The following is a 72,089-nucleotide window of genomic DNA, read 5'->3' on the forward strand; positions in this document are numbered from 1 at the left end:
TTAAAAATGATATAACCGGTTGTATTCCAGAACACGCCACAGAAATAAAATAATCTGAAATAAAAAAGCGCGTTATTTTATTCAGTGCAAGAAGACGATAAAACAGATATTACAGAAAAGTATCTGTGCTATTTCAATTCGATATGTTAATAAAAGCGACAAAGTCGAATATCTTTGCGAATTTTATTTTATGAAATATTAGATAACATTGTTATACATTTAGAAATAAGGTTTGCAGATAGGTACTCGTATGTCTCAATTATTTTTATTTTTCTCTTGCGGATCCGAAATTTAAAAAATCCTAAAAAAATGAATATTTTAATATACAAGACCACAAATATTAAAATAATATTGATTATTAAAACACACTTCCGTGTATTAACAGTATTTTTATGTATTGGCAACATTGTACAAGTTACAAGTAAAACAAGTTACAAGTAAAACAAGTTACAAGTAAAACAAGTTACAAGTAAACAATGTAATGTAATAAACAGCCAAAAATTTAGGGTAGGCGCCGCCTACCATGCCTACCCTGACGAGCCGCCACTGATAGATATGATAATTTCGATTATAAAATAACTTAAGGAGAATAATCCAGGAAATATATTTCCAGAGGCTTTCAAATTATTTATTTCTGCTTCTGTTACTGGCCAACTATTTACAAGTACTTAGGTTGGAGAGAGACATTTTCATGTTTGAGATGCATTAAAATTATAGTAGAGATTCCATGAAAAATAAACGTTTATTGCCACTTGCCTTACTTTCAATCTAAAAAGATCTTTTCACAGCTCTTCAACAATCTGATGAATTTACTGATATAATAATAAATAACTTTTCTTTATTAAGAAACCGACTCATCAATTTAATATATAAAACACAATTATTATTTCTCTCAATACTACCAATTTTTAAGTTTGCGTAAATAAATAAAAAAATAGTCTAAATTTAACTGATTTCCTACCACTATTTCATTTAACTCTAGTTAAAGTTTAAATAGCAAAATTTTCAAAAAAAAAATAACAATATATATATATATATATATATATATACAGCAGACAGTAGTATAGCAGCAGCAGCATATATAGTTGTTGTTATATAGCAGTTAGCAGCAGCATATGTTGTTATATATATATATAAATATATATATATATATACATATATATATAGCAGCATATATATATATATATATATATACATATATATGTAAAAATATAAAAAAAAAAAAAAACGAAGAAAGAAATTTATTGGGCAAGTCCACAGAAAGATTGGTCATGATACATGACTAAACACGACTACCCGTAGACACTCAGTGTTTCTGCCTCCCGGCTTCATCAATACGGGGAGGAATCAGCAACGATGAACTAGCGATCCTGAAAAGAGAAAGAAAAGGAGAAGCCAAACGAGGCACAAAGGCGCCATCTGCAGCTGGTCCGGCAGCAGCTTACAATTTGAAGCGTTACTGCCGAAACCGCCGCGGAGGCGTTCCAACACACCTCGCCGCTATCACCCTGGCCCAGAGAAAACAATAAATAAAGGAAGTTATCGTGGAAACCAGAAGAAAAGAATTTATTGTTCACGCAGCTTAGTTCATGACAGGCGACTCAGACTGCTCGTACTCAGTGCTCTTTCCGGCTTTCATCGGAATAGCAACGAATCCAGACCCTGAAAGAGTAGCGCAATGAGGCATAGCAGTGTTATTTAAGAAACCGCAGCAGCTACTTGAAGCGTTACTACCTCCGCAGCGGTTTTTCGGTAGTAACGCTTCAAATTGTAAGCTGCTGCCGGACCAACTGCAAATGGCGCCTTTGTGCCTAGTTTGCTTCTCCTTTTCTTTCTTTTTTCAGGATCGCTAGTTCATCGTTGCTGATTCCTCCCGTATTGATGAAGCCGGAAGGCAGAAACACTGAGTCTCTACGGGTAGTCATGTTTAGTCATGTATCATGACCAATCTTTCTGTGGACTTGCCCAATAAATTTCTTTCTTATATAATATATATGGTTATATATATATATATATATATATATATATATATATATATATATATAACCAAAAACTAAGAAGAAAATTTTTGGGGATAGCGGTCTAGAGGCAAAAAATTACACAATTTATTACAAACGCCGAGATTTCGGAAAATATATTTCCTTCTTCAAGGTCAACTGAATATAATATAATATTATAAACTTACGTGTAAAAAAGTTTAATTATAAAAATAGAAAATATATCAATTTCCATATGGAAGAAAGGAACTAAAATTTTGTATAAATGTTAAAATCTTCTTAAATATTCATGATTTCTGACATTACTAAAATTATTTTGACATAGAAAGGTAATTTAATTATTAATAAAAAACACGTAAAAAACATATAAGGTTAATTACATTGAAGTTGCCAAATAAAATAAAGAAAAACAAATTTTAAATATTTTTATTTTTAATAAAATGGAGTAAGAAAGAATATATATTACTAAGATCCTCAATATCTTTTCTTTTATTAATACAATTATCATTAATATAAATTTCTACATATTTCAAGAAAAAGTCTTTTATTAGTATTAAATTCAGTATATATGGATATATGATATATATAATATATACTTAAAAATTATGTTATTATGTTTATGATATATATAATATATACTTATGGATATATAATATATACTTTTTCTTATATTGGACAAACTTCTACTGTTCTTAAAGAACGTATTAATAGACATATTAGTGATTTTAGATTATGTAAACGTAGTTGTGCATTATCAGAACATGTGATTGATACACTACATAATATTGATTTTAAAATGCAAAATTTTGGATACTGAATTTAATACTAAAAGACTTTTTCTTGAAATAGTAGAAATTTACATTAATGATAATTTATTAATAAAAAAGAAAAGATATTGAGGATCTTAGTAATATATATTCTTTCTTACTCCATTTTATTAAAAATAAAAATAATATTTAAAATTTGATTTTTTCTTTATTTTATTTGTAACTTGTGATTAACCCATATGTTTTTACGTGTTTTTTATTAATAATTAAATTTACCTTCCTATGTCAAAACAATTTTTAGTAATGTCAGAAATCATGATTATTTAAGAAGATTTTAACTTTTATACAAAATTTTAGTTCCTTTCTTCCATATGGAAATTGATATATTTTTCTATTTTTATAATTAAACTTTTTACACGTAAGTTTATATAATATTATATTATATTCAGTTGACCTTTGTGATATGTTTTAGCCTTGAAAAAGGAAATATATTTTCCGAAAGCTCGGCGTTTGTAATAAATTGTTTAATTTTTTGCCTCTAGACCGCTACCCCCAAGAATTTTCTTCTTAGTTTGGCTATAATTGATCGGTCAAGACTTCCTCTTTGTATATTTGTATATTTTGAAAAAAAAAAAAAAAAAAAAAAAAAAGAGTATATATATATAGCAGCATAGCATATATGAGCATATTGGCTGGTTATATATATATATATATATACATATATATATATATATATATATATATATATATATATATACATAATATATAAAATATATTAAACAAAAAGATGTTATCGTGGGGACAGTAATAAAAAAGAAAACGAATTTATTGGTACCAACCCACAGTAAGATTAGCTATGAAACATGACTAAAATATGACTACCCGTAGACACTCAGTAACCTAACCTAACCGGCTCCATCAATACGGGAGGAATCAATTGCGATGAACTAGTAATCCTGAAAAAAGTAACAGGGAAGCAACCGAGGCACAAGGCACCATTTGCAACTTGGTTAGACAGTAGCTCACATTTCGCGAGCGTTACCACCGAAAAACAGCTGCGGAGCCAGAGAAAACGACAAACAAAAGATGTTATCGTGGGGACTGTAATAAAATACAAGAACGAATTTATTTGGCAAACCCACAGTTAGATTAGCCATGAAGCATGACTAAAATATGACTACCCGTAGACACTCAGTGTTTCTGCCTTCCGGCTTCATCAATACGGGAGAAATTAGCAACGATGAACTAGTGATCCCGAAAAAAGAAAAAGGGAAGCAGACGAGGCACAAGGCACCATTTGCAACTTGGTTAGGCAGTAGATCACAATTTGCGAGCGTTACCAACGAAAAACCGCTGCGGAGGTAGTCCAACAAACCAACCATTAATATAAAAATATTAGTATTCACTTGAATTTTATGCTTAAGGTACTTATTGAAACTTTTAAATTAATTTTGGATATTACACAAGTAAACAGGCATAAACATTATGGATTTTAAAAATAAAAATTATTTAATGAATATTTTTTTACCGTAACAAGAGGGCAAACTGGTTATAAGACTAGTTATATATATATAATTTTTAGTTTTATATAAACTGATGGAGGCTTTTATTCAGGTTATTGTCAATTAACTTTTTTTTCCTGCATTTTTTCCTGTTTTTAATTATCAATTCATTGAAGCGGTCCCTGCAACGGCATTGCTACAGGATATTCGAACAGTGACTTTGTTCGCTAATTAATCATTGAGAATAAACTAAAAGCCCGGAAAAGGGGCCAATTAAAACGGCTGCCTATTAGTGTTTTCTATTTTTTGTCAGCGTTTTTTGTTTCGGATACGGTTACGTAAAGAGAAGAACATGCATGAAATTTTGATTAAAAAAGGGGATTAATCAGATATTGGTGCACATTATTTAATGTGATATTCCAGATAAATAAAGATGCTGTGTTGTTAGGGTTTCCATACGTCCGGATTTATCCAGTCACGGTTTTTTTAAGGTGGTTCCATCGAAATTTGAAAAATGTCCAGGAAATCTGACCATCATAATAACTTAAATTTGATGAATATTTTATTTGCTACGATGTAACATCTTTATTAAACCGATGCATGTTCGTAATATTTTTCGTTTTAACTGTACTCGTGGATTATATGTGGATTTTGAACTTTTTTGTTTTTGTCTTGTTATGACTATTATGAGCGCTTTTTGGATAGCTGATTTTAATTGTGTATGTAATCAGTAAATCGTTATGGAAGTATCGGTATATAACGTATAATTTTAAAAGTTATCTACCAATTGCATAATTATGGAAAAAATACTCAAAGTTTTTCCTTTCTATTAATAAAGGAAGATCCAGTTTTGACGTCATTGCAAATGGCAATACCATTTGCAACTTGAAAATTGCAAATGGTATGCAATACTTACAAAGGCAAAACAGTACTTAACACTTTTTTAACTATCTGTAAGTGAATGTTCCCTTTAAAGCACATTAATAAATTATTCATAATGTATATTTCGGTAAAGTCCAGATTTTGTCCGGATTTCAAAGCCTACTTGTCCTGAATTTCTAATAAATAATTTAATAAATATTTTATCTTATATTAAACATACCCTCCTTAGCTTAATATTCAGTCACTTTGAAATGTATTCATTCCTTTTACAATAAATAATCTTGCTTTTCAATAATTCTTGGAAAAATACTGTCTTGCCATTTCACCACAATAAGAGTTTCCTAATATCTGTAAAATTTATTCTTAAATATTCTACATTGTATGCTTATCTCAATTATCAGTTACCTTTTAACCAATTTTTCCTTTCATAGAAATCAATATTAGAGAAAAGTCTTTATAAATAATACTCTTCATATCTCTTCGCCAATGTCTGTAACATTTTCTGATGTTTTCATTTTCATATTTTATGAAAGTATCTATTTAACTATTAAAACGTTCGCGATGACACTACACAATAACTTTTTTTTTCTTATTTAAGTATCAATTACAATATTTAATATTTCAACTAAATATTAAAATTTACAAACTTGTAAAAGCGTAAACAAAAATATTATGTTAGAAAATTTCTGACCTAGTCCAACCTTGTCAATTAGTCACAAAAAATATTCGAAATATTCAATTAAATATTATCAAGAATATAAATAATTTTTAAAGATTTAAAATATTAATCATATTTCATTAAGAATATATGTTCATTATACTATAGCATTTATAATTTATGATGAAATTTTGTGGAATTAAAATCAGTATGGCATTAATGAAAGTGTCCTAGAAGTCGCAGTTTAAAGGGACGAGGTCACTGAGGACACTGAGAGCCGAAGTCAAAAACGTTTCATCTTTTGCCGGCTGTCCCGTCTTTGTAGTCTTTGGTTCAGATCACACAAATATGTATGTGACCCGGCCATGCGTTGCTGTGAATAAAGTCAGTGATGGGCAAGTGCCCGGTATATTGAAATTTGGGTAAATACCCAAGTTTTTATACCCGATATATAACCAAAGGACCAATAAATGGTATATTGAATTTGGGTAAATATCATTATAACCGGTATATACCCAATCATATTCACGTTTTTAATTTAAGTTATTCTAAAAATTTTTAAAACGATTTGTTGTTAAATTAAAATTATTAAATTACTAATATCGCTATTAAAAAATAGGGGTTGATGGTAGAAGGGTAAAAATTTAAGGTTGTGTGTATTTTTTAATGCCATATCATAAAAAAATAAAAGTTTTGTCCAAGAAGAAAAAAATTGGGGTGGACCACCCTTATCACTTAGGGATATAAAAAATAGTTAACAATCTATTCTCAGACCTACTGAAGGAAAATTTAAAAAGCAACCCCTATTAAAAAATAGGGGTTGAAGGTAGAGGGGTGAAAATTTAGGGTTGTATGTAACATTTTGAAGCTTTAGGATTTTGAATCTAATTTTCAGATTTTTTGACTAAAATTTTTAGAGGTTACGATTCTCATGCAGTCCAACAGATAGCGCGAAAAAATAATATTGCAATTTTTATGCATTTTATGGGTTCACGGGCTTGGAAATTTTGGGTAGGCCAGTATATGGATCAGATATATGGATCAGAGCATTAAATTTCTTGTTTTAAAACCTCCCTTAATTTTTAGTAGTGTATTTCAGACGTGTAAAGAGACGACTTGTGTTGTGCTTGCAATCTTCCATAAATTTGTTTGATTCTTTACCAATATAAATACGAATGCCAAGGACAAATATTACTCAATTGTTTCCATATTACACACACACACAAAATCGCTATTTTCTGTATTACAAGAGCTATAGTTGGTCCGACGCATTGTGTTGTATATGTACCTTATGTACCACCCCGTATATGTAATACAGAGTCCGTCAACTATGTAAATATTTAACACATTCAAACTATTGATAGGAAATTAATTATTTTCAATAATTTATTGTTCTTGTGTAAGTCCCATATGCTCTATTTAAGTGAATAGTAAATAAATCACGGTACTCCATTAAACCTAATCCTATCTCAATGAATAGCGCTCAGTTCATTGTTGTTATCGATTTACTCCATAATTAAACAATCATTGGTGTGGGATTCCACATGAACACCTTTAATCAAATTTTCAACAGAAAAAGTTATTAAACTGTATTAGAAATTAATTTATAGGGTATTCCAACAACTGTCTTTATTTATTTTAAACAAAATTAAATTAAATATTTTAAAAAACAATACATTACATAACATAACTACCATTAATGTTAATACACTACCATTAATGTTAATACACTCTGATGCAAAAAAACGCAACGAAAAATTTTTTAATCAAGTTTAAATTGTTATTTTTTTTATTTTTAGCCCTATTTCCTTGGTTTCTTTAGCAAACTGTATAGGTATATCAACTTTAATATGTAAACTCAGTTTATTATAAACTTTCATATTTGACTTATTATACAGGGCTAATCGAAGAGCTACTTTTTACCCTATCTTTAAAACACCCTGTCCAATAATTTTGTGAGCAAATTTTCCTAAAACATTATTTTTCGGTCAGAACCATGTCTACTAAATATTTCGTTTTTTGATTCATGTCAACACATGCCTTGGTTAATTTTTAAGAGCAAAATGAACTTGCCACAAACATTTTGCAATTTTTTCAATTATCGTTACTCTTTGTGTTATTCTTCATAATGACGAGGTGGCTTTCGTGATCATTGTTGTGTACGATTGAATATGGTTCTCAGTCTCGAAGATTGTACAACAGCCATTGATCTTATTAAAGAATGAATGATCTTATTAATGAAATGATAGATATTCGCTTGGTCCTTGAAGAAGAATGGGAAAACATAGCACAATATATTGGCAGCCTTATTATCAGTATGAATCGACTCTACAGACAGTTATAGCAGTAGGGGTATTTTTCATTTGTTTGTACACTTAGTTATTACAGTTATTTTTTTAACATCCTTAGTTCTGTTAGTTTTGTACTTGTATCGTTACTTTTTAACGTTTTTTCAAATTTTAATATAAATCAGTGTCGATAGAGATCGACAATAGTCACCACAGCCACCTCGTGATATTAAAAATTAACAATCATTGCTTAGGACACATGGTTCTGATTGAAAAATAATGTTTTAGGGAAAGTTACTCACGAAATTATTGCACAGGGTGTTTTAAAGTTAAGGTAAAAAGCAACCCTTCAAATTCAATTAACCCTTATAAAGTATATATAAGCCAAATACTAAAGTTAATAAAAAACTGAGTTTATGAATTAAAGTTGATGGACTTATATTCACTTTCCTAAAAAAATCATGAAAATAGGGCTAAAAGTAAACAAATATAACACTACTTAAATCGTTCGACGGCAGAAGTTCGTTTTTAAACATTTATTTTCAAAAACTTAGAAGCTAGTGTACAGTACGACAACAGAACAAGGAATGATCTATTAACACAATGTGATTTAAAAAGTAAACTACGTTTCCCACGATCTTGCTGAATTGCAATGTCTATTCCTGGGACTGGGGTGATGATGCGCCGGTTCTCACGGGAATGGTCACATAACTCCTGAAATTCGAAAATAACGGACGTGGTTTTCGAATTTGGACCAATCTTCTTTTTCTTCGATTTATTGATGATTGATCTCCAAAATAATGCAATTTTCTTTCTTCTTATAATTATTAAGATAGTTATAAATATAAAGCAAATACTGATTAAAATATTTACTATTGAAGTTTGATTATTTGCGGTTAATTCAACTGGTGGAATCAACTGATTTGCCATATCTTTTAACTTATAGATTTGATCAAAATTGATTTTAGTTATATTAGGTAGTGGAGAGACATATTAGAGTTTTAGTGGTATTAATACCAGTTAATTTAATTTCGGGTAAGATCAAAGGTTTTCCGTCGTGAATTTTCACATCATTGAAGAATTTCTTCTGATTGACTTCGATTTCACAGTTGACAGGTGTCTTCACCAATATGGATTCATTGATTTGGAACTGATGATCGGTTTCACATTTGGCGATTAGCTTGATTGGCTTGCTGGGCAATATCAGCATCTTCGGCTTTATTGGTTCCCTGAAAAGATTTTCGTTTATTAATTTTGGGTTTTCTTGCGCTTGCTTTATGATAATTTGTTTTTTTCAGTTTTTAACTTTGTATCGGTCTGATCGATTATTTGAATTGGTTTAAATTTTGGTTTATCTTTTGCAAAGTACGCGTTACGATAATTCGTTTTGTCAGGAGGATCTGTTCTTTTAGGCAAATCTCTTTGTTCAAGTGGATTTAAAAGTTGCTTTCTGACTTCACTCGTTGACTTGTCTATATTATAACTTGAATTGTTCCTTTTATGACGAATATGTCAGGTTGGTCTGTTTTTTCAGGTAGATCTCTTCTTTCAGTTTGATCTAAAGTTTCTCTTATACCTTGACTTGTTGACTTGTCAGGCGGATCTGTTCTTTCAGGTAAATCTCTTCTTTCAGGTAGGTCTGGCTGACTTATAACTTGACTTGTAGGTGGTTTTATTTGTATATCCGAAATTATATTTATTTTTGGTGGTAAAACTTCGATAAAAGGTTCTGGTCCTAAATTAGCTAAGTTTTGATCATTTATAATAAAATATATAATAATTTCGTCGCTATCTCCTAAGTTGTTATTAATAGATTTAGTTGTAATAATGTATTCGGTTTCTACTGCGTTACAGTTAATACAATTTTCCGAAAAAGTCTCAGTCTTGGTAAAATTTTCTTTTAAATTTTCGTTTGCACAAAAATTAATTTTTGGTGTTTTCCGATACTTTAGAGAAATTTCGAAAGTTGGTCCTCTTAATTTGCTATTTGTTAAATCAATAAATGTTTTCAAATTTATTAAATCTTTCATTCCAATTACACCATCGAAAAATTCGTGGAATTCAAGAAGAATGAAGTCTATATTGCAGTTAGTTCTTAATTCTGAGAAAGCAGGAATTCTCGCTTGAAAGTGGGTGTTTTTTCTTCCCACGGCGGTTTTAATTACATTATTCTCGCAATATATGCATTGAGGATAATATTTCTCGGCAATACTTGGTCTTAATATAGATCTTGAACTACCCGTGTCGATTAAAAGTTTAATATTTGGATTTTATATTTCGATATATTGTAATGAATTACTTGATCTGATATTAATTTCTATCAAGTTTGGGATTTTGTTGGGCCTGGTATTCGAAAATTTTGATTTTCGGCAATATTTTTGGTGTCATAATTTTGAGAAAAATTTTGATTTTGCTCGTAAAATTCAATGCCATCTTGGATTTGATTTTGATTATAAGATTCATTATACGATTCAGGATCGATGCACTGATACTCATAACGAACAGTATCTGGATTATAATCTGAATAAGAAGAAGAAACTCCTTCATTGTCATTATTATGAAGTTCCTCCAAAATGAAATCTGGTTTTTGATTGGGATTTGGATTATGGAAATAACTAAAATTATTTCTGAAAGGTTGTTGTTTAGAAAAACCGTTACTGTTTTTTACAGTTATTGACATAGGTGTAGGCTTTGTCATTTGACTAGGTGGAATTGGTTTTGGTTTGAAGACATTTTGGTTTTGGTGTAGTCCAAAGACTTCTCGATTAGTTGGGTATCTTTTAGGTTGTTGAGGTCTCGTTTGAATATTAATTGGCTGTGATGGCCATTGATATTTAATTTGGCGATTAAAATTATTAAATTGATTATTTGGGTTGTTAAAATTTGGTTGATTGAAATTTGGTTCATTTAAATTTTGTTGTTTATGAAAATGATTGTTTTGAGAATGATTTAAATGTCCATAAAGAGATTCAAAATTCTCAAACTCTACCACATAAGCCAGTGCATCTTCCAGCGATTCTAAAGTTTTTAAATGCATATTATTTTATAAAATTCCGGTACATCCGGCTATAAAGGTGTTTAGTGCTGTTTTTTCATAATAGCTTATAAGACATAGTTTTTCGTTTTCATTTAGATTTGTGTCGTTACTTATTCGTTGCGCTACGTTGCTACGAAGTAATTGTAATCGATTTCCAAATTGTAAAAGATGTTCATTTTTTTGTGGTTCGGCTCGTGTGAGCTCTTTTACTAAACAATCGGTGTTTCGTCTATCTGAAAAACATTGTAACAAGGCGATTTTCATTGCGTTCGATGTTCTAATTTCTGATCGATTTCCTACCATAAATTCCGCTTTGCCCGGTAGCTTTTCTTGTAAACAGTTAAATATGTGTGAGTCTAATTCCGCGTTTCTTAATGCAGAATATGTTTCTACAAGTTTTGTACATTTTAAATTAAATTTATTTAGTGTATTGCTATCACCGTCAAAAGATTTGATATTGTCTAATATTGATTTAAATAGATGCCAATCGATAGCAATTTGACCTTGATTTTCATTAGGCATTTTTCTTGTTCTTTCTAAATTGAATTTAAGAGTTTTAAATGACAAGTTTATCTATTTCTGATGCCAGTTTTTTTTCTACGTCACTTTAATCGTTTGTCACTTAAATTATTTAGATGTTAACTGTGCCACTTAAATTGTTTATATATTAAAAGTATTTTTTTTTCAGAAAAACAAAAGTTTATTCAAAAAAGTAAAAATTCTTTTTAGAAAATTTGTTCGTATTTTTAGAAAATTTGTCCGTTAATGATTACTACTCTCCCGTCTTCTAAAACGATTATTAAAATAATGTTTAATTTGATTGTTCTCATAACATTAAACAATATTCCTTTCAATGAATTTTAATTCAAACTTGCGTCTTTGAATCAAAATTAAAATTTCGGTTACTTAAAAATAAAGTGTTTTTGAAATTATAGCTTTTATTCAAACTTGCGTCTTTGAATGAAAATGAAAATTTCGGTTTCTTAAAAATAAAATATTTTTGATTTGAATATTTTGCGCTACTGAAATAAAATAATATTTTTCCTAGCCTAAAAATTAATCAATAAACTTTTTTATTTGTTTATTTTACTTCCTATTTTCTCTGAAATAGCTTTCGTCTTGTTTTTTCTTTTCTTATTTCTACTTGTTTTGCCTTCTATAGGCTGAACTAAATCTAATTTGCCCTAACTATTCGTATTGACGGCCTTAAACAGAGGGATAGTAGAATTTCTCTCGATATACAGTCGAATTTTTAAACAAAGCACTACCGTGTAATCCTACCGACTGCGCCACTTAAATCGTACGATGGCAGAAGTTCGTTTTTAAAAATTTATTTATTTTCAAAAACTTAGAAGCTAGTGTACAGTACGACAACAGAACAAGGAATGATTTATTAACACAATGTGATTTAAAAAGTAAACTACGTTTCCCACGATCTTGCTGAATTGCAATGTCTATTCCTGGGACTAGGGTGATGATACGCCGGTTCTCACGGGAATGGTCACATAACTCACTTTAAACTTGAAGAAAAAATTTCCGTTGCGTTTTTTTTTTCATCTGAGTGTATAAGAAGTGTTTTAAAAAACCTGCCAAAGTATGTAATATGCCTTAACATTCGTGCTATAAAGTTAGTTTTTATATAAATTAATCAATATTTTAAGCTTTATATTTAAGTTTTACATCCATTTCTGAAACTTCTTTGAATATGCTTTATAACCTATGTTGTTTGTACAGAGTTATTATTTAATTTTCTAGATACTACTTTTTAACTCTCAATAACTTTTTTATTTTTCGAGTTAGAATTCATTAAAAAACAAATTATTGGATTTTATAGCTAAGTTTTAATTTATCAAAAAGGCATTCTCCGTGGAATGCCATATTAATGATATTTTTAAATGGGGAACCTTATATATTAGAACTGTATCAAAGAGTAGATAAGACAAGAGACGACAGTGAACAAAGAAGTCGAATTTCGCGAGAGAGACGCAGATATATTAAAATTTAAAGGTCCCATCAAGTCCCATTTTGTCTGTTGCCAAGTATATTTCTTTGAAAAATAAACAAGATTTTCTGAAAGTAAATTAATAATATAAGAAGGATATAAGTAACGTATGTTAATACGGAAATGTAAATTTTTAGTTTAGGTTGGTTTAAGTTCTTTTTTCGCAATGTACTGATAATATCAAAGAAACAGAATGACTAAGTTGATCGATTTCAAAGATAAACAGATAAAATCTCAAAATCTGACAACGGCGTATTTTATCTAATCTAACCTATGATTTTAGGACGCTAATCAGCTGTGCTAATCAGGCTTCAACATAAACAAATCTGATTAGTTGTTTTCTTGCATTTTTGCCTTTTTAAAGTGTGTTTCAGAGTTTTTCGATATATTATCGTTTTGAGAGTTTTTAAGGTTTAATTTTAGTATCGTTTTTGTTGCGTACTAATTTGTAAATATTGTTAAATATGAATACTGAACAGGACACGAGTAGCAGGAAAAGACGAGATGGTGGCAACGTGTGTGCTTATAAAGACTGCAATAATTGGTCTTATTCTTCGACAAACATAATATTTCACTCTTTTCCAAAGGATCCTGAAAAGTATTTTTATAGAAATATACTATATAATTATGTTATTAAACTAAATGTAATCCATAGATCGAAGACATGGTTAGAAGCTTGTAATATATTTTTACAAAAAAATTGAGCAACTCTATTTTTTTGTACATAAACTCCACATTGTGATTTTACACTTGTTCAAGTCCATATGTAAAAAAATACACGTAATTAAAACATTTCTTACAAATCGACTTGGTCACTTTATCTTGTTTACCAACGATATACAAAATATTGTTTTTATTATCTTTATTCCCCGACAAATATGTTTCTAATAATAATTTATTTTATATAATATTTAGAAAACTCATTTTTTTTTCGTTTCTATTTATTTCTTTACCCATACAGTAACTATTTATAAGCTATACAGGCAAGTTTTAATAATAGTCTATTTCAAATTTCCCGCGAAAAAATTACGAAAATTTAAAGGGACAAGCGAGACGAGGTCACTCTCCCCACCACTCCGAAAGGTACCGCGCGAACTGTCGTCTCTTGTCTTATCTACTCTTTGACTGCATTAAATAGTACTTTTTTTTCAATGTCAAACACATAATAAATGTTCTTTTTATTTAATAGTTTTATTTATAAAAAATAGCTTTAAAAGAGTAAAAGCTTCATGACTTGATTAGCTATATGTTTCCTCTAATGTCTGTCCTTCGCCTTTATTCTCCACGCATTAACCTTTATCCTTCTCAAGTCCCCTTCAACATCCCTTTCACATCTGGTTCTCGGTCTATCCCTCCTTCTCTTTTCACCTATTCCACGTCCCATTATCATTGTAGGAACTCTTGTTTCTGCCATTCTTTCAACATATCCTAGCCATCTCGGTCTTTGTGCTCTTGCTACTCTCTTATATACACGGTGTACGATATAATTTCTTTATTTCTTCGTTTGTTCTTCTGGTCTGTCACATTGTTTAACTTCTTTCCTCCGAAAATGTTTATAGGAAATCCCATGAAATTTTTGAACTGATTAAATATTGGCTCCCCTATTAATTATACAGCTAATTTGTAAATATATTTTTTAAAGATCTGCATATTTGGCATGTGTACCAAATTTGAACAATTTTTGACAAACCTATTTTAAGTAATTTAAGAAAAAACTGCATTTATTTTTAAATTAAAACTGAACAGGTAAAAATGCAAAGCCTATCAAATGTCCACATACCTTAAGTTGTCAACCTAAAAATGTTGCGCTCAAATCCAATTTTTGTGCTGTCTACCCTACTGCGTTTGTTAGTGTTCCCGAAAATAATTTTTATAATTTAGAACTGGTTTAAATGAGCGAAAGCCTAACATTTAGAAAACATAGTTTGACATTGACAAAATTTGCCTGTTTTTACCTGTTCAGTTTTAATTTAAAAATAGATGGCAGTTTTTCTTAAATTAGGTACTTAAAATCGGCTTGCCCAAAATTGTTCGCTAAACCTATTTACGACTTAGCTGTAAAATTAATAGAGGAGCCAATATTTGAACAGTTCAAAATTGACTTGGCTTCCAATGACGATGCACCACTCGGTATAGTAGTATTGGTCGTATCATTGTTTAGTACATTCTAACTTTAAACTTCTGACGATGTTCTTGCTCTTAGTAATTCTTTGTAGTGCGTTTACAAATCCATTATTATTTCCTGTCATTATTCTTGACATAATGCCCTGGGTTACATTAAATTTGATGTTCTTATAAACACGGATCCAAGATAATGTGAATCTATGTATTTCTCAAAATTGTATCGTTTCCCCCTCAGAATTTATTTATCTTGCCTTCTCAAAATCTATATCTGACAACACCATTAACTCAGTTTTCTTCTCATTAAACACTAACCTACTTTTTGCTTGATCTTCAAGTATTTTGGTGGCCGATATCAGTTCTATCCGATCTCTTACTAGAATAACTTAATCGTCTGCAAAGATTTGGCATAAAATTAAATTAATTAAAATTTTTACTACCTAACTGAATACGAGTATATGTGTAACTAAAATACATGTCTTTCAATCTAAAATACATCCCTCAAAAAAATGATATATGGGTATTTGCCACTGCAAGAAAATATACAAAATAAAATAGTTATTTTTTGTAAACACTGCTGCGTTAATCCAACGGAAACTACTTGTCAGCAGTTAGGTTTACAGATAAACAAATTTGCCTTACGAACAAAAAAATGCTTAACGCTTCGGAAAGTTTATCTCTTTCCGTCGTCGGAAGCAAAAAAAAATACAAAGAATAAAGAAAAAACCATGTAAAATATTTAAATGCAACTATTCGAGAACACTTTAGTTTTTTTTAAAACAGATACGTCTACAAAAACCGTTGACGTTCTGTTAAAATGACATTATATCAAGTTAAACCTCAAAATTAACAATTACTACTTCATAACAATTACTTAATAAGGTACGAGTAAAACCAAAAGGCCTCAAACTTTCTGTATGATTATTTTTAATTTGCTTTTAATTTTTACGTATGTTATGTTTATTTATGTTGTGTTCTTTAAAATCAAAGAAGCGATTGCCATACATTACTAACATCTACAGATGCATGAGCAATACATTTATTTTTATTAGATTGTATTAAAAAAGCCTCTATTATTTTTCTTTTAGAGGTTATTTACGCTTCTTTCATTATAATTTTGGCGTTGTTAAAATTTATTCTGTGCCTTGTGTAAAATATGTTTTACGCAGAAACGATTAAAATATTAGTATTTGTTTAGGGCTAAACTAGTTACAAAATAAACCTTTATTCGTGCTCACATTACCAACTATATTAAATAATTTAATTGACATTACTATGTTAGATGTATAAATTTAAATGTATAAAGGTAGATGTCTAAACTAATTTTATTATTATTTTTTTCAGAGACACTTTGTACTTGGGTAACCAGGAAGGCTTCAATAACCAACTTAACGATTTAAACAAGAAGTTTACTTATTTCGTTCCGCGCAACAAAGCTTGGGAAGACGCTAAGGTCGTAATGCCGTCCGCCATCAAGAAACTTTTTTGAGGGATTTCGCATACCACGTAAGTCAGTGAATGAAGGGAAGGCGAAGGCAAAGAACCCTTAAATATTTAAACAAGCCTTGTCTTTCGTCCTTTAAAAAATAATAGGGTTTAAGATATTTACGTGATGTGTCTGCATGTGTACAAAGCTATCGTAAAAGCTCTGGTGTACTAACAAATTTCTAAAATGTTTGTTCGTTTTTTGTTTTTGTTCGTTTTTTGTTTTAGCTTGTTACACTTCGATCTATATCGTTTATTTTGCTGTTTTTTTCTTTAATAGTAAGCAAAAAAAACAATAATTCGTCACTTGACATTTCCACCAACGGAACCACAAATTCAGAATAAAAATAATGATGAATGTACGCTCTTACTTGCATCGTGTGGACACCGCACAGCGTTTCTTCTAGTTTGCGCAAACTATACCATGCAGGCAAGTCGCTGTCGTGTAGCCGCCGCTTATGTATTTTTGGATTCAAAATAAGTTCATTGGACATAATTTAGCCCACGGCCACACAGAAAGCGTTTTTTTGCGTGAAGCGTCTTTAGTGACTAAAACAAATTAACAGGATTATATAGGAGTGGCCCGACCAAAAGCGTCTAGGGTTCGGCGTGTCTCGCAAAAAAACGCGAATGAAAACAAATCAGTTTGTTTTCTGTAGCGGCTTTAGCGATTTCTAAGATGGGACCCCGTCATATGCGGACGTTATATTTAATAATACAATAAAAATAAGTTAAATAATATGCATTTTTTCATTTTAGGGTATTATTTAAAAATATTTTTTTAGAGAACATCTACTGTTTAGGAAGATTCTATTAAATTCAAAAATTTGAAGGAAATGTTTGAAAAAGTGTAGTTTGAAATGTTGAAAAAGTAATAAATTAACGCAATATTTTCTTACGCGTAAAAAATAGTTTTTATGCGTAATAAGTGTTTTTTTCTGCGTAATAAAGTTTTTTTAACAGAAACAAATAGTTTTTAACGTGTAAAAAATATTTTTTACGTGGATCAAATAGTTTTTTACACCAAAAAATATATTTTTTTAGGCAAAAAAGTTTTCTTACCAGAAACAAGAAGTTTTTGACGCGTAAAAAATAGTTTTTTACGTGTAACAAATAGTTTTTTACACGTAATTTTTTTGGGGTAAAAAAGTTTTTTACAAGGAACAATAAGTTTTTGACGCGTAAAAATTAGTTTTTTACGTGTAACAAATACTTCTTCACACGTAAAATATATTTTTTTTGCGTAATGTCATAGCTCGTATGTCATGGCCTTGATTTTTTACTCCCAGCGCGCGTAAAGAAGTTTTACTGGAAAAAGTTTCATATATCATCACCTTAAAATTGCCTTATCAACTATTATATAATTATAATTATTTATCATATTATATTATAATTATAACAAGTAACCACAACACTACAACATAAAAAAACTATATACATATAAACTAAAATTCGTAAAATAAATGGCAAATAATAATTATTATTTTTATACACACCACTAGCACTAGCAGTAGATTGTGTTTGTTGCCAAATATATGCCCCGGCCCGTCCACAATTCAATCCCAGCATATTTTATCTTCGTCTCTTCAACGCTAACCGCGCCGATGTCGCCTATCTCTTTCTCACAGGATTGATTGTTGAACGGGCCGGGAATCCACGAGCTTGCGACATTTCTAATTGACACCTTGATAGAAACTGCAGACCTGCCGCGTCTTTTGCGTGTTTTTAGTAGACACAAATCGAAAAAAACGCTTCAAACGGTAAAATCGCAAAAAGCGCTTGAGACGCAAAAAACGCAAAATGCTAAAAACGCTAAACGGCCGTGGTCTTACGTCTATACAAAAGTGCTTTATTTGTCAGTTAGAGGGCATCAAACTTTAAAAAAATAAACACATTTTTAAGATATTTTAAGAACCGTATTTGAATAAAATTTGGATTTCTTATGTTTTGCCAAGTTCTTTAACATTCGACTTTTACAAAAATCAAGAAAAAGTACGGGAAAGGTGAAAACTATACCCACCCCTACATATATTTTAGTAGAAACATTTTCCAATTCCACCGACGACCTATTTTGGTTGAAATCATGCAGTATCTCCGTTATTAGTGAAGATAGAAGGGTTTTAGGTGGTTTGCACAAATCTGTCCCACTTTTTTGTCAAATGGAAGATGCCGTAAACAAAATTTTCATAGCCGTCTTTGTTTCTGAGCTACAGGGTCTTTTTGAAAATTTTGCAATTTGGGACACCCCTTGTATCTCTTTTATGGTCAAAGGTGTCGAGAAAGTGAAAACTGTATATTGTAGAACTTTTTACGTAGAATACAGTGGCGTAGTCTGTTATTCTACGAAAAGAATATTTTAAAAAATTTGAACTAAAGTTATGTTTTCTTAAATGGAACACCCTGTATATTTATAAATTATATGATCTAGCTTGCCATAAGCTTCTCAAAGATATCTATCACTCTATATTTATTTTCACTATTTACTGCAATATTTAAAACATCATATTTATTAGTAGGCCATGATTGATAATTAACAAAACTAATGAAAGTATACTGGTATCTGCCTCTTGTTTTATTTTGGGAGTCACTAATAAATTCTTTATATTTAGGGATACATAACTCTCTACCGCTATTTGTAAATCTTGGAGACTATCGTACCTGAACTTTTAGATATTCCTTTAGCTAATTTACGTGAAATATACTTTCAGTAAGATGGGGCACCCCCGTCACAACTTTGAAAATATTAGAATTTTGCTAAATTATAAATTATTATTTCTCAAATCAATGAGTTGGAACCAATGGACCCATATGATAGCCTACCTGTTTTCCGGATTTATCCGTTCTCGATTGCTGATTTTAGGGATTTTTGAAATATGAAGTACATCGTGGCAACTATAACAATGTCGATCACCTGGAAAATGATTTAATAATGCAATCTAATTGCATTTTGCTATAATAAATTCCGTTTAAAAAAAAAAGAAAAATATATTCAGAGATTCAGTGGTAACAGTTCAAAAGTAAAATATATCAATCCCATATAAAATATTAATATGTGTATCGCTATTTTAGTAAATACTATTTTAATTTTTTTGTTATTAATCATAGCCTACTAATAAAAAATGATTTATATTAAATATTGCAATAAATAGTGAAAATAAATATTGAGTGATATATATTTTTGAGAAGTTCATAGCAGGACGGATCATATGTTTTTTAAATGTACAGGGTGTTCCATTTGAAAAAATATAACTTTAGTTCATATTTTCAAAAATATTTTTTTCGCAGAAAAATAGGCTACGCATATACATATTCTACGTAAAAAATTCTCCAACAATCAGTTTTTACCTTCTCGATATCAGCCACAATAACGGAGATACGGGGGCTCTCGCAAATTACAAAGTTTTCGAAAAGACCCTGTAGCTCATATTTCGTTTGACAAAAAAATGGGACAGGTTTGTGTAAACCGCATCCTCCTATCTTTACTAATAACTGAGATACCGTATGATTTCAACCAGAATGAGACACCCTATACATAATATAATACCATAAAGCTCTTAAATTAGCAATATCAGTGCTATAAATAAAATAACAAGATGTTTTTTAACCAATATAATCGGATAACTTATTAAAAACATCGTAATTTATATACTCTAAAACACTTCATTTTGTTAAATTAATTGTTAAATAACTAAAACTGCTAATGCTAATAAAACTTAAGCTAAAAGTTTTGATTCTAATAGCTTCAAAATAATAATAAACTGTGTTATCCTTTCGTAAAATTATTCCATATTCTTTTACATTAATCCGATTTAGTTTAATATAATAAGTACAATGTGCGTACTTTTTTCACTGGGTAAACGGATATTTAATCACTGAAACATAAATCTAAAAAATATCAAAGTATCTTAACTTTAATATTTTTTGCTTGCCTTAAAGCACGCCACTGCCATCTGTAACACATTGTATAAAATATCAGACCATCCGCTTGAATACCAAAGTGATGTATTACGTGCTGCTTCAATATTTCAACATTGTATTTGATGTTTAGATCCTAAATTTATAGACAATAAACCCTGAAACCTGATATGTTGTTCGATAACGGAATTATGACAACTTCGAGAGCATGTACGAGTCAACAATGTATTAACATACTTTTTTAATTTAAGTCGGATTACTTCGCAATCTACCAAAAAAATAGACAATTTAAAAATATTCTTTTAAAACATTTAAGATTTAATACCTTTTTTAATGACTTAATTCTTTTTCTATTTGGGAATAAAGATTTAAATCACAAATCATTTTGAAAATGACTTAAACTTTAAATCTTAAGTCAGCTTTCGAAAAGAGACTTAAAATCAAATGACTTAAGTTATATTTTTTCTTATGGAACACCCGGTATTTTATTTCATTTTTGGATTCTTGGACCCAAAAAAAGGTATTTATTATAAAGGTTAAATATGTTTAAAATCTTTGGTTTTTGAGATATTTAAAGATATATAAATTTGCATGCTACAATAGAATAGACTATTAATCAGAATTAGTTCTTGTGCTGAGTTTAAAGGTAGAGAAATAAACTTTACAGAAAAATGTTATTTCTTCCTTAAATGTATACAGGGGTATCAAAAACTGCTGGTCTATTTTAAATATTTATTTTACATAAAAACTTCGTTATTTCAAATGCAACACTTTGTATTTTTTAAATAAGTCGAAGCAGATTTAAATGCTCTTTCAAACTATATTAGGGTTTCCTATAACTGTCTGGCTCAGATTTTGAATAAAAAGCGATTTTTCAGTAAAATTGTCATCAAAATGGCTAGTGTTGTCATGGCAAGTTTCTAGTGACAGTTAGTAGCTATTTTCAAAATCGAAATTTGTTTATGGACTTATTTAAATTTATACTAGTTTACTTTTATTTAATTTACCTACAATGGTTTAATAAATATTTATTAAATATGTGTATATTATTCTATCAAGAAAAACGAAGAAGTAGTTCTTTGAATTATTTTACGATGACTTGTAGATATATGGATTGTCTATAAATTAGCCATTTACGGCACATTCATTTTATTCACTTCCAACGACAGGTGGTTACAAGCCTAACAGGTTTTTTATAAACCACACTACCAGCTCTGCGAAATAGAACAAGAAGTTTTTCAAAGAAACGTTTATCAGGCAGATTCCTATTTGGATATCTTTGAGCCCTTGCGGCCAAGAGGCAATTTTCCTCACAAAATAATATCACTAGTAACATAAAGCAGATTCTGCTTTATTTTTCTTGATAAAATAATGAATACTTACTTATTAAACTATTGTAGGTAAATTTAAGTAAACTGTTATAAATTATAAATAATAATGTCCATAAACTAATGTCGACTTTGAAAATAGTTACTGTCACTAGAAAATTGTCATGGCGATACCAGCCATCTTGATTGCAATTTTATTTAAAAATGGCTTTTTATTCAAAATCTGGTCTAGATAGGTATAGGAAACTAATATAGTTTGAAAGAGCATTTAAATCTGCTTCGATTTATTTAAAAAAAAAACAGGGTGTTGCATTTGAAATAACGAAGTTTTTATATAAAATATATCTTTAAAATAGATCAGCAACTTTTTATAGCCCTGTATAAATTTAAGGAACCAATACCATTTTTCAGTAAAGTTTATTTCTCTACGTTTAAACTCAGCATAAGAATTAATTCTGAAAAGTAATGTACAGGGTGTTAATAGTCTATTCTACTGTAGCATGCAAATTTAAATATTTTTATATATCTCAAAAACTAAAGACTTTAAACATATTTAACCCTTATAATAAATGCCTTTTTTGGGCCCAAGAATCCAAAAATGAAATAAAATACCGGGTGTTCCATAAGAAAAAATATAACTTTGGTATGGATCTTAGTTCTAAAACACCCTGTATATTTCAAAATAATTTTAAATTGTGCACATTGTCTCCCCACATGTACCCAAAAATATTTTGTTTCTATATCGTATAATCAACCGAGGCGAATGAGGTGCGCCACCCTGTATAATATTATACATTTTAATTATACGATTTATTTATTACTCTAAGAGATAGTACTATGGTATTTAGAAAACCTTCTTTTTTACTTCTATTGTCTTTATTCTGTCAAAATTTAGATGAAATTTTGGGATAAAGCAATCTTTAACAGTTTCAATATAATTTTTATCCATTATTTTTTATTTTTATTGAGCAGAAAATATATTTTTTTTTGTAGTAATCTTTATTTCTTTATTTATCGATAGTACAACAAAACCATCTTTTTAATACATCTAGGCTACAACTACTTTACAACGGCACCTCGTTATATCAGACGTACCATACACCATGGAAAGAATCAAGCAATTATCTAAGGCTAACGAAACGGTTCAAAACTTAGGACCTGGCAACAATATTGTTCATCAACCGGGCAACGTCGAACTTCCCACATTGAGGGGATCCCTGAAACTTTATGTAGAAGAACGTGCAGATAACAGTGAGTATCCTCAAAAATAAGCTGAAATAAAAGAAATATCTGTGATGTCAGAAATATCTTCATTTTGATAGAACATCGTGTTGTCTGTTTCAAAATTATATGATGAATGAACATAAATATTTATAACATTATTGCTATTTATTCCTAATAAATGTTACCTTCTGAAATTATTTTATTGAATTATCTTCAATATTAAATGTTTTTGGTCATATAATGCTTATATTAGAAGAACCAAATATAGCCATACTTTTAATTATTAGGTACCTATATTTCTTAATAAAGACAAATATTTACACAATCTGCTTGTTATTGCTGATAAATTATTATAACAATTTTAATCAATTTATTTTGTGAATCGTCATTAATATAATGTTTTATTCATATAAAACTTTCATCAGTCATCAACTAGCCATCATTCATGAGAGGAAAGAATTTATAAATGAAGCCACCTCCTACGTATCAAACAGAATTACATACCTCCCCTGATGTAAGTGATGAATGAGTCCAGAAAAGGGTTGTTTTTGGAAAATCAGTTTATAATTTTGTTTTAGAGGTAAACTTTTTTTATAAATGTTGCCACAAGTATATTTTATTTTGAATTGTGACACACAATTATTTCTATATTATTATTTTTGTGTAAACAATTTGACTATGACTCCATATGTTATATTTTATCATGGATAAATATGGTTGTATCAAATAAAAAATAAATATCCCTAAGAGAAAATACATTTAAATTTATAATATACAGGGTGTCCCAGAAATAAGTGCAGGTATTTAAGGGGTGGTAGATCTGATCAAGAGAAACGTCCTTTCTCTTTACCATTTTTTAAATAAATTGAAAATAACCAAGTTATTTAATTTTGAAAATTTTAAAAAATAATGGCAACATTTTGAGAACCACTTCTTAAGGGTTTTTCACAAGGTTTTTCAGCTTATTCGGTGCCCTGTGTTGCCAGAGAGTCAAAAGAAGTATGTATATGCTATAATTAGTAAAATCTGAAATCCCTGGACTGATGTGATCTCAGTATGAATAATATGGTGAATTATTTTATTAAATGTAGTTCTAAATAAAGTTATTTTGCGGAATAACCATAATTTTCGTAACCTTCATAAGAATAATTTTACACAGTTTGGTTCTCATTAAATGGGTAAGTATACAAACAAAATATTTGAAAGAATGTTTTTTAACTGAAACTACCTCGTAATATGGCAATGTTAAGAGTTATTTTTTAAGTATATGTAGTTAAAAATAAATATAAAATGTGGCATGCGTAAAAATAATTCATATGGTTTGCTTCTGGAATGGTTAGAAATAGACACTGATACGATTAGAATTAATTCTCGTATTTTTTTGTGTACAAATTTAGAATTACAGTGAATACAAATAATATGTTGGATATGGATAATGTAGGAGGTGGCAACAACGCAACATTTTGATACAGCGCACACACGGCATCTATGTTGAGCTTGACAAAAATCTAGATTAATTTTTTTTCGTATGTTTATCCACACATTGTTTTTCTTATTACATTTGTAGGACTAATTTTAAATATTATAAATTTTCCCATTCAACTAGAGTAGTCCAAGCGTTACCGAAAATTGATGCAGTTCGCACCTTTCGTGGAGCGCAAAAGATTGTCTTTTACACCCAGCACAGCCATTTGAATTTTTTTAACGCTCTTACGCCGAAATATACCACCAGTTAAAATATCTGCGCTTATTCTGGGACACCCTGTATTGTTTTAAAAGTGTTTCTAATTTTTGCATACATAAGTATAATAAAGTTTATGTCAATTTAGGAATTTTAATATTACATTTTAATTAATGATGACTAATTGAATATTGGCAAGCGAAGTCTCGAGTCGGTGTTTGCCTATCTAGTTGTCAATCATTATGGCGGCCTAGTAAGTCAGAGAGAAAAAATGTGCACTATGTGCAGTATTTATTACATAACCACTTAATCCGACGCTAGATTTCATGCGCTTGCAAAATAATTGTTCTACTTTCTTTATTCAATACATCTCCATCTCATTGTACTGATCATATTGACCGTACTCTTCGTACACACAAAAATCCCCGTATACCTAATGATATTATATCTAAAATGTTCGAATATTGAAAATAATATTTTATTATCGAAATGAAGAATTTATTTCTGATATCATTTTTATTACTGTGCAATATTTCAATCAATTTTTTTACACATCGCTAATTTTTTGACAACTCCCTAGTATAAATATATTGACACTTAAGCAATTGAACTACTGCACAATGACAAGTAGTTAGTTTCTATAAATGTTGTTTTGCCTTGTTGCTTTAAATATATATTTTACTATTTTTTTTTAAACATATTTTTTTTATTTTCATAAAACAGAAACCCCCACTTCAGATTCTGATAATACAAGTAAGTTTGATGTTCGCCAAACGATAAACATCTAAATGTAAATTTATGTAATTGCTTGGAGTGGGCTCAATTTCAGTATATTAGCGCTACTCCCTGAAATTGAGTGATGGGTCACCATTTGCTGCACTGTTTTACAACAAATTTCTTACCATCACATTACTTGTTTCCACATAATTTTGACACTTCACATGGAAAGCATTGGCATGTATTAAATACGAAACAATAATAAATAAATGTTAGGTTAATGGAATTCATAAAATGTCATTAACAGTAAGTTCCTTATATCCTGTTATCCTGAGAATTAATAATTATCTATAATATAGGTATACGTTACAAAAAAATATATAAGGATGTTAAATTTCATTGTCTGTGTTGGAATTAATATATTATAAATAGAAGAACTTCAAATTGAAGGAATGTCCAAAGTAAATTTCTACGGTTACTACTTAGTTACGTCGGTAAATAAGTTGGACAGTGTCATATTGAGTTTGAAACTCGACGTTTTACACACTTTCAAAAAGGGGTTCTTCAGTAGTAACAATCAGGTTACCAGGCTTCGGGTTACCATCATAAAATAATAAATACAAGAAGAAGTGTCAAGTCAATGTTAAATTATGGAAACAGCGTGGCTGCCTGGGTAACTAATTTTCAGATATGGCGGCTGGGACATTTGACATGACATAGACATGACAATTTCAATTTTATAAAATTTATTTCCGTTTCCGGTTTTTAATGGCGGGCTGTTCGGGAGGTTTAAATGAGGGTTAATATACTTTTTACTCTTTCTAGTAGTAAATAATACAACAAAATTACTCAAAAATATTTATTTGGAATTTAGAACAATGTAAATATGCAAATCAACACAATTAAAGAGCTATAAACCAATAAACTACTGTATCAATATTAAATATTTAAATAATATCAGAGATGCTGTGTTAAAGCGAATTAGTAAAGTAACAGTGCATTGACTTACAGAAACTTGAAGATAAATAAATGTTTTCACAGCTTCACGGATAAATAACTGGAAGCAGGAAAAAGGCAACCGGAACCCACACAAAACCTGGAATCAAAAAAAATATGTAAAAAATATAAATATAGGTACCTACATAAGACTTTTGTGAATTAAATCAAACAGGACTTGAATGAAAATAAAATGAATAAAAAATATGATACATATACATCTAATACCTCATTTGTATTTTAAAAATAATCTACATACATAGATTTATAGCATTATTGCTATGAAAATACATAATAGGTACCTATGTGATATGTAATTACGCATTTCTGTTCATCTTGTAGAAATTTAACGTAGGCTAATAATAGTTCAATAATCATAATTTACCTTGTATAACTTGCTTTCAATTGCTCAAAATCACCGATCAGTCTTTAAAGTAGAGATACGGAAAAATCCTTGAAAGAATATCCCAAGATCCTTGGGTTTAAAGCTAAAAAAATATAAAAACAGTTAATATATTACCTATTTTTACCTATAATATGGCCCATACCTGCTACACGCCGAAACGTCGATTTCATCATTTTCTTCATGTAATTAATATCATATATACTTTATTAAAGTGTTAACAAGGAACTTTATATCAAAAAACATCTTTGTACTTATAAATTTCAGCCGAAATATCAGAAACAAACTTCCAATCAAATCTAAACGGCAAAAATTAAAATGGCGCCCGACCTTGCCAGAGGCCTCGGGAGCTGACGCTGACACACAGACAAAGACAAAAGAACAGGACGCCGACGTGCATAAAATGTTCCGTAGCAGAAATTGACAGAAATCATATAGAAATATTCAGATTTTTGTCTAGGACAGTCTAGAAGGCCATGCTTTCTGCCTGGGTAGAACCGCGCCACAACTGTTTTCAATTTTCCGGTTTACTGTCACCCCCCTGGTTACCATATCCTTTGACCCAGCCCAAATTTATCGTAGTTCTCTATGAGTGCTTGATGATTTTTCCATACGGAGTATTTCCATGATAGTTAAAGTACTACCATGGAAATGGTAGGTACCTATGAAATTGTACGCATCTTTGGATAGCGTAGATTTCTGCCTAAAGGATACTGGGGTAGGTGCCCATTGGTTCGGAGTATTTAGTTTTCGGCCCAAATACTCCTATCCCTATCCCTGCTTTAGTTTGGAATCAGCAGTATATCACGTTATGGTATAGTCTTTTACATACTGAGCAAACGTTTCTCTCTTTCAATCATTTTTATAGTTCATTACTACAATGAGTTGTTTCCCAAAGTTGTACATTCTTGGTATGTCATCCACTGGATTTTCTTTTTGAGGGTGTTCCAATCTCCTTGCCTGAAAATTCTCCCAGTAGTGTTTTTGTCAATGACCATTCTAATCATTGTCGCATTGGCATATCTACCGACGACATTGTGCAGTGGTATTAGGTCTAGGATGACCTCCATTGCTGCTGTTGGGCATCTTCTCATGGCACCTGTTATGAAGATGCAGACTAGTCTCTTTACTTTGTACAGGTTTTGCCTTGCTGTACGTTGCTCTAGTTTTGTGTACCAAGCAACTGATCCATAGGTAATGCAAAATGTTAGGGGCCTAGCCCCATCTATTTCCCGTTAGTCTTCTACATATCATGAGTCTTTGTGTCTTTGCTGGTAATTTTCTTAATATGCCTATTCCAGAGAAGTTGTTATTGTTTAATTGTTATAATTAATACTCTTTATTCTTAAACAAATCTACTTCGTCGTGACATAAGTAATTGTTGGCCTGCCATCAACCGACAGTACTTATATAGTTCAGTAGCAAAGTTACCATGTTCGCTTGACTGGTACTTGAGAGTTGATTTTCACTCCAAATATGGTTTGCATACTGTGCTCATCATTTTTTAGAGTTCCGTACCCAATGTGTAAAAACGGGAACCCTATTACTAAGACTTCGCTGTCCGTTCGTCCGTCCGTCTGTCACAAAGGTCTATCTTATGAACCGTTATAGCTAGACAGTTGAAATTTTCACAGATAATGTATCTATGTTGCCGCTATAAGAACAAATATTAAAAACAGAATTAAATAAATGTTTATAAGTAAAAAAGTACTTTCACTAAACATTATCTTTTAAGTAAGAATTTTACATAGAATCTTTCAAGTCCTCGGTGGCCGCGTGGTTTAAGCGTTAAGACTTTACGCTGCTATGACGATGACGTTGGAGCCGTAGTAAAGCAGGTTTTAATCCTAGTTAAGGCGACTTTTTTTAATCGTTTTTTTTTAATGTTTACATATTCTTACATATTTATTTTTACTTTTTACATATTTATTATTGATTAATACAATTTTTAGTAATGTGTTTCTTCATTTTTTTTTAAATTACTTATACGCGCATTAAAAATTTCAACTAAATCGGAAAAAAGTTTATAATAATATAATGTCTAATGTTGTATGGATAATGAATGGCACGGAAACCTTCGTGCGCGAGTCCGACTCGCACTTGACCAATTTTTTTTCTCCTATAATGTCCAGCTAGGTCCTTGTATGTTTGTAACATTTTATATCGAAATAATTTTCTTTCTCTTACCTTATAAAAGCTTTATACGGTGGGCGAAACATCGAGTTTCAGACTCAAATTGACATGGTCTAAATCCATAAAATGTTTTACTTTTAATTTATTAACATATTTCTTTATAAAAAATAACAAAAAAATATGAAAAACTAATAAATAATAGAAACAGAGCAGTCTAAAATTATTTAAAATAATTACATACCTACCTATGTAATAATTATTTTTTTAAAGTCTGAAGCTTCATTCAGAACCTCCCAATTAGTGGAATAAATTAGTGGTTTCAATTACACTTTATACTTTTTAGTTTACGATCATTCACAATGCCTAAAAAACACAGTTAAAATTAATACAAGGTCCTAGCAACAGCTTGCGGTAGTCTGTTGTATCCATAGAGAGCGCATAATATTTAGCTTATAAAACAATAAACTTTTGATTTCTAACTAAATTTTTTTTTGACGGGTGATTTAGAATTAGAATAAGTGGGAGGGGGGTTAATCTCTGCGACCTTAGAAATCTATTGTGTCCCCCTTTCTTGAGTTATAACTCATCATACAGTCCCAGGACTTCCTACGGAGACCCGTGTCCCTCACAGTCGAGGAGCTACGACCCAGGCCGGGTAGACGAAACGGTAGCTTGTGTCGCTTGTTGGGTTTAGAGGTAGGAGGTAGGCCCTCGACCCTTGGAGGAGGTGGTAACTTGTATGCCACTTGCAGAGGATGGTGTCACGCAAGTGTCAGCCACCTCTCCTGTAGTTCTCTTTGGGTTTGGCCCCTTGGAACTTTCATTGTTACTGTTCCCAGTGTTGCTAGGGGGTTTCCACACAGCTTCACCGGTGATGTTTTTATTACTATTATTACCAGATCTCATAGTGTTCCCATGAGTCGCTAGGGACAGTCGGTCCACTTCTACCGAGCCCCGCATGTAGAAGTAAGGGGTAAAATACAATGGGGTGTCCCAAGATTGAGGCTGTCCGTAGCCCCGCCCGGTATCGTTATATGTCTTGGTGCAATTCCCTGGCCACGACACTACAGTCAGGGACAAGACGATGAGTGAGATGCTTCTTAGACCAAGCCAAGTGCTAGAGGGGATTCCCCCCAGCACATGACCAGGAGCTTCCCCACCAACGACAAGGTCTTGCATCTCCTATGGGAAGCTGACGGGTGATAATCAAAGGCCAAAATGACATTCCTCGCAAATTTTGAATTAGTGGAAATATCAAAAGTTTGTTAACTTTTTCCACTAATTGGAAATTACTACCAGTAGTTATAACGTTCTGAATGCTTACATTAAAATTAGGTGAAGAAACTTCTACGACTAATTTTATTGTAAGCATTCAGAACGCTATAATTAGTGGTAGTAATTTCCAAGTGAAAAAGTTAACACCTAATTATTGACTTTTCCACTAATTATACTTCTCAAAAATTTGGTGAGAAATGTCATTTTGGCCTTTTGATTATCAATTCGTCAAGAAAAAATTTTAGTTGGAAATCAAAATTTATTGTTTTATAAACTAAATATTATGCGCTTTCTATGGATACAACAGACTACCGCAAGCTGTTGCTAGGACCTTGTATTAATTTTAATTGTGTTTTTTAGGCATTGTGAATGATCGTAAACTAAAAAGTATAAAGTGTAATTGAAACCACTAATTTATTCCACTAATTGGGAGGTTCTGAATGAAGCTTCACTTTTTCATCGCGACCGTTGATTATGAAAATATAACAGGAAACTTTTTAATAATTTGGATTTCATATTTTTTATCAAAGATAAATGCTGTATTTGTTTCGAAGAAACCAAACAAATTTCTTTTTTAACTTTATTGATAGTTCTTTTATCTACATTAACAAATATTGGCTACTATTAAGTTAAAGCGCTAAATTAGTAAAAATATAATAATTCGAATCAGAGATTCCTGGACGAATATTATTAGAATATAAATCGAATTTAATCAAATACATGACTACGTGCTCGCCTGCTATTAGCACACAAATTACTTTTTGCTTTTCGCAAAAATATTTATATTGACTTTTATTTTAGCTTTAATTTATTTTCGCCGTTTCGTTAAACATAGATATTTGCTTGGTGTATAAATATGATTTTTAATAACGGTATTATTCTAGGTTTAAAGCGTAGTTCTGGTTCAGGTACGTATGTAAAATTTCAATCGCAGATTTAAATTGGTAGAACAAACATCAAAATTTTATTTTTTCAACTGAAAAGCTATCTTGGAAATTGGTTGAAATCATTTATCAAAACATCGTCGATTTCAACAACACTGAACATTTTCATTTTTTTGATTTGAATCTCTCTTACTCTTGCGACAGCTTAGTCATTATAATTAACCAACTGATCATTACTGTGTACAAACGTACTAAAAAAAATATTTTTATTTTTCATATCAACATAGGTCCGGTTCTGGTTTGTTTCGTAGCTACATATAGGTTGTTAAAGTTTTAATAATTTTAAAATTATAATAAATCAAAAAAAAATATTTTCGGGGGGTTAAAGCCTAACCCCCTGTAGCTACGAAACAAAGCAGAATCGGACCTGTGTTGATGTGAAAAATAAATCTTATTTTTACCTGAGGAATCTCCCCACGAGAGATAGCACATATTTTTTGAAACACCTTGTATACAGGGTTGTTCACCACATACGACACGGAGTATTAGTAGCTAAACGATGAGATTTTTACAAATTGTAAGTTTTGGGTTCGTTGAAGGACTATTAGAGCTACAATTTAAAAATATTTTAAAGATACAGAGTGTCCTAAATAAATAAAAAATATCAAAGTTGTATTTTTAAAATGGAACACCCTGTATATTATTACATTTTTAGTTTCTACGATTAAAATAAAGGTAAATTTGATTAAGGTTTATTACACTTAAACCTTACCGTTTTTGAAATATTTTCAATTTTGTGAAATTGCAGTAAAATTTTAAGGCTTCATTTCTCCAAGGGTATCAGAGTTTTTAATACTAAATATTTACTAAAGTTTATTTATTGATCAGTTGTGTTGCAATAATAAAAATAATACTACCTTATACAGAGTGTCTAAAAATTTATTTTAAATAATTATTAGATTTAAACGGCAATAACTTATTTAATTTAAATGGAACACCCTGTATACTTTATGAGAATCAGATGCACAATTTAATTGTCTATCTAATTGTATTATAGCATGTTTTACCTATCTCTTTAAGTTTCCGTAAAAATGCATTTTCTTATAATTTAGAACTTATTTATCAATATATATATATACCCATAGAATAACATATAAATATAAATTGACATTTTCGATTATTTTTAAAGATTTACCAAATTTTTAAAGAGTACAAATACTAATATTGTCGATATAATTCGTTTATTTCATTAAAAGAAACTGTTTAAATATTTGTTAAAGAGGACCAATTAATATGATTCCAGTATTCAAACTACATTAACCAGGGCCGGCGGAAAGAAAATATTGAGACCGGGCGAGTACCCTATCTGGCGCCCCCCCCCCCTAACAGTTATTATAACTCTCTTTTTCCTTCAGTCCTATACTTTAACTACAAACTAAGCATATTTATGCTACTTTAACAATAAATTTTCACTTAAAGATACTTCAAAATTCTTCTCTTCATTCAATCTTAGTCTGCAATTGTTGTTTTTTCTACACCGGTCTCGAAAGTGACTCACTCCTATAAATTTTTTATTTTTTTTTGATAAAAAAACCAGTTTTGGTATGTTAGTATATGACATATATTACGTTTGATTCCCGTATTCAATGGTTTTTAGTCACTTCCTGTTTGACCGGAAATGACTAAAACTTTTGATTTTTAAATGCACCCCCGGTATATTTCTACTTTATTCCAAAAGAAAATGACATTCTTTAGTAGAATGGCATAACTTTTGACATTTTCGCTTAAAAAATCGTATTTTAAATTTTAATCTATAGTGCCAGGGCTGTCAAAAATAAACAATAGGGGGAGAAATTTCTGAGACGCACTCGGTATATAGAGCATAAGAAATAGAATTCCAACTTCGGCAATCGCGTTCTGGTATAAGTGATCTTTGAAAACATAACAGTATTTAATTGCAAGCAGTTGCATTATTTTTTATTATATTTTATTATTAAGAATTTAAGAAAATTTTCCTTTCTTTTTCACAAACAATTACATATTTAGCGCAGAATCAGTATTATGAATTATGATCAGACAGTTTTGTCTGCTGCAAAATGAGGAGCAGCCAATGTTTGAGATGCATTAAGAGAGAGATTTTTTTTTAGATTTTTTGAGATGGAGTATTATTTTTTACTTTTTTTATCTTTGTGTGATTCCTCTAATGAGAAAATTCTACGATTTTGCTACCATTTTCAGTGTATTACTACATATTCAATCCAGAACAATCAAAACCACCAAAAGATTGATATCTTTCCCACTACTATTAATAAATTAATTTAATTAATGAGGCAAACTTATAAGTTTTTTTTTTGGTAATAAGGATATCAGGATCCTCTTCAGCTTCTTGCAAATGAATATTTGCCGCATATAACTTTAGGGCATATCAGCCATTAATAACAAATAAAGGGTGTGGAAGTAGAAAAAGTGCAATTTTGAGCGGTCAGTCTAAAACTGTTAATTTTGCTGGCTCTTGACCCAAAACATTGTTTAAAAATTTATAAAAACGAGAATTATAGAAAGAAGGATTATTTACAAAAAGTTGTTAGCTTTTGAGTTATAAAAATGCCACGAACAAATCCGATTTATATTTTTTTATTTAATTTTGTTTAATAGTCTTCCACGAAAATGAATTTGCAAATCCCAGTTTCGGATAGACCACTCAAAAAACATATAGAATAGAAGAAATCAAAACTATCCCAAAGCTTTCGTGCTAAGGATTTTTTTGAGCATAATTTCAGTAAATTATAATAGGATACATCTAGGATATAGTATAGTGTTTATAAGGTTTAGTCAGATATTCTTCCCTATGTGGTGTGGTAATAGCTATGTTAATGTGGAAATTGACAGTACCGATTAATTATTAAACTGGATATTCGTTACTATTTGTTTAGATTACTGTTTTTAAATATTTTTAGTTGCTGTCATGGCGCCCCTCATCGGTTCGCCCGGCCCTTCCGCCCGCCCTGACATTAACTGACTGTTTGCGTTGATTAATAATAATTGCCCTAAATACTAAAAAACTGAGTTTTGTATGTGTATCAGAGAGTGTGGTAAAAAGTAACACCTTAAAAATGATATTTCATTTTTTAATAAATGATTATTTATAACAACAGAGACGTTCATTTTCATAACTTATTATTATATTAGTTTCTGATTCAAATCCACATTTATTTAGAATAATTTATTAACGAACACAATTAAGTATATAATTATATTTGGGCGGAAATAATGGTGTTACATGTAATTAATGGTATACTCTTTTATAAATATTTAAATAGTTTTCTTTTTGCATACAAATGGGCTAGTAATATTATCGTTTTGCTAAAAACGATAAAAACAGTCTAAAATGTCAATATTCCATGGGTATATTGATAAATAAGGTCTAAATTATAAGAAAATGCAATTTCCACAAAAACTTGAGGGATAGGTAAAAAATGGTATAATACAATTTGATAGACAATTAAATTTTGCATCTGATTCTCCTAAAATATACAGGGCGTTTCATTTAAATTAAAGAAGTTATTGGCGTTTAAATCTAGAAATTACTTAAAATATTTTTTTAGACACTCTGTATGTGGTAGTATTATTTTTATTATTGCAACACAATAACTGATCGATAAATAAACTTCAGTAAATATTTATTATTAAAAACTTTGATACCCTTGGAGAAATGAAGCCTTAAAATTTTTACTGCAATTTCGCAAAATTGAAAATATTTCAAAAACTGTAAGGTTTAAGTGTAATGAACCTTAATCAAATTTATTTTTATTTTAATCGCAGAAACTAAAAATGTAATAATATACAGGGTGTTCCATTTAAAAAAATACAACTTTGATATTTTTTATTTATTTGGGACACTCTGTATCTTGCAAAAATATTTTTAAATTGTAGTTCTAATAGTCCTTCAATGACCCCAAAACTTGAACTTCAATGAACCCAAAGAATTTGTAAAAATCTAATCGTTTAGCTACAATACTCCGTGTCGTATGTGGTGAACAACCCTGTATAGATATATGCATAATTTTTATAAATAAAATATAAAGCTGTTGAAAAAATTAGAGCTTTAGTTTAAAATTATACTACATACTTACCTTCCAAACATACATCTTCCAAATATAATATGCTCACTACGATTATTTACTGATTTTATCTCTATGCCGGGTGCGTCTCAAAACTGGCTTACCCCTATAACTTTTTTATTTTTTCATATAAAAAACGAGATTTGGTATGTTAGTATATGACATAAATTATAATTGATTGACGTATTCAATTGTTTTTGGTCACTTCCTGTTTCACCGGAAATGACGACAACTTTTGATTTTTAAATGACACCCTGGGTATGTTTTTACATTATTCGATAGAAAATGACACTCTGAATAAAATAACATATCATATGTTAACTTTTGACAAAACAATCATATTTTAAATTTCAATCCAGAGTGCCACCATGGCGGTGTTTTTAACTCATTTTTAATCAAGGAGCCTAGGAAAACTAGATCTGATCGTCTAAAATTTTTCCTGTCTTTTGTCTTGGCCGGTTAAAAAATGCCCAAATCGTATTTTTAATCATATTTCAATTTTTTCAAATGGAACAAGGCTAGTTCGTTAACTTATTTGGAAACAGCATTTTTTGAATAATTTGATACCACACACTTGGTATTCCGAGTCAAATTGTCGTTATAAACCGCATGTTACAATTTCAAATAAACAATATGCGAAAATGTCAAACGGTGACATATGATATGTCATTCTGTTGAGAGTGTCATATTCTGTCGAATAAAGTAAAAAAATACCGAGGGTGTCACTTAAAACTTTAAAGTTGTTGCTAATAAAGTAAACGCCACGAATGTTTGGGAGTGATTCATCGCTTGATGAAGTGAGAATCGACAAGCGCGCTATCATTTTTACATTAAAAACGTAAATTTTTACCGCAGACGTAGGTTTTTAAAGGCATGGTCTAATCATCTGCCTGCGCTCCTCCTACTTATTCCAAAATGTTAGTTTTATTGACAAAGACGATACTAAATCGCGTTTCTTTGATTGATTCGTTTTTGTGCGTCAGTCCATTGGTGTGCTTGCAGTGCGACCAATGGGGCATTCCATTTTATATTTATAACCAAATATATGTTTTGACAAGACTTTGACAGTTAAAACAACAAATTACAACAGATTATATAATGATTATTATAATGACTTGAAACACCACGGCACTGGAATTAAGTTATATGTGACCGTGAACAGATTAGTTCACATGGTAGCGACCGATAAGTCACTCCCAAACATTCGTGGCGTTTACTATAGTTATTTCTGGTAAAATAGGAAGTGACTAAAAATAATTGAATACGTCAATCAATCCTAATTTATGTCATACCAACATACCAAATCTCGTTTTTTTTATATGAAAAATAAAAAAATTATAGAGGTGAGCCACTTCTGAGACACACCCGTTATAGTTATACTTACAAATAATTTTTTATATAACGGAATTTAAATATGTTTCCAGGGAATGTTTACAGGAATTTATTTTAGGGGGGGGGGCAAAAAAAGTAACGTAAAATATGCTTTATAGGGCGGCATTTTTAACCCAAAAGGCTAATATTTAAGCAAATTTACAGACTTTAGGGGGGAGCCGGACCCCATGGGCCCTCCTCTGTATCCGTCACTGTATGTTTCTTCTACTTTTTTAAGTTTAATAGTATTTTTCTACCGTAGAATAGATATTTTTTTCACGTATTTTTAGAGCAATGGCATTCAATTGCAGATATGTAATTTTTATATTTATTTAGATTTAGGCTATAGTATATAGATTTTTTTTATACTTTAGACACTACACTTGCAAACCTAATGTATTTTTTAGAATGTATTCTAGAACTTAACTAGTCTTAGACAGATAAGTATCTTAGAAGAGCTTAAAATGTAACCACGAAAGAATATAAAAGAATATTGATTGCTGCTATACGCTAAGCATCTTCGCATTACTTGTTTCCTCTACATTGACATATTTTTCCCTTAATATGGCCGGTCCATTCAATTTATTTGAATTTATTACTGTTACTATATCCGGCGTATTACGTAGATTATCCAATTCCAAGTTAATTCTCACTTTATAGTTAGTTATTCTTTTTTCTGCTATTCTGGAGGAGAAAAGCATCGAATTAATGTCTCATTGCCCGTATTCGCCCGATTTATCGCCTAATGACTTTCTTGTCCCTCACTGTGTGTAAACAAAAGATGCGCGGACAGCGATTTGCATCACCTCAAGAAGCTGTTGAAGACTTTCAAAACCATGTTTTTACGATAGCAGCTTCATAGCGGAAAAAATGTTTCCAGAATTGGTTTCACGGATGCAAAAGACCTTAAGGCGAATAATTCGAAAAGCAATAAAACACTTTGTTTCGAACTTTTTCGTTTCTGTTTCAGTTTTTGTAAAAACTTAAAAGGCAACCTACGTACTGTCTTAGTACAAAAGTACATACAGCTCTATTTTATGGGCCTCCTAAAAATGGTGAAGTTCCTCTTTGACTTTGAATAATAATTCTTATAGTGTTTGAGGGTGCAACACATTGGAAATATCTGCCTTCTTGTGACATGCTAATTGAAGTTTTTATAAGAAACTTCTTTAAATTTTATTTTCTTCGGATAGGGATATTTTATAATACTTTTGTGTGTTCTCAAACTATGCGGTAATCGTTGGCCTTCATATGCTCGGCTATACCAGGTTTTTTCCATTCTTCCGCTATTCTTTAGCTCTGAGCATCATGAGCTATTCGATTTTTTTTTAAACTGGTTTAGTTAGATATCGATTCACGATAAAAACAATGCAATTCGAATATTAGACAGCCTCTACACTATCCCAGAAATGGTTCACGAAATATTTCTGGAAATATTTCGTAAAACGTTTCTAGAAATACTTTCAGAAGTAAACTCAAATATAAGCATGTGTTATAAAAATTTTCCACGTTTCCTCAAATAGATTGAGATGCGGCGTGATTGGTTGTTTGTTTTTTATTCTTAACCCAGATTATCCCAGATTAAATTAATCTGGGTTAACAATAAAAAAACAAACAAACAAAACGTGGGAACTAATTTTTATAACACAAACTTATATTTATCGTACCATTTACTATTTTGTGAAATAGCATGAAGCAATCAAGGTGAAACGTTATGGTGGCTTCAGAAAAATAAGTAAACATAGAGTGTGAATAAATATCTTATAAAAATTAAAACCAGTGCATTTAGAAAACTGTTACCGATGGTAGATTTAATTGCCTATTCATCTAAGGTTACACAGAATATTTAGTTTTAATCATTGTCTAACATTATTAATTACAATATAGTAAAAAAATATATCTCCAAAACTGAAAATCGTAAAACTGCAGGGCAATGCGCAGTGACTAACTGTTTTGGCGGTCATTATTGACAAAAAATAAAAATGTTGAGTAAATTTGGGAACTTTTTATCTTTTTTTTAAATTAATCATACAATTGAAAAAAAAAACGATAAAACAGTTTCTGTTGAACTTTTCCGGTCCGCCTTTTATAGGTTATAATCTACAGTGTTAAATTAGTTAAAAAATCATCTAATTACTTATTTCTTATTATTGAATGGATTTATATCAAACGATGTTAGTATTACATATAACAGTACCTATCTTTTATTAACATTGAAACAAAATATATTAGGTTATTGATTATTTATTGTTAAATTGCTGAACTACATGGGAATATTTTAGTGTAAATGTAGTAAACCTTATCTTAAGATCAAACAAACTTACCTTAAGTGATGTTCGATCTTGATTATATGTAGGCCTCGTCGAAATAAATAATAGTCTGTAGTACCTTCGGATTAGTCCGAACCGATCACTATTTTAAAGCTGAAAAAGCAAAAACCCCCGCCGCTCGTCCTGCCGCGCCGTACTGCTCCATATTCAGTCTGTTTTAAAGCTGTTGTTGCAACGGGAATAATTCAAAAATTAATTATAGGGTGGGTTAGGGACTTATTTATTTCGACGAGGCCTACATATAATCAAGATCGAACATCACTTAAGGTAAGTTTGTTTGATCTTAAGATTATATTCCGGCCTCGTCTCATAAATAATAGTCTGTAGATGTTTAAATACATACATGCAACAACTTATTACCTCATATTTTATATTTATAAAATTTGAAAATGATTTCTCATATTACTCGTGACACAAAAGGTAATAACAGATAACTAACAAAGAAGATACATTCTGTAGTGACACTTAAATTTTGCCTACAAAACATTAAAAGTAAATAGAATATTCAAGACTAGTTATACAGTGAGCCAATTGTGCATTGTCAATTAAAGTCTATTATATAATCACAAATAAATAAATTATTCTAATCTCTGCCCTGTCATTGGGTTTAGGTTAGGTTAGGTTGCTCGGGTTTGGGATCATGTTTGATCCCTCACTCGGAGGCCTTGGGCCCATTGCGATACCCCTGTATTTGTCATTGGGTTTAACCACCATGTATTTTTTGTTAATTAAACTTAAAGTTTGAATTCGATGAACTGTTGCTATTCTGTTAGGATTATTTAAGTTTATTTGTTAAGATTATAGAGATATGTCGATATTAGATTAGATTCTTATATAATTCGGAACATTACTAGGGTCCCAAAGTCTTTTGTGCCTTGGTTTTGGAGGGTTTAATCCAAATATACCTTTAATGAACCTTTTCATTCGAGAATCAGAAGACATGCCTGTCATTTGTGCCAGCGCAGAAGATATATGTTAGGGGTACCATACGACACCCCATTCTTAGGCTGACTAGGATAGGTCCAAGACATTAGGTACCATAAGTACAAAAGGATCCAATTTATTTAGCATGCAAAATTGTTACCATCTTTAGCCTTATTGAGTACTGTTGGAAGGTAGAACTGGATATTGAAGAGATATTTATTGTTCGGGAATTCCTTGTAATAGCGGCACCCCGACACCCTGCTACTAGGAAAAAGTTAATCGACAATAGAATTTGGTTCAAAAATTAGAGGTTTTGACACTAAAAGTGACTTAAAAAGAAGAAAAAACCATTATTGACAAGTCCAAAGGGGTATTACAAGGATTCTCTCTGCCTTTTCCCCAATACTTTTTTGTATAACTCTTAAAGCCCATCTTATCTATATCTCCGGATCTCTCACCCAAGAAACAAATTTTACACACTTTTTGTTCAGACGACTTGCAAAAAGATCTATGTGTGAAAAACCAAATTATCTCGGTAATTTTTCTAAAAGCAAACACCGCACTGCAAGACTCCATTCGGTTTCTTTGTATTCTTCTAGATGCTCAGTCAACAAAAAATGTTGTCATTTGAGGCAATATATGAGTATATAAGAACATAAATATTTCGTTCTTGCCACCAGCTTCACATTTTTCTTGCTAATTTGTTTAAAGTCTAGTACTTAACACTACCCATGATGTTAATCATGCACATAGCCGTTGTATTATCAATACAACATAGGACATTACAATTTAAACAGTTAAATGAAACTTCTTAGACCAAAACATAGAGCTAAACGTTCTGGTTCATTTTTATGATAGACTTTCTCTACTTTCGACAAAAAACAAAAATAGTATGACCGTTAAATTAGGTCCCCAGCCAGTTATATTGTGATATTTGAATATTGAATTTTACTTGAACACCAAGCGAAATCCATGGATAAAAAGGGCAATATATACATATCTGCCTCATGATACAAATAATACAAGGTATGATATTGCGCAGGTTGGTCACTACGTCACAGGTTATAAACGGCACCATTGGTCGGCAAGCTCTGCGCGCCAATTTTAAATTGTCAAACAGATTGTGTCATCTGTGAAATTTGATTGTGTCAAAATGTGAAAATAATTTTTCAAATGTCAAGCTCGATGTCAAAACATAACTTTTGGGGTTATGTCCTAATTCTTCCCTATTTTAGGTCTTTTTTTATTAGTGGCAATTGAACAATATGGATATTTTTTTGTATGGCGTATGACGTCACAGGTGGTATGCGCAAACTTAACGAAATTGGAGCCGCTATCGATCATACCTTGTTTTCTTTGCACCATGTATCTGCCTCATAATTACCTCTAGAATTTAGTAAGGGTAAAAATTGCTTCTTTTCGAACAACTTAGTGTGTCAAAAGCATACCTACTTAATAGCTGTAGCAGCTGAAATTAACGACCCAATGAACCGTGAAAAATCTCTTTTACAACTTGTCATATAAGAAAATCTTCCTAATAGTACTATTTTTATTTTAAACGCCTTTCCTTAATCAAAGAAATAATCATAGCTTGTGAATTATACAAAAAACCTAAATATTTATAAATTTGATTTTGTATGAGGTTACTTTTCTCAAATTACACTATAAAAATAAATCGAAAATAATGTCTCTTTCACATTATTCTTACAAGCTTCCAGAAAATTTGCAAAAAGAAGGATATCATCTAAATAGGGCCACTAATAAGAAACCTCTTTTTCTAAGAAGAGCCGTAATAAATTTTAAACATCTTTTTAAAACCCTAAAAGACAAACAGTTCTCGCAAACTCATAGCGATTTGTTAATATAAAGCCTTATATATTTTTAGTGTGGGTCTTTAATTGGAACAAGGTAAAGTAGACCTCTTTTAGATCTTCTGGTGCCATAAAACAGTTTTATGTTGTTCAATTTTCTATTGTTTCCTTTTAACAAATTCATTAAATCACTTAAGGTTAAGGATCAATCGTTCCATCTGGTCTTGGAATAATAAAGATATTGGAAAGAAACTGATCAGTTCTAAGCTTCGTCCAAGAAACGGTTTCATTTCCAAATAGAAGATAGAGACTGGAGTGGATCTTAAAGTCTTTAGTAACTTTATTTAAATTTATGAGGAGAAGCTATGGTCTTGACACTGACTCTGAATGATATCCTCTCAGATATAATTCACCTAGAAGTCTACCAATGTCACTTAATCTTTCGATGTGTGGCCAATTATTTCCCCCTCCTCCTTTTTTAATTATCTTTGTAATTAATAAGGCGATAGGTGATATTGCAGCACCTCTTTGTCTGTTACTGCATAAGTCGCTCATACCGTCTTATAGTATTCTCGGATAAGACCGCCCTAATTTCGGGATTTATTTTAGGAGGATATAGCCCCTGGCAACGTTCAGGCGATAAATATTTTTGAGTTAGCTCTTTTCTAACTTCACCTATCAAACCAGAACCTAATACTTTAGACCACGAAGTGGCTATTTCCTGCTGAACAGGTTCCGAAAATGACTTTGAATAAAAATGATATTTTTTTTTTTTTAATATAAAACTTGCTAGTATTTTGCTACCCTAAGCAAAACATATAATTATGTAAATTTGTGATATTTATAATCCTAGATAAATATCGTTACAGGATACTGTATAGATATATATTGTATTAATATTAGACCGCCCTAGGTATAATCCTTGTATAATGATTTTTTTTTTATATATACACATATACACACACATACACATACATACATATACACATATATACATATATCTTTATATATAAGAATTGCTAATAATTTGCTCTTTAAGCAAAACATATTATTCTGTCAAGTTGTGATAATTATCACCCTAGATAAATATTCTCACAAGACACTCTATAGATATATTTTGTATTAACAATAGACCACTCTAGGTATAACGATTTTTTATATATAAGAATTACTAATATTTTGCTACCTTAAGCAAAACATATTATTCTGTCAAGTTGTGATACTTATCATCCTAGACAAATATTATGACAGGATACTGTATAGATATAGCTTGTAAACATTAGACCACCCTAGGTATAATGATTTTTTATATATATTTGATAACGAAAATAAAATATTTCATGTATATAAATTACGTATGTGTATACCTTTAGGATAGTTTCGTATGTGTCTACCTTTATATTGTTACTTTCTTTTTTGTTGTTATGCAAGCATATTTTGTATCGATCGTGTCAGGTGATGTTTTTGAAGATACTTGTTGATTCATCTATGTTTTTCGGCTAGTCGAGATTATTATTGTTTTTGTTTTTGATTTCCGACGTTTATTTTCTATAATATCCCTTATTTTAATATATTTTTATATATATAAGACTTGCTATTTGCTACCCTAAGCAAAACATATAATTATGAAAAAGTTATGATATTTATCAACCTAGATAAATATTGTGGCAGAATATATCATATATCTTGTATTAACTGTTATATCGTTATGAGTCGCAGACTTACTACGACTCCTCTCTTTATGTCTTTTTCTTGAAGGATTCGGCATTTCCACTGTTTTCCGCACTCCGAAACATCAAAACGTAACGTATCGGTCCGCACTAAAAAGAAGACTGAATATGGAGCAGTACGGCGCGGCAGGACGAGCGGCGGGGGTTTTTGCTTTTTCAGCTTTAAAATAGTGATCGGTTCGGACTAATCCGAAGGTACTACAGACTATTATTTATGAGACGAGGCCGGAATATAATTAACATTCAATGCGTTCAAACACACGTCTTGTAGATGTCGCCGTATACCACCGTAAATCTGGTATGCGGATAAAAAATATCTACGATTTAAGTAAATTTATTTCTACATTTATTCTTCACTTTTGCAAATAACGGCGGCAGCTTGTGGTTTAAAATTTCACCATACGTCTTATTAGTTATTATATTTTTGTATAAATTAACCTGGTGCTAGGTAAGATTTATCCATAATATTTAAGACCAGACCAATTCATTTATATAATTTTCTAGCCATTATAGCAAAGAGTTAACAAAAGAGAGAGAGAGAAATACACGAGGAACTAAAACTATCGCCTTTTACTTCATCAAACCGACCCTCAAAATTTCCTCTTGTTACAACATCGGGCATGACGTTGCCAGTATTATTCATCATGCAATACTATTGTTATATTAATCAATTAAGGCCGCGTAAACAAACATAACATGTACAGTTTTATATACTAATTCATTATAATAAAATTAAATAAAAAAACATATTGTAATTATATTGCTGCAGATTGAGTAAAAAGTTTTGTTCTTAAATATCTGCTCTTCATATTATAAATGCATGTTTTAATATTAATTTTGTGGAATATATATGAACATAAAACGAAATGTAATTAACGAAATATCATCGTAACAACTGCTATTTTAAAAAGTCTAGGTTTGCTTATTTCACTGGTATCTATGAAAAAAGTCCTTTGCCTCGGGTACAGATACCGCCACGTTTTAGAAATAGCTCAAAACGAAACAAAATTGAACGAGGCAATAGGAAACGCCAAAAAAAATCCCCCCACGCCCTCCTCACGGGTAGTTTTCAGGCGGTTTTAAAAATCGAAAGTAGGTCGAGGCAAACCGAAGTGGGTCAAGACAACTGGAAATAAACCAAAATGCGACAAAGTTGGGTGACGAAAGGCACCTTGACGTACTTCGAAGAGTTCGCTGCATAGTGTAGAGGCCGTTTTAGAGTATTACAGCAAATCATACTTTCTCTTTAACTTTCAAACCAAACATTACATCATTTTTTCCATATTCCTTCTTGTTAAAAATTTTTAAGTAATAATTTAGAATAATTTTACAAAAGATAATATAATTAATAGCTTGTTCTTTACATTATAGCTTACATCATTCACTGGAACGAACAAAAAATACCCGTTTTCCGAGCCAACGTCGAATGCGTTAATGGGATCATACACGTCATCGACGCTCCATTCTTGAAAAAAGACGACATCAGAGTTAGCCTTGGAAGTTCTTTGAAACCAACTGCAGTCTTTGTGCTGATAGCTGCCGTAGTCTCTTCGAAATACATATTACATTAATTATATTTATTTTATTATTAAGGTATAAATTGATTTTGTATTTGGAATTTTCAAATTATGTTTTTATAAAAACATTGTGCACTTGACTTGGTAACGTCACTATTTGCTTTAATAAGTTTTTGTTTATGGTTTTTATATTTTATATTTACACTTAAATAATTAGCTATTTCAGTGTAAATATAAACGATAGTTTGAGAGAAATTATATGTTTTAAGAAAATAAATTTAAACGTTTTACACTTTTTCGTCTTTTTAAATTTTTTAAATATAAACCAATACATAGACACCTCCAGCTTGAAGCTAAATTTATAGAAAAAAATCGTAATTATTTATCTACAATTTGAATAAAAATACATTTATTTTTAATAAATTAGCTAAATTATTATTAAAAATTAAAAAATATATATATAATTGAAGAGAAAGTTTTATTTAAAGATCTCATACCATTAAATACCAAATCGTCATCATAAGTATATAAAGTAAAATAAGTATGGTAATCGCAGAACAATTTCCGATGCACGTGATCAACTTTGAGTGACAAGCGATGGCGACAGCGCTGCCAAATTGTGATGGATTTATGAGATGAATCTTAATTAAAAAGTGACAAACAATATATTTATTTTATAATTTTTTAAAGACTTTTTTATCTTTATTTGTTTTATAGCTTATTTTACTTATTACATATTGGCAAAGACTAGTCCATTAGGAAGATTATTCTAAGCGTTATTATGGGTTATTTATTTATTTATTGAAGTACATCTTACAACGCCATTAAATGGTAATAACAAGTAAGAGGGTGCTATTATTGCACAAACTAATAATTTAACAGAATTTAGTTAAAACTAACGTAGAAATAACATTGAAAGAGGTGCAATGTGCTTATCAATCAAACTAACTTTTCTGACTGCAGTCAAGGGTAAAAAAGGACCTTTATTGTACAAGCTCTTTGCTTCGACTGTTTAAATGCTTTGGCATATTTTCAACACACAATTTCAAGAAATGCAATACAAAAACTTGAAAATTGAGTTCTTCAAAGAAGCGTTTGTACTTAAAAGTACAATTTAAAAAACAACTATGAAAATAGGCAAAAAACGAGAATTACTCTCAAAATGGCGCAAATGACGCAAAAAATTACTCAAAAAAAATGGTCCAATGTGACCAATATAGCGATAATAAACTTCGGTCTAAACTAATTTTTGCAGTATAAATAAAATATGTTACATTTGATCTATAAAGTCAAATGAAGAGCTGCTCGGTATCTTAAATTATACAACAAATTTAAACATTTTTGCCAAAATTTCATTTAGCCAGGTTTATAGACATAGGGTCAATGTCGATATGATTGATGACGTGCATCGGAAAATGTTTTGCGATTACATATTACAAAGTAACATTTTAACGTTAACATTTCTTCATTTATTTCTCTCTAAATGACATTTGGTATATTTGATTGTATTCACATGGACAGATTTTTATTTATCTTACAGTATAAAGAATATTAGCAAGAAATAGATAGATTGATAATAGTCACTGACTTACGTGATATTTGTAATAAAAATATTATACAGGTTGAGTCCAAAATAAATATTTTCAGAGCTGGTAGATCTCGATAAAAGAAACATATTCAAAAAACATATTTCAAATAAGTCCAAAATAACCGAAATATTTTACTTTGGAAATTAAAAAAAAAGATTTTTCGCATAGATTTTGAGAACCGCTGGATCTTTTCTGGGATTTCTTTCTTGTAAATTTAATATACTACCCATATTGCCATATTATGAAGATATTACGATTTTTAACTAAAAATTTTTCAAAAGAAAATTTTTCAAAAGAAAATTTTTCTGTTCAAATAAAAATTTTCGCGAAAAAAAAAACATAGACCTGTCTCTGGGATCGAAATATATCACCCCTAAAAATATTTGCAATTATTTAAGACTCGCCCTGTATGTAGACTGCTTATCTAATATATTTTTTTCAAATATAATAATACAATTTAAAAGGAATAAAGCTTTATATTTCTTTCCCTTTCAATATTTTGTTAATATTGATCTCATCCGAATTATGAAATTCACGCTGGAGTATATATGGATTTTTTTATTGAATATTAGATTTAAATTTATTCTAGATTCTCAAATTTGTAAAGACTAAACCTATGGAATGTTGAGAAAAATATTTAAGGTTGCCGAAGAAATTGTTAGAAAGAACAGCAAATACTGGACAATTTACTATTGTAGGAATAGCACCTAGATAGGCTATTTGTACATAAAATGTAAAAGGGCTAGATTGTGCAAAAATACTTCTAACATTAAGACGCACTTTCAAAATTAGCACTAATACTAATAAACTCTATACATTACTTTAAACTTAGAAAGTATAATATAATTATTGTACATTTCTGTTAAACTTAAAAGGATTAATTTAAGTTTAATGCAACAATTTAAACATTAAATCATAAAAGGTTTAAATACGTATTGATTACTCATGTGTCAATTTGGGTGGAAGATAATATTATTTCCAAAATAACTTAATACATATAACGATATTATTTCTGCAAACTTGACATTGATTGTGTTAACAACAAATAAAATATAAAACAGATTAACCATTTAACTTAGAAAAAAGTACCACCTAAGCAGACTGAAAAAAATATTTTGATAATCATAATAAGACATAATATCAATGAAAATGTGACATTTCTTATTTCTAAATTTTTTTCAGAAGTTGCTCTCGCCACATATGCTGAGTGATTAAAATATGAAGAATATATGTTTTAAATATAAAATATCTTTCTTGTATTACCAGTTTGAAAACTTGAAAGATTGTTACTATAAACAATAATGTTTCTACCATTAGATATTTGTTAGTCAGCTCTGAAAATCAAAAATTTGCACATGTATTTTATGGCGATCAATTACAGTCAAATTTATTACTCAAAACCAGATATTATCTTATAGTGATAAAATGTTACTAAAAAATTATGCAACAACTATAATTTTTATAAAAGTTTTAAACTTTTTCGTTTAGTTCATTATCTCACCAAAAATAAACATAAACTGTCAGTTCATTATTGCTTCAATGCTCATAATTATATTTCATATGTTCCCACAAACCTAAAAATAATTTAATATAATTTCACAATGCATCACGTTATGATATCAATATTCTTGTTAGCAGAATATATTTCAATATAATTATTTTAAATAATGAACACAAGTCACTCAATTTAAAAAATGTAATTATATATGTATGATTATTCCAAATCATCGTTATTATTTAAAATATCAAACACATATTATTATTAATAAATTTGTTAGTGAACTGTTAATTAAAATATTTATCGGTACTGAAAATAATTAACAACAATATATCTGTGCCTTAAAATCTACAGATGACTGAATCTAGAGTTTTTATTTCAAAGATTAATACTGTTAAGATCTATATAAAACTTTTTATGAAAGTATTAAAATTATAAATGCATTTACGAATTAAAATGTAGCCTCTTGATTTTTATTAATAAAATGTTACATTCCAAAAAAAGCATTATACTATTGTGTCTTTTTTATTTATTATAGTGTCTCTTTAAAAATTAGATAAGGTTTATGCTATTGCAATATTTGATATAATTTTTTATCTATATGTCTCATCTAGAATCAGGAGAGATTAATATAAATATACTGACATTAAAAAATGTCCTCAGTTCTTCATGAAAATTTGTTGATGCAAACAAAAAATTATGTTCTCTGGAATTTTTAAAAGCATTGACTTAAGTAGTGAAATTAAAATACCTAATTCATTCTTAAAAGTGTTCATATTATTTGTAGCGTGTGTGATTTTCTAGACTACTTTGCTTAAATAATATGTATATAAGAGTTTGAATGTGTAAAAAATCAATGTTTATATCTTAAAATCTAAAAAAAAGATAGGTTAACGTTTAGTGTAATTTCAAAAAGAAACTGGCTTTCTCTATACATATATTTTAGAGCACTGAATTAGCTACCTGTAATATAGATATCAATAAATGATGCTTAATATGCATATTGATGATATAGTAATTTAAATAATATTATAAAAAGGTTGATTGTTCACTATACATTCCGTTTTCGTTCCATAGCAGTTCCGTATATCGTGTTAGTTTTTAGGCGCACATGCGTGAGCAACCAAATAATTAAAAAGAGCGCCAAATTCTTATATTTAAAATAGGATCTAACTTACGGCCAAACTGACATCATTCCGCTCTCGGAATGTACAAGTTCAAAACATAGAAAAATAAAGAGGCTATGATATAGGTACCTATAACAACAAAACTTTAATTTTCTATTTTTAATTTTTTTTTTTTTTTTTTTTTTTTTTTTTTTTAAAAAATATAATTAAACATTCAAAGCTAAACGTCGTTACGTTTAAAAGGTTTTGGGTTGAGATTCAGCACACTAGACCATCTCCATGCCAGTTGCTGAAATAAAGACAGGAAGGACGTTAGTCAGACAAGAGTCAGACTACTCTGACGTCAATATCAGTTTACTTCTATTTGGCACAGTGGGAATATGTACTCAGTAGGCACGTATTCACGATGAGCCATTTTAAAATCACAGAGTTTCTCTACTGAGAAGATGGAAATATTGCACGAGGCACATATTTACGATGGGTCAGTTTAAAATTACAGAGTTTCTCGACTGACACGATGGAAATATTGCACAAGGCACATATTTACGATAGGTCGGTTTAAAATCACAAGGTTTCTCGACTGACACGATGGAAATATTGCACAAGGCACATATTTACGATGGGTCAGTTTAAAATCACAGAGTTTCTCGACTGACACGATGGAAATATTGCACAAGGCACATATTTACGATGGGTCGTTAAAATACAAGTTTCTCGATGACACCAGTGGAAATATTGCAAATATTGCAATATGTACGATGGGTCAGCTAATGAATTACTGGATAACACGATGGAAATAGTATGACATGTACATATGTATTTGCGATGGGTTATTGCCAGTAATATTGAACATCACTTAAGGTAAGTTCGTTTGATCTTAAGATTATATAAGTGTAATCGGGAGATTAATATATTTAACAGAAATTGATATTTAAAATATAATTCTAACTATCTTGACAAACAACGTCTTCTCTCGGCCGAAAATTAACACTCTCTGACATTCAACTGTTTCCAAAGCCTACTACTCCGCTACTCGCAAACATCAGCGGACACGGGGTGCAGGCACGGCGTGAAAATGACTGCCTATCATAAGGATCATACGCGTCGATAACATTCGGCCATTCCTGACTTATGAGTGTCCTCACTCCTCTGAATCACACTAAAGGGACATAAATAATCAGAATCGTTTAAGGACATTTTAAATGCTGAAATAAAAATATATGCTAGATTGATTGCTGCTGATACTAGACAATTGATACAAAACCAATAGACTAAACCTTATCAGCTAACTGTTACCATTATCTCAACACACTAAAAGGAGAAACATTATCAGAATCGTTTAAAGGACATTTTACTAATGCTGAAATAAAAAATATATGTTAGATTGTTTACTGCTCATATTAGAGCTACGTCTTATTTGCTTAACAGAGTAAATAGAAAATAAAAATATCGTAACTCACTCAGAAACAATACTCATAAACTCATGATGGACAAATAGATTATTCAGCGACAAAATTTCATAAGGTAAAATAAACAAATTACTTATTATATATTGGTGTTATACGCAATCTGCAGCTTGCATGCAACAAAATAAAATCAAATATCAACTCTAAAATCTTAAACCTAAATTCTAAAATATAAATCCTATTGTAAAATCTAAATCTAACTATGGGCCCACGCCTATTCCAGCCACTGGAAAAGAGAGCGATCCGGGTCGAACTAACCAGACCGAATACCGGGACTCATCCCTATTCGCAAGTCTTGTCCGCCTTACTCACAAAGCGCCCAGTTGGTAAACTCATACCTTAGCAACCACCACACGCCTTTTCCACCTATCATACTAACGTATACCTTGAAAAAGAGAGTACCGGGTAGAACTAACCCTACTTCTTCTTTTTCCTATCCTAATAAACGTTTGAATCTACCATAACCAAGTTCATAGCTTGCCAAACCTAGCTATTCCACAGTACTTGTTCCGTGACCTTGCATACCATCCTAGGATGTTTCTAACTTCATATCATCCAATTCTCAGCTGCTTAGAAGTTCAAATGAACCTGTCTACCACAGCTGTCTACCATGGAGTTGATTGGGATCCTATTAGCCGTGTCAAAGTGATCCTTAGCAGATCCTTAGTAGATCTAATGCTGAATATAGTTCGCTACGCATCTAATTTTCTTTATTCCCGCTTGATGTTCCCGCATAATTCGCTACGCCGAAACTCGCTAACGCCGACTTTATCATTTTACGCCCGGAGGGATAAACACAACTTATCCAGATACGCTCATTTTGCTTCTAGTGCTTAGATTCCACACAAACCAAACTGAATGTTTGAAACATTTTCAACCTAGATATCGTAAGGCAACTTGTTACACATACTAGAGATTATGCCTCTCTACTTATCCCATTCCACGTGGATGTCAAACAGTATTCAGGTAGTGAGATATGGCTAGTTTATATTGAAATTATTCGTTTTTTGGGTAAAAGGGTATTCCTAAATGATTACTTTATTCAGGGTTGTAAAACTCATATATTAACGTCGCATAAAGATTTAGTACATACCTAGGTAGCTTAGTTTATGTATTTTAAATTAAAATAATATAGTACCGCTTTATTTATTTTTGTTTACGCATAATATGAAAAGTGTATGCATTTTATATAAGATTAAGATAATCGGATTTGCTAGTTGTTATGTTAACTATTAGACATTTTTGTTAAGAACTATTTAAACATGTTTTTACTGAAACAATCTGTTATTTCCCAGAATATTTGTTGATGCTTTTCATTGGTTTGTTTGCAGGAGTAATACAAAGCGTGTTGTGAAAATTGCTATATAATAGTACTCTTGCGCCTAGATTACCCATCTGGACATTTACATTTATTTCTAATTACAAGAAATTACACTTTTATTAAAAGATACCCTTTATATTTTTAATAAACGCATCGTTCTCATCTTCTAACAATTTTACACAACTATTTTAACATTCGCAATGTGTCAATATATTACAACACTAATCGAAGGGTTATTTGCTATGAAATATGGCGTATACGAAGAATAAAGTTCTTGAAATAGTGAAATACCTGAATTAAACTGAAAACTCTGAAATAATAGGGTGGTTAAAATTATATTTATAATGGTGAAAACAAATGTAATACTTATAGACTATGTGGATTTTTGATATAATTCTCAAATGAATTTGCAAAACCTGAAATTCGGAACCTATTTAACTTTTCTACTACCATGTTTTTATTCAACTACATAAATAGATTTTACAAAACAAAATAGCTTTCTTAAAGACTACGTTAACAACAGCATCTTAAAATGAATTTTGAAATATTAGATCCAAAATGTGTTTTATTTATATTAGTTCATAATACCACAAGATTAGTGATAATACTATGATCCATGAGAAAGTGTTTGTTTGTTTAATTTATAAAAACACTGTATGTGTTTTTCTATAAATTACAGTGTATGTATTCCTTTAGCTTTATTTTATCTAAGTATAGTTATAATTGTATAATTAACACACCCTGTAGAAATCTTATACTTTATATTCATCAGCACTTATGTTCATATTTAAGCCGCTGCACGACGCAGGCACAGGGTTCCTTCAGAATCCATCAACGCGTATTGTACCTCCCACTTGTTTTAATAAATGTTTTTAAAAAACATCTCCACAAAACCCTCAAAATTAACTGGCGCAGTCGGTGGGATTATGTAAAGATAGACCGTCGGAGTGAACCGAAACGAAAATTCGCCCAGGAATCGTCCGGATTTTCGCGGAAAAGTTCTCGTTCGTGTCAACGATTAATCGACAAACTGTCTGCGGAGTTTAATCAAGTGAAACCAGTGCAATATCGGAAGAAGAAGGTTCCAAGTCCTGGGGAACGAGACAAACATCGCCCAAGTACCTAAAGGAGCGGACGGAGGGACAAAAATCGCCCAAATTCCATAGATAACCTGTCTAGGGGAAAGAACAAAAATCGTCAAGTACCTACTAGAAAGAGCGGAAGGACAAAAAATCATGAAGCTCATAATTAAGAAAGAAAAGCAAAACAACGAAACAAAGCAACCAAACCACCCAGAAACCCCATGAAAAGTCACTTAATGTAAGTACCTTTCAAACTATCCCTTTAGCAACCCTAAAGGTATTTTAACCAGTTACCTTATTTTTAACTATAATATTAATACAGAGTAAAATAAAATTTTTCAAATCATCCAGATTTTGATGTGCGAAAATTTCGAGAATTTAATCAATCTAGTCAACAACCTATCAATAAGTTCTGAATCAATTAATATTAAAAACCAATCGAAATAAAAGTAAAACACACCTAATTATCAGTTTATTAAATATCAAGCAGATAACATCCCAAATTTTGATGGTAATTCTAAACAATTGTGTAGATTTTTGAGATCTTGCGAACACTTTCTTTTAAATCATCAAAACCCAAACACGCCTGATGCACCAATAAATGGCCTTATTTGACACTATAATGGGAAAATTAAAGGTGGAGCAGCAGATGCTGTTGCCTCTAAGAGTGGGGTAGATTCATGGCAAAAGTAAAAGATTCATAATTGTAACATTCTCTGATCAACGATCCGAAGATTGTTTAGTTCAAGATATAATTTCTATGAAACCGATTAGAAATGAACCTATCCAAAATTTTGCATTAAGATTACAAGACGCTAGAAGTTTGTTATGTATCAAAGTGTAATTCTGATGATTTAGATCGGATTAAATTAATAAAAATACAACAATACGTTGAACTATGTTTAAAGACATTTATTAATAACTTAGATTATCACACACAACTTGTAGTAAGATTAAAAAACCCAAATTCTCTCGAGCAAGCAATGGCATTTGTAAGAAGAAAACTTTTTTAAAATTTAAAATCAAACAATTATGCATAAACCAATATCCAATAATCAATTTACGCAAAGACCAAATAATACAAATATTTTTTAAACAACCAAATCAATCATTTTAATAATTTTAAAAACCTAACTATAATCAATCTGGATTTAGACTTAATTTTAATAACTTGGATATAATAATAATAATTTTAATAATAACAATTTTAGACCACCTAATTCTTTTACAATAATATGTATAGAAATCAAAATCCATTTAAACGCACAAACTCAGGTACGTTCAAAACAAATAATTTTACAAGACCACAATTTAATAATACCTTTGGTAGACCATTTCAAAATAACCCATCTACTTCTAAACTACCACCTGTAGAGCCTATGGACACATCTTCAGGAAATTCACGAATAAGCAATCGAAAACCAATACCTAATTTTGCTATCGATAATAATCAATCAAATCAATGCAGAAAACTGATAATTTTAATCAATGTATGATGAAAATTATTTCGAACAATCGGATGAATACCAATACGATTCTAAAGAATATAACTATGACCCAAATCAATATCAATATCCGGAATAATTATGAAAATTATGATGATAATAATGAAAATTTAGAAAGAGATCAAAATTTTCAGATAACCAAAAAATCAGAACAAACGACATAATTAATTTAAATGGCCACATCTTATTCACATTTGCAATATTTATACCAGAACTAAATGCTAAATTTTTAATAGACACAGTCGGAAAAGAAGCTTTGTGTAACCTAGCTTATACATTTTATCAGAATATATTTATAATGAAAACTTTACAGTAAAAACAGCGCATGCTATTTCTTATCACAACGAAGTTTTAGTAATACCTATATTTCCATGTTTTAACATAGACGGATGTCATAAATTCTTTATATTTGATTTTTCAACGAAAAATATGACAGTTATTAGAATTAATTTTAAAACAAATTGCGCTAATCTAGACATATGTAATTCCATATTAAGAACACCTTATGCAGATATTACTCTTTTTATAACCAATTTAAAAATGATGCTTGTGAAAATAAAATAAAAATCAATTTAGACACCCCATACTTTCTCAGTACCAGCACGTACTACTCAAAAGATCAAGTTGCCTGTTAAACAAAAACAATTTTAGCAATTTTTTAATTACCATTACAATTTAGCGATGGAGTTGAAATACCCGAATCTTTAATCACAATATAAAATTTCTCGACATATGTAATGCTAACTAACGCACGTGAAAAAGACATTAATATAACTATAAATAAACCTTTTGACACAGAACCGATATTAGAAAATGAAGTGATAGAAATTTTATTGAAAAAATGGAAACCAATACAGAATTAGATTTTCATATTGATACTTTAAGAAAACAAAATTTAAAAAACCTAAGATTGAAACATTGTAATAAAGAGAATATTTAAAATCAAATTTTATGCTATCAATATCATTGATATATTCCATTGTGACGGAATACCATTAAGTTTTACTAATCAAATAAAACATGAAATAAAACTAACAGATGAATCTCCGATTTATAGAATCATATCGATACCCCAGAAATTCACAAAACAGGAAACAAAACTCAAGTTAATAAAGTGTTAAATGACGGAATAATACAACATTCAAATTCTCCATGGTCAAGTCCAATATGGATAGTTCCAAAAAATTAGACATGAGTCAAAAAAGAAAATGGCGCATAGTAATCAGTTTTAGAAATTAAATTTAAAAATTTTTATTTATTTTAATAGAATTTTTACAATATTACAGATATATTAGATAAATTAGGAAGAGCAAAATATTTTAGTACACTAGATTTAGCTAACGGTTTTATCAAATAGAAATGAGAAAACGAAGATATATACCAAAACAGCATTCTCAACAGATACAGGTCATTATGAGTTTAAAAGATTACCATTTGGATTAAAAAACACACCTGCCACATTTCAACGTGTTATGAACAATATTCTTCGCGGTTTACAAAATGAAATATGTGCAGTATATTTAGATGACATTATTATTTTCTCAACGTCTCTTGAAGAACACATACAAAGACTAAAAACTATTTTTGAAGACCTTTAAACATATAAATTTTACAAAAGTTCCGGCTAGACAAATCAAGATTTTACATAAAAGAAGTCCGATTATTTACGGACAAAATTACTCAAAATGGTGTAAAACCAAACCCGGATAAAATAAATTCAGTAAAAAACTTTCCAATACCTAATACACAAAAAGATATTAAATCATTTTAGTATAGCAGTATCGTTTCATAAAATTTTATAAAATAAGTAAACCTTTAACTCATTGTTTGAAGAAAGGAAATAAAGTAGATCATACACCTCAATTCATAGACGCCTTTAATCATTTAAAAATTTATTAATTAACGCACCGATTTTAAAGTACCCTGATTTTACAAAAGAATTTAACCATACGCATCTAATACTAGCACTCAGACGGTTTTAAGTCAAAATCCTCAAACGATAACCCAATTACCGCCTTCGCACGCTAAACAGAAACCGAACAAAATATTTACTATAGAAAGAAAGAATTGTTAACTTAATGGTATGGAGCATAATATTTTAGACCCTATTTATACGGAAAAAAGTTTAAAATCTATACCGATCATAGACCACTTGTTTGGCTATTTAATCTTAAAGAACCGAATTCGAAATTAATGAGATGGAGACTCAAATTAGAAGAATATGATTACACTATAATTTATAAAAGCGGAAAACAAAATACTAACGCGGATGCATTATCCAATGATCGAATTAAAATGCTATTGAAACAGGAATTATTTTAAAGAGCGTCCGGGTGGTAATAGAACTTGAGTCAATTTTTAGAAAGGGCTTTGTATACCTACGATTTGCTTGTGATTTTTGACATTTTTGACACTCTCGAAGATATTGAAACACTTATACCTAAACATAAAATTGAAAACATAGAAAGGCTTCAAACCACAAAATTGAGAAATATTACAGAATCCTAAACCTAATTATAGTAATACAAGACATTGCTTCAGACCTCCAAATAAAAGTTATCGAAAAGGAAATCAATCAAATACAATTCTTGAATTTCCAATGAAAATGAGACACAAACTAATATGAAACTTTTAGATGAAATAATAAATAATGTTTTTTTTTTATATAAAAAATCTCCTTATATCCCCTATCAAAAGACGGAATATCAAAGGTTTGTTGGAATGGTAGGTCATTTAATACAGCCTTACCTAACGATTTTAAGTATTTTGTCAATTTTCGCTTAAAACCTATATTTAAAAATAAAATACTTATATATATTTCTTTTCACAAAATTAAGACCCATCTTCATAACAAAGAAATAATGACCGATCATTTCAATCATTTTTAATTTAATTGAATGTTCAAAATTGATCCAACCAATGTTGAACCTGACAGAGAGGAAAAGAATTATTCAATATTCATACGAAGGAAAAACTAATCACCGTGGAATAGAAGAGACTACAAAACGTATTAAAATAGTGGCTAGGTAGTAGAAACTGATATAACTAATTATATCAATGATTGTGAAATCTGTCATAGAGCTACCATAATTATAATGAAAACCACGGAATGAACCTTTAATTTTAACTAATACACCTTCGAAACCATTCGAAATAATACATATAGATTACATTTTAAAATATCTAATCAAAAATATCCTAACATAATAGACAAATTTTCAAAATATGCACAATCTTTACCTTATCTAGGAACAGCTATTTCAGCTTGTGAACAATTATTAAATTTCTTTTCATTTGTAAGATTTTACCAAAACAAATAGTCGCCGATAACGGGACAGAATTTAAAACATTAAAGAGATCATTAAAAGTACATAAAATAAATATACCTTTACTACACCCGTATCATCCTTGAATCCAATGCACCTATAGAAAGATTGCATTCTACATTACTAGAACATATAAGACTACTAAAAGAACAAGATAAAAATTCAGATATAAATGCCACTCTTGGATGGCTATTGTTGCCTATATGTGGTTGTGCATTCTCAGAGCAGAATTTTTGCTCTTTGAATTAACCCTAGGTCATACCGACTCTAGAGATCCTATGTTAATTATACCAACACAAGTCTATTCTGATTATATTTATACACACAAAACTATTATAAACTCTTTTTGAGTAAAATTAAAAGAAACTACTTTAAATAAAAACAAAAACAGATAGATTATCATAAAGCAGTGCATAGAGACTAATGAAGTCGTAGAACAGCCTCTACAAAAGAATGATAACAAGAGGATGCAAAAATAAAGGGAGGTATTTAGGTCCTTAAGGTCTCTAAAATACTAAGAAAGCAACCAAACTAGAAATTTTAAATACAAAAATAATAAAACTGAAATATATGCAAAAATGAAGCAAAATAACTAAGAAATATTTCGGATGTATCGCAGCCTTCTTGTTCATCATCGAAGGAAAAAACGAAAAAATATAGTAAACTTAAATAACTACCATGATATACTACCGTTCAAATTGGGAACAGCAAAAATTCAATCAGATCAATTATCGATTATACAAGTGTACAATTTAGGAACACTAGTAACAGAATTTTATAGACTAAAATCATTTTAATAATAATTTTTTTTTTTTTTTTTTATTGTTTTATAAGCAAATGATACAACAACAACTAATAAATGCTTAGAATAAAATCGAATTACAAATGTATCAATTGTATCCTAATAATAAAAGAAATAAAGGAGGAATATTAAATCCTTTAGGAACAGTTATAAAATGCATAACTGAGAACTTAGATTCTACGATACGGAACGATGAAAAACTTATAACCAGGTTTAATTAAACCAAGTAGAATTCAAGAAACCATATCAATAAAACAAATCCACATTAATTTTGGGAAATCGATAGAGAATTTCAATGAACTTATCAAAATGTATCCGAAATCAGAGATGTGTTAGAACAAAGTTATATATCTAGTAGTACAATTAAAAGGATATTAAATAAGATAATGAAAAAAGACATTTTTCAAGAAATATGATTATTATAAGTAGAAATGTATTAATTTTTGAAATATATGATATTTTGAGAAAATAGAGGTAGCTATATCCTTTGCAAAAATAATCTTTACACAACTTTCAATTGTAAATCCGATAGAGTTATTAAAAGAGAATAGAAGAATTATAAAAACAAAGAATAAATAAGATATTTTGGAGGCAAGATGAAAATGTTCTAAACTTTAGAGATAACTCAAAGACTATATACAAACATTTATGGAAGTCCTTTAGTAGAACCAGACTTGTATTACTATTATAAGTTGTTACCTCTACCAATTCCAACAAACAATTCCGATTTTTCATTGATAATTCCTTTCAAACCTTACCTCGCATTAAGTGATACGAAGTATGCATATATGGACGAAGAATGTCAAGAAATAATATTAAAGAATACCTCATAATAAGAAGACTCATCCCCTAAGACTTAAAGGAAATGAGCCATGGGCACCCATTAATTTTAGACAGGGCACGGTCATTGTCATCGTTCAAGTATTCCAGTAAAGGTAGGCTGGGTGAGCCAGATCTGATGGACGATGGATCATCACCACTCCTCACAAAACACTGGCAACGCCCAGGTGCAACAGAAAAGAAAGTAGCTGCCTTATATGGTACATATCTGATTGAAACAACCCCATTCTGCGAGATACACTTAGAAAAATTCATCTTGAAGACACATCAGGCATGACATGTTTCCAGAGAGAACACCTACTGCCAAAGTTAAAGACCAACATGTCCTTTGCCGAAGAAGACATCATCTTTAACCCACCTGTATGGAACCTCAACGTGATCAACATGAAAAATAATCAAGATATCAAGAAAGAACTAGAAGAACAAAGACTTTCTCTCAGTTCAGTTTAAATGAGTATTTCAGTGAAAAGACTTAGTATTTGGACAATATTAATCACAAATTTTATTGATTTTACTTTCTTTATTATTTCTGTAATACTTTAAAATAGAAACTTTTATTGTTGTTAAGAACGATAATGACGATATAATAATATAAAAGTGCTTATTTTAATCACATTTTACTATTTATATTTTTACATTTTATTCTTTGTTTTACATTATATTCAATTATCTATTAACATTTAGTTAATTATTTTTATTACATTATTATTGATTTTTAATTGTATAAACTTAAAAGTGAAATCAGGGTAACCACTCACAGAGGGAGGAGTTATAGGTATATAATTAACACACCCTGTAGAAATCTTATACTTTATATTCATCAGCACTTATGTTCATATTTAAGCCACTGCACAGACACAGGGTTCCTTCAGAATCCATCAACGCATATTAATACTCCCCTTGTTTTATAAAATGTTTTAAAACATCCCACAAAAACCTCAAAATTAACTGTATACATTTTTTTCGATAATGTCAAGATAATATTTTTTCAGCTACGCCCTAGAGATAAAAACTCAGTGTTTTTTAGGCAGGAAAATTGTTTTTGGAACATGGCAAACTACGGTTGCAAACAACTAGATCTTTCGAGCGGAAATAAAATTGTTTTTGTCTTTGATTTACAGTTTGGTCTTCTCCAATTTTCATCATTTTAACATATATATTTATCTACCTATATACGGCTAGATTTTATTAGAAACTCAATTTTCATCTGTATAAAAATACTGCCTTGGAATTTTATCTCGTAATTACCGCCGTATCTCGATTTTTAGCCATTTTAAATACCTTTAGAGAGATTTAGATAATGTGTTGGCTCATTACCTTTTCCTGTTATCTTCTGGCGTTTGAAACTTATAGGTGTAATATGACGCTTCTTTCCAGCACTGCATTTTTTTCGCTAATATCTTCGAGCACTAGAGCTAGCAGGATGATCCCTCCGGTTTTCTTTTCGCCCTTCGCCGATCCGACGACGGTATCCGAAATCTGACGGGTACCCGTATCTGAACGACCGAAAGATCCTCGAACCGACGGCGACGCATTTACGAAACGATAGTCTCAAAGGTCAAAGTCAAGTCGATAGTCGTCAGTAAGTCAGAAATACGCCTGTACGACCTAATGGATTAAACTCATCGCCACTTCTAATGTAATCGGGAGATTAAAATATTTAACAGAAATTAAAAAAATATTTTTAAAATATATTCTTCAATAACGACAAACGTCTTCTCTCGGCCGAAAATCAACACTCTCTGACATTCAACTGTTTCCAAAGCCTACTACTTCGCTACTCGCAAACATCAGCGGACACGGGGTGCAGGCACGGCGTGAAAATGACTGCCTATCATAAGGATCATAGGCGTCGATAACTTAAGATATTTGCAAAGAATGTTCTACAATTGATTCTAACATAGCTTAAAGGTATTTACCGTTTACCATCAATAAATATAGTACTTCTATTAACGTGAAAAAAAATGTAATACACATAGTAATAGTTAAAAGGTGTCCAATTGTAGTCATTATACATACTTAACAACTGGTCAAATAAAGACATGCTATAACAATATTGTAATAAAATTATCACTGGCCAACAGTTTTATTTAAACATAACTGGGACGGAAGAGATTAGAGTAAAGCTAATAATAAAGCTGTATTTTTAATATTCATATTTTTTTTCTAAAAAAAAAAAAAAAAGGTTTGGTTTGGTTGGTTGGGTTAAGTTTTAAGCTTAATTATTATTTTATTATGAGATTTCTAGTAAACTGGCTATATATTTTTGAATTGTGTTGTGTATTTTTTAATATTATATTGGTTTTAATGTTTTTATTTTTATTTTATACTACTTATATGGAAGTTTTATATTGACAAATTTAATTACTTTTTATTGTTGGACAGAGTAATAATTATATGGATATTTTATGGTTTTAGAATAAAGGTGCCTGAAAAATACACTCCTATTTAGACGAAACGTCATAAAAAAATAAAAAAAAAAAAAATTTATTAAAAAAACCCTCATGCCGCAAAGGGAAAAATATATGAATATAATCTAAAAGGTTTATGAAAAAATAATTATTGCATTATATTTTTAATGATTGCAATATAAAGAGGCTGAGCTATGATGTTTGACCATTGTAATCTTATGGCTATATATTGGTCCTACAAATAATATACGTATGTAAGTAAGAAATGTTGCAACAAAATTTAATAAAAGTAATATATTTTTTGAGAAAATGCATTCTTCCTAAACAATTTAGCTTCTTGTAAAAGTTGTATAAATTTTAATAAGAACTGCAACATGACAAATGCAATCTATGGCCTGTTGTAGGGGTCATATATATTTGATATTAATGAAAATTACGATATTTAATGAAAAATAACCGAAATTGTTTATATCTAATATAAAAATAAAGTTTAATAAAGTTAATGAAGGTGTGTGAACATTAGTAGTATTGGCTTAAAAACAAAAGTGGATAAGAAGAATTGTTGTGGATGTTATTAAATTCACAGACTAGATATATATACAGAGCGATCATCATAAAAGGGTCACCAAAATATTTTTCGACTGGTATATTTCCTCCCAAACACGATCCTATGGGTTTTGAGCCAGAGATGTTGAAATCGTGCATTTACATGGTAGGTTTCAGGTGGCTATGTCTAAAACGTTTTAGAACTGCTTGTTCCTCTGATGTTACCATGGTTTCGACGCTAAAATGGATGCAAAATGGACTGGATAAGAGACTGTTTTGGAGCTTTGGAAAATCTAGTTGCCTCCTCAAGTCAGCCATCAAATATTTTTTTAATTTTTAATCTTGGATAATTTGGACTTATTTGTAAACGGTAAGGGTGCATTTCGTTTCTTTAGTAAGGATCTATCAACACTGAAAATATTTGCACTTATTTAAGACTCTACCTTATAGTAAATGTATCTATGACAAAGTAGATTTAACCTTAAGGTACTCGCCCTGACCGGTTTTAGTACTTTTCGTTCAGTACTTTTTATTGATTCAAATGAAATTTTGGGGTAAAATTATTGTAAATGCTAGATACGTATTTTATCAACTAAAAAAGAGATTTTGGCAGATTTTTATTATATCAATCGGTAGATAGTTTAAATGGCACAATGGAACATTTTTACTTAGTAGATCTTTGGCTTTTGCACAAACTACTGTGACATTAAATAGCGGCTTGTAGAATATACCAAATAACGTTGTCTTTTTATTTAGGTAATAACCTAAATGAAGAAGACAACAAAATTGTATATTACTGAATTGTTTTAGTCACTTCCTGAAATTACTACATCTTTGTTGTTCGTAAGCACCCCTCGGTATTTTTTTTTTTACTTTTATTCGATAGAAATGACATTTTGATGAGATGAGCATCATATCAACTTTTGACATTTCTCGCTTAATAAAATCATGTTTTAAAATTAAACCTAGGTTATACGTGGCTAAACACTAATCTTTGAGTAAGCACTGGAAATAAATTTGGTGAAATCTAATGTTTTTGTGTCTTATTCTGGTAGGTGAAATGCTCAAATCGTATTTTTAATCTGATGTAGTTTTCCGATAGAGACGAGGGTGACTCATTAGCACATTTGGAAAAAGCATTTTTTACGAATAGTTTGATACCACAAACTTGATATTTCGAGTCAAATTTTCGATACGAACCGCAAGTTATAATTTCAAACAAACCATATGCGAAAATGTCAAAAGTTGACATATGTTATGTTATTCTATTCAGAGTGTTATTTTCAATCAAATAAAGTAAAAAAATACCGAGGGTGCCATTTAAAAATCAAAAGTTCTAGTTATTTCCGGTGAAACAGGAAGTGACCGAAAACAATTGAATACGTCAATCAATCCGAATTTATACTAACATACCAAATCTCGTTTTTTAACTAAAAAAATAAAAAAGTGATAAGGGTGAGCCACTTTTCAGACGCGAGATTTTTAAATTAAAACTACCGGGTAGTTTTAATTTAAAAATTTTTATTTATTTTTCCTTTGGAGGCTATCATACCACCGATAATACAACCAGGAACAAATAGTTTCCTATAGGTTTATTTTTCCCATCATAAATTAGACCCACCCCCATTGCTACCTGGCACTCATCTCATTAGTGCAAGCATAATTTAACCTTTTTCCTCAGCAATTGAAGTCACAGGTGATAAGGAAAAGATGTTTCGGATATATGTATATTCTTATAGTCTAAGAGAGCTAGCAACGTTTTCAAGAAAGTATTTTAAGAAAGGTGGCTCTTTAATATATCGTTTACTATTCTCTCTGGAACAGCATGCGGGCTGTTCTTATATACATAGACGTGTATATCTAGTTTGTGATTTTAGTAACATACATCCATAATTTTTTTATTTTAATTTTATAAATTTAATAAGTTACTAAAATTTACTATTACCCACATTCATTTGTCCATTATCAGTAATAAACTTTTATTTTTTTTATTAAATATAAACAATTTGTTATTTTTCATTAAATATATCACCTCGTAAACAGGCCATAGATTGCATTTGTCATGTTATGCACTTTTTATTAAAATTCTACAACTTTTTAATGTTAGGTAAATCTAATACTATTAAAATGTGAGTACCGTTTTATTAGTTTCCGATATATTTTTATTAGATTGTGTTGCAATATTCTCATTTACATACAAAAGGATATTTGTAGACCATTATATAAGTTTTTAAACATTTATATTATATAGACCCAACCAAACCAAACCAAACACCATAGTTTTATTTTTTTTCTTTAAAAATATAGTTTTAATTTAATATCAATAAACTTTTATTTAATCTTTTCCAGTAATGCCAAGTCGCAATGTTATGTTTCTATAAAAACCGTCATTCAAATTTTATTACACTATTGTTATTGCGGGTCTCTATTTGACCTGTTGTTTAAGTAAGTATAATGATTACAACTGGGCCTATTTTAACTTTTACAATGCCTATTACATTTTTTTTCACGTTAATAGAAGTACCGTATTTATTAATGGTAAATACCTTTCAGCTTTGTTAGAATAAATCATAGAATATTTTTGTAAATGTCTTATATAATAGTAAGACACATTCGAATTCTTTCGTGACTTTCGTACTGTGTATTCAATTCAAAAGCGAATATCTTCAAGAAAAATAAAACTATAGAGATGATTCAACATATAAAACAGTAATTCAAATTTTATTATACTATTATTATCCCAGGTCTTTATTTGGCCTATTTTTAAGTATAATTGCTACAATAGGGGCCATTTTCACCTTTACTCTATCTATTACTTTTTGTTGTAACTGTAATAAAAGGTCTATATATTTATATAACGTTAATATCTAAAATCTATTTTTGAATATATATTATAGAATATTATTGTAAATTTCGGCATTCTAAATATGTGACTTCCTAGCGACGCGACGCGACGCCCACGGCTGGCATCCGCGTCTCGCCGCACACTGCACTGGTTTGCTTTTATAGACTTACATGGCCAAAATCTACATTTTATTATATCAATGAATAGTAGTGTCTCGCTTTATAGGGAAACAAACTAATGTAGAGCGGGCCGCGTATACCAGACTTCGCTATAAATTCACAACTGAAGCTAGACAAAATATATTTTATTTAATCAAAAAATGGAACTTTTTATTAAATTTTATTCAGATATTTATTTATTTATTATATCTAATTTCATATTTATATTATAATTTAGTTACTTTAGTTTATACTTTTAGCCTTTCAAATTCCTTCCTTAATCTACAATTATCTTTAACGTTTTTGTTAAAAAAGTTACTAAAACAAGCCATAATGATACTTTTGTTGGCTATGTGATCACAGATTAAGTTAGTCTTGTAGTATGGTTATACAGTATGTCCCCGGATTGTCTTTACAAGAGAAAACACTGTTTAATTATTGACTTTTTGTGAAAAATGCATTCTTCATTAAAATTTTTGCGTTCTAAAAGTTAATTCGCTTTTAATATTTTTCTAGCAGTATTGAACTAAATTTTAAATTTTGTGCTCCTTTGACATTTTATAACGGCAAAAAATATGTCCTTAATTAAAATTTTATCAATAACAATCTATCAAAGAATGGAAACGAAATTATATTACCATAGAAACGCGTTTTGATTTTTAGGACTTATTACCTATGGAGCAGTTGCTTGACACATAAAACTAGAGCAACGAACTAGCAAGGCGAAACCTGTGCAAAGTAATGGGAAATCGAGTTTCGATTTTTAGAACCTGTTTTTAATTTTCTCTAAAACAGTACGGAAATTTGAAATAATATAAACGGAATTGCCCATTTTGAAACAAGAAAAACGCTTTATGAAGAATGCTTTTATTTCAAAATGTCAATAATAAAAAAGTATTTCCTCTTGTAAAGACAATCGAGGGATATACTGTAGAACATATACCTAAATAAACAATATAAGTAGGCGTTGAACCAATATCAATTTTCATGGCCCTCATCGAGATAACCTACCCTAATCTGTTAATAGCTCAGTTGTCATTGGCCCAAAGATATATCGCCTACTCTTAGCACGCAGAGAAGTTCCAGGTAGACATTTTTCTATGGTAATATAATTTTGTTTCCATTTTTTGATAGATTGTTTTTGATATAATTTTAATCAAGGACATATTTTTTGCCGCTTTAAAAAGTTAAACGAGCACAATATTTAAAATTTAGTTCAATACTACTAGAAAAATATTAAAAGCGAATTAACTTTTAGAACAGCAAAAGTTTTAATAAAGAATGCATTTTTCACAAATTGTTAATAATAGAAAAGTGTAAAGTCTTGTAAAGACAATCCTGGGACCTACTGTATAACACAAAACAGGGGTCTACAACCCAACAAAAGTATCATTATAGCCTGTTTTAGTAACTGTTAACAAAAACGTTTAACATAATTGTAGATTAAGGAAGGAATTTAACAGGCTAAAAGTATAAACTAAAGTAACTAAATTATAATATAAATTTGAAATTATATAATAAATAAATAAATATCTGTATAAAATTTAATAAGAGTTCCATTTTTGATTAAATAAAATATATTATGTCTAGCTTAAGTTGTGATTTCATAGCGAGGTCTGGTCTACGCGGTCCGCTGTCCAATAGTTCGTTTTACTATAAAGCGACATATTACTATTCATTGATATAATAAAATACAGATTTTGGCCATGTAAATCTAAAAATCGAAATCTAAGAATCGAAAGAATTCAAATGATATTTACAAAAATGTTTTATAATTTATTCTAACATAGCTTAAAGGTATTTACCATCAATAAATACAGTACTTCTATTAACGTAAAAAAATGTAATAGACATAGTAAAAGTTAAAAGGGGCCCAGTTGTAGTCATTATACTTACTTAACAAATGGTCAAATAAAGACCCGTAATAACAATAGTGTAATAAAATTTGAATGGCAGTTTTTATTGAAACATAACTTTACGACTTGGCATTACTGGAATATATTAAATAAAAGCTAATTGATATTAGATTAAAACTACATTGTTAATGAAAGAAAAACTGAAACTATGGTGTTTGGTTTGGTTTTGTTGGGTCTATATAATATTAATGTTTATAAACTTATATAATGGGCTATAAATATCTCGTTTTATGTAAATGAAAATATTGGAATAAAATCTAATAAAATAATTTCGTAACTTAAGAAAATATATATACGCTAGGTACTCACACTTAATATTAGATCTACCTCACATTAAGTAGTTGTAGGGTTTTAATAAGAACTGCATAATAACATGACAAATGAAATCTATGGCCTGTTTACGAGGTGATGTATTTAATGAAAAATAGCAAATTGTTTATATTTAATAAAGATAAATAAAAGTTTCTTACTAATAGATAGATAGATATAAAATAGAAAAATTAGTGTGGTTATGAGTAAATATTAGTAACATATAAAAGATAAAATTACGATGAAAAAATTATGGATGGATGTTACTATATTTACAGACTAGATATATACAGAGCGAGTCATAAAGGGGTGCAAATATTTTCAGGGCTGGTATATTTCCTCCCCAGAAATATGTCTATGACTTTTTTTGCAAATAAGGAATATTGAAAATCTTGTATTTTCTATTAAATTTTCCTGTTATTATAGAAAACTTTTTAGAACTGCTGGTTTACCGAAAATTTTCCCACGATATTATTATTTAATCTCTGATATTAGCATAGCTTCGGCACTAAAAGAGATGCAAATACAGGAAAATCTGGTGGCTCTCAAAATTATTTAAAAATAAATATATATATATATATATTTTACTTATTTGACTTATTTGAAAGCGGTAAAGAGAGCATTTGTTCCTTTGTCGAGATCTATCAGTCTTGAAAATATATTTGCACTTATTTAAGACTCACCTTTATAGTAAATGAATCTATGACAAAGAAGATTTTTTAAAGGAAACTATACTTTGGTTGAATATGTGCAATATTTTATTTATTATATAACTTAAATCTACATACAAATTAAAAAATAAGACAACATAATAAAAGAACAAAAATATAAACCTAAATAATAACATACAAATCTTAATATCGATATTATTTTATTATCATAAAATAATATTTAATTCTAAATAAAAATAATTCTAGGCAAGTGCGAGGTTCCATTTCTATTTCAATCCAACTCATCTTTGTAGTAAAACAACAAAACCACTCGTCTTTGTGGCTTTTCTAGTAAAGACGGAGATTTCAGATATTTATAAATTTATTTTATAAATTTATAACATTTATATATAAATTTTGTAAATAGAAATAGATTATACATTCGAATTAAAATACCTATATAAAATTTTCGAAAATACTAAAATTATACATAAAATTCTAAATTTGCCTCAACTAAAAATATTCAAAATGTAAAAGTTGGCCAAGCAAAAAATATGAACATTTAGTGTTAGACAAATTGAATATTATTATATTAAATTATACTATATAACAGAAAGGATATACATCATCTTATTGTGTTGACTAGTCATAATCTAACGCGATCTGATTCACTTTCGTTTACAAAATACTTGTTTTATTATTGACTTTTTGTGAAAAATGCATTCTTCTTTAAAATTTTTGCGTTCTAAATATTTTGCGTTCTAAAAGCTCCAAAATAAATTTTAAATTTTGTGCTCCTTTAACATTTTAAAACCGCAAAAAATATGTGCTTAATTAAAATTTTATCAATATCAATCCATCAAAGAATGGAAACGAAATTATATTACCATAGAAACGCGTTCTGATTTTTAAGACTTATTACCTATGGAGCAGTTGCTTGACACATAAAACTAGAGCAACGTACAGCAAGGCGAAACCTGTGCAAAGTAATGGGAAATCGAGTTTTGATTATTAGAACTTGTTTTTAATTTTCTTTAAAACGGTACGGAAATTTGAAATAATATAAACGGAATTACCCATTTTGAAACAAGAAAAACCCTTTATGAAGAATGCTATTATCTCAAGATGTCAATAATAAAAAAGTGTTTCCTCTTGTAAAGACCATCGGGGGATATACTGTAGAACATAAACTTAAATAAACAATATAAGTAGGCGTTGAACCAATATCAATTTTCATGGCCCTCCTCGAGATAACCCACCCTAATAGCTCAGTTGTCATTGGCCCAAAGAAATATCGCCTACTCTTAGCACGCCCCAGTTCCAGGTAGACAAGAATAACAAATTAACGACATCGTTCAGTTCTCTCCAGACATTTGTACTGTGTACTCAGAGAGTATTAAACCTCTTAAATGATGGAAAATTTATCGTACAAAGGCTATTTGTACCAAGAAGCGTTTGACGACGAAGATATAGTAGATTTAGAGAGTAAATCTTGGGTGTACCGTTATCCAGGATGTTACGCAATGATCACTAGAGAAGCAGATTTGACAGTAAGGGAAGGAATATTCGACCACAGTCATCCACCAACAACTGAAACGAGAGAAGAATCCTCCAGAGGCAACAGAGAAACCAGGCGCAACATTTACTTAAAGCATAGAAGATACCTAAAGAAATACCTAAACAATCAAAAATATAAATGCAATTACGATAAAAACTTCAGAGCGGCGGTTGTACGACAAAATTTCTTGGCGAAAATACACAAATTTAGAAAAAATTCACAGATGTTGTCAGAGATAGTGAACCTTATTAAGATAAAATAATGAACTCAGGAATTTAAATTGGTGAGACTGCCATGTGTTGGATCTTAATTTCTTCCTAGTATTATTCCCAATAATAGGTTAATTTAATTAAGATTTTTAGTGTACTATTTTTTATTTACTAGATTATTATATTCAAGATTTAAGTTTATCCTATTTTTTAGCGTATTTATATTTTATAAAAATTTGGAAATTTTTTACTCATGTATTATCGTAAAATTTATTACTCATATAAAGTTCTTTGAAAATAAATCAATATTATTTTTAAATTTTTGTCTGTTCAAAAAGAAAATCATTTTTATAGATTTTGTTTACATATCTACTTTTTTATATAATGTCTACTTAAATTTCTATTCTAAATAAAAACTTTTTTTATTTTCTTTTACTGTGTTTATTCTTTATACTATTTAAGTTATAATTATAATATCTATACAGGATGTCTCAGAAATAAGTGCAAGTATTTTAAATGGTAGTTCAACCCCAGGAACTAATAATAGTTCAACCCCAGGAACACGCCTATGAGTTTTTTTCCGCGAAAAAAATGTTTGAAAATTCGAAATTTTTTGAATTTTTTTTTGTAATTTTTTTTAATTTTCAGTTAAAAAATATAATTTCTTGGTAATATGGCAACATAGGTGTTAGATTAAATTTACAAAAAGGCAAATCCAGAAAAGATCCAGGTTCTCAAAATTTTAGCAAAAAAGTTTTTTTTGGAAATTTAAAAAGCAAAATATCTCCGTTATTTTGGACTTATTTGAAAAACGATAAATAGAAAATATGTTTCTTTTGTCCAGATCTACCACACCTTAAAATACTTGCACTTATTTCTGGGACACCCTGCACAATTACAACAAGAATGGTCTTTGACAAAAATAGAACTACATATAAGAACCTTACTACTGCAACCTACTACTTACTGAAACTAATATTTTATTAATTGAGTAGTTTTATTAAATTCTACAAGTTAATAAATTATATTGTCTTAGAAGTTAATAAATTAAATTTTGCTGAAAATAATTTACACAATAAATGTTAATTTTTGCCATTTTAAAATGTTAAAGGAGCACAAAATTTAAAATTTAGTTCAATACTACTAGAAAAATATAAAAAGCGAATTAACTTTTAGAAAGCAAAAATTTTAATGAAGAATGCGTTTTTCACAATAATAAAACAGTGTTTTCTCTTGTACAGATAATCCAGGGACATACTGTATAACCATACTACAAGACTAACTTAATCTGTGATCACATACCCAACAAAAGTATCATTATAGCTTGTTTTAGTAACTGTTAACAAAAACGTTTAAGATAATATTGTAGATTAAGGAAGGAATTTTAAAGGCTAAAAGTGTAAACCAAAGTAACTAAATTATAATATAAATATGAAATTAGATATAATAAATAAATAAATATCTGAATAAAATTTAATAAAAAATTCCATTTTTTGATTAAATAAAATATATTATGTCTAGCTTAAGTTGTGATTTCATAGGTCTGGGGTACGCGGTCCGCTCGCATATTTGTATGTTGCACACAGATTATCCATTCGGAATTAGTCGGGTCTGCTGCGATTCGGCAGTATGTAAGTTATACTCGGGAGAGCACCTTCTTGGATAACGCGAGTGCAACATACAGAGTAGTGTTGGCGTTATTAGGAATAATTATGTTTTGTGAATTGATGACTTATATAGGTATTGTCTATACCTATTATATATTCCAACCCTTTTGACGATATATCATGGGAGCAAAAATAAGTTATATATATATATATGAATGAATAGGC

The 72,089-nt window shown here is 29.9% G+C and overlaps 1 protein-coding gene across 1 annotated transcript; it reads left to right on the forward strand.

The window, feature by feature from the left end:
• Positions 1-16,747: 16,747 nt before the first annotated feature.
• LOC115879641 (fasciclin-1-like) lies at positions 16,748-45,738 on the forward strand. Its single transcript, XM_030896535.1, has 4 exons — positions 16,748-16,760; positions 23,035-23,233; positions 31,296-31,319; positions 44,954-45,738. The coding sequence occupies exons 2-4, from the start codon at positions 23,086-23,088 to the stop codon at positions 45,151-45,153; spliced, it is 372 nt and encodes a 123-aa protein (XP_030752395.1). The 5' UTR covers positions 16,748-16,760; positions 23,035-23,085; the 3' UTR covers positions 45,154-45,738.
• The last annotated feature ends 26,351 nt before the right edge of the window (positions 45,739-72,089 follow it).

Source organism: Sitophilus oryzae, unplaced genomic scaffold, assembly GCF_002938485.1.
Source record: "Sitophilus oryzae breed Bouriz unplaced genomic scaffold, Soryzae_2.0 scaffold_1582_pilon_pilon, whole genome shotgun sequence".
Lineage (NCBI taxonomy): Eukaryota > Metazoa > Arthropoda > Insecta > Coleoptera > Curculionidae > Sitophilus > Sitophilus oryzae.

Coding starts and splice junctions, on each gene's coding strand:
- LOC115879641 (XM_030896535.1), top strand. CDS start 23,086: ATGGAAAGAATCAAGCAATTATCTAAGGCTAACGAAACGGTTCAAAAC. Junction 23,234..31,295: donor AGAAGAACGTGCAGATAACA/GTGAGTATCCTC, acceptor GTATTATTCTAG/GTTTAAAGCGTAGTTCTGGT. Junction 31,320..44,953: donor AAAGCGTAGTTCTGGTTCAG/GTACGTATGTAA, acceptor TTTACATTATAG/CTTACATCATTCACTGGAAC.